The sequence below is a fragment of the Harmonia axyridis genome, chromosome X (assembly GCF_914767665.1).
Source record: "Harmonia axyridis chromosome X, icHarAxyr1.1, whole genome shotgun sequence".
Taxonomy (NCBI): Eukaryota; Metazoa; Arthropoda; class Insecta; order Coleoptera; family Coccinellidae; genus Harmonia; species Harmonia axyridis.
The window spans coordinates 23,728,970-23,801,058 of NC_059508.1; the positions used below are offsets into that span (position 1 = coordinate 23,728,970).

General features: G+C 23.9%; 12 pseudogenes; 8 read left to right on the top strand and 4 right to left on the bottom strand.

Moving 5' to 3' along the window:
- The first annotated feature begins 2,860 nt into the window (after positions 1 to 2,860).
- Positions 2,861 to 3,703, top strand: LOC123685939 (annotated as a pseudogene).
- A 5,088-nt stretch (positions 3,704 to 8,791) lies between these two features.
- On the bottom strand, positions 8,792 to 10,380 carry LOC123685975 (annotated as a pseudogene).
- Positions 10,381 to 12,766: 2,386 nt separating this feature from the next.
- LOC123685976 lies at positions 12,767 to 13,921 on the top strand (annotated as a pseudogene).
- A 3,778-nt stretch (positions 13,922 to 17,699) lies between these two features.
- On the top strand, positions 17,700 to 18,542 carry LOC123685977 (annotated as a pseudogene).
- A 307-nt stretch (positions 18,543 to 18,849) lies between these two features.
- Positions 18,850 to 23,262, top strand: LOC123685978 (annotated as a pseudogene).
- Positions 23,263 to 23,580: 318 nt separating this feature from the next.
- LOC123686645 lies at positions 23,581 to 25,342 on the bottom strand (annotated as a pseudogene).
- A 2,264-nt stretch (positions 25,343 to 27,606) lies between these two features.
- Positions 27,607 to 28,761, top strand: LOC123685738 (annotated as a pseudogene).
- An 11,008-nt stretch (positions 28,762 to 39,769) lies between these two features.
- Positions 39,770 to 40,771, top strand: LOC123686004 (annotated as a pseudogene).
- Positions 40,772 to 46,045: 5,274 nt separating this feature from the next.
- Positions 46,046 to 47,310, bottom strand: LOC123686036 (annotated as a pseudogene).
- Positions 47,311 to 49,698: 2,388 nt separating this feature from the next.
- Positions 49,699 to 50,853, top strand: LOC123686037 (annotated as a pseudogene).
- Positions 50,854 to 64,590: 13,737 nt separating this feature from the next.
- Positions 64,591 to 67,710, bottom strand: LOC123686646 (annotated as a pseudogene).
- A 2,386-nt stretch (positions 67,711 to 70,096) lies between these two features.
- LOC123686264 lies at positions 70,097 to 71,251 on the top strand (annotated as a pseudogene).
- The last annotated feature ends 838 nt before the right edge of the window (positions 71,252 to 72,089 follow it).

The following is a 72,089-nucleotide window of genomic DNA, read 5'->3' on the forward strand; positions in this document are numbered from 1 at the left end:
CATTTTTTTCGTTTTTTTTTGAAATTTTTCAAAAAATTTGATCTTTAAAATTGACATTATTGTCTAAAAAACAATTATAACACTTGGATATAAAAACCGATGTATAAGGAAATTCCTATTAGGGCGCCTGAAGAAAGGATCATTTTGATGAGATGAAACATGTGCAACCCACCCCTAGTTCCATCCCCGAAATTTTTGGAAAAAATGCCAAATTTCGTGAAATTTGATGAAATTTGGAAAAAATCTTCGGATTACAAAATTTTACAGGGATCGATTATTTTTTTATGTGAAAAAAGGATTTATCATAAAATTTCTTTTTCCAAACTATTTTGTTAGAAAAATCAACTTTTAGAAAAAATTCTTCTTCTAGTCTAACAGAAAATTTATTTTATAGAAAATTTAAACCTTTTCTGTGAAAATAAAATTGAAAGAATAATTTTTAATTACAAAATTTTTTGATTTTTAAATATAAATCCATTTATTCAAATTTTTGTAAATTGAATTCTATTGATCCCCCCCCATAGAATTCTTATACAAATTTATTAATAAGGTGATATTTAAAAATTTTAAAAATTTAAAAGTCAGTTTCTTAGTTATTCAAAATCAAAAACTAATAATTTTAAAAACTTAAACGTTGATTGTTGGACTTAGCCTCAGGATTGGTTTAGAATATTGAAATTGATCCTGAAGTAGGACGACCAAAATCAACTCAAATTTATCGGATTTGGTGTTGATTGTTGGACTTAGCCTCAGGATTGGTTTAGAATATTGAAATTGATCCTGAAGTGGGACGACCAAAATCAACTCAAATTTATCAGATTTGGTGTTGATTGTTGGGCTTAGCCTCAGGATTGGTTTAGAATATTGAAATTGATCCTGAAGTAGGACGACCAAAATCAACTCAAATTTATCGGATTTGGTGTTGATTGTTGGACTTAGCCTCAGGATTGGTTTAGAATATTGGAATTGATCCTGAAGTAGGACGACCAAAATCAACTCAAATTTATCGGGTTTGGTGTTGATTGTTGGGCTTAGCCTCAGGATTGGTTTAGAATGTTGAAATTGATCCTGAAGTAGGACACCAAAATCAACTCAAATTTATCGGGTTTGGTGTTGATTGTTGGACTTAGCCTCAGGATTGGTTTAGAATGTTGGAATTGATCCTGAAGTAGGACGACCAAAATCAACTCAAATTTATCGGGTTTGGTGTTGATTGTTGGACTTAGCCTCAGGATTGGTTTAGAATGTTGAAATTGATCCTGAAGTAGGGCACCAAAATCAACTCAAATTTATCGGGTTTGGTGTTGATTGTTGGACTTAGCCTCAGGATTAGTTTAGAATGTTGGAATTGACCCTGAAGTAGGACGACCAAAATCAACTCAAATTTATCGGGTTTGGTGTTGATTGTTGGACTTAGCCTTAGGATTGGTTTAGAATGTTGAAATTGATCCTGAAGTAGGGCACCAAAATCAACTCAAATTTATCGGATTTGGTGTTGATTGTTGGACTTAGCCTCAGGATTAGTTTAGAATGTTGAAATTGATCCTGAAGTAGGGCACCAAAATCAACTCAAATTTATCGGGTTTGGTGCTGATTGTTGGACTTAGCCTCAGGATTGGTTTAGAATGTTGAAATTGATCCTGAAGTAGGACGACCAAAATCAACTCAAATTTATCGGGTTTGGTGTTGATGGTTGGACTTAGCCTCAGGATTGGTTTAGAATGTTGAAATTGATCCTGAAGTAGGACACCAAAATCAACTCAAATTTATCGGATTTGGTGTTGATTGTTGGACTTAGCCTCAGGATTGGTTTAGAATGTTGAAATTGATCCTGAAGTAGGACACCAAAATCAACTCAAATTTATCGGATTTGGTGTTGATTGTTGGACTTAGCCTCAGGATTGGTTTAGAATGTTGAAATTGATCCTGAAGTAGGGCACCAAAATCAACTCAAATTTATCGGATTTGGTGCTGATTGTTGGACTTAGCCTCAGGATTGGTTTAGAATGTTGAAATTGATCCTGAAGTAGGACACCAAAATCAACTCAAATTTATCAGATTTGGTGTTGATTGTTGGACTTAGCCTCAGGATTGGTTTAGAATGTTGAAATTGATCCTGAAGTAGGACACCAAAATCAACTCAAATTTATCAGGTTTGGTGTTGATTGTTGGACTTAGCCTCAGGATTGGTTTAGAATGTTGAAATTGATCCTGAAGTAGGACACCAAAATCAACTCAAATTTATCGGATTTGGTGTTGATTGTTGGACTTAGCCTCAGGATTGGTTTAGAATATTGAAATTGATCCTGAAGTAGGACGACCAAAATCAACTCAAATTTATCGGGTTTGGTGTTGATTGTTGGGCTTAGCCTCAGGATTGGTTTAGAATGTTGAAATTGATCCTGAAGTAGGACGACTAAAATCAACTCAAATTTATCAGATTTGGTGTTGATTGTTGGACTTAGCCTCAGGATTGGTTTAGAATGTTGAAATTGATCCTGAAGTAGGACGACCAAAATCAACTCAAATTTATCGAATATATTTATATGAATAATCCTATTTTATAGGATTTTTTACTTTGTGAATTAATTTTTGTACACTTAAATTAATGAAAATTTAATAGTTTTTATTTAAGGTTAAAATATTAAATTTTAAATTTAACTTAATAAGTTAAATTTTTAATTGTTAATTTTTTTTTGTAATTATATTCAATAAAATTAAATTATTTCTTAGAGTTTCAAAAACTCTTGTACATCTTATACTAGAATATAAAGATAAGCTAAAGAAGCTGATGGGTTCATACCCCATTTATAAAGGTATACCCCTTTTCTTTATAATTAAAACTATAAAATTAATATTTTTAATTTTAATAATAAGAGGAACTCTTATTTCTATTTCTGCTTATTCATGAATTAATATCTGGATTGGATTAGAATTAAACCTCTCAGCTTTTATTCCTATTATAAATTTAGATAATTTTAAGTATTCTTCTGAATCCTCCTTGAAATATTTTTTAGTTCAAGTTTCTGCATCAATTCTAGTTTTATTTTCTTTTTTAAATTCATTTATTTTAATCAATTCTATCGAGCAATTAATACCTACTTCTATATTTTTGTTTAACAGAGCTATCCTTATAAAAATAGGAGCAGCCCCTTTTCACTTTTGATACCCAGAAGTCCTAGAAGGACTAAGATGAGCTAATGCATTATTATTAATAACTTGACAAAAAATTGCCCCAATAATTTTAATTATATATAATTTTAAATAAAACCTATTCTTTATTTTGATTATTTCGATATGTATAACCTTAGGGAGTGTAAAAACATGAAACCAAACCAGATTAAAAAAAATTCTTGCCTTATCTTCCATCAACCATATTGGTTGAATATTAAGAATAATAATATTAAATCAATCCTTATGAATATTATACTTTTTAATTTATACTTTTATTTCTTTAAATATAATCTTAATTTTTAATAAATATAAAATCTTTAACATTAAAGATCTTATAAATAATATGAATTACAATAAAACTTTAAAATTCTATTTTTTTTTAAATTTCTTTTCTCTAGGAGGAATCCCCCCTTTTTTAGGATTTTTTCCTAAGTGACTAATTCTAAAAACTTTAATTGAAAATCACTTTTATTTTCTATCTTTTATAATAATTTTTATTACTTTAATTTGTATATATATTTATATACGCTTAATACTTCAATCTTTAATAATAAAATTAAATGAAAATAAAAAATTTAATTATATTAACTCTTACTATGTAATTTTTTTAAATTGAGTGAATATTTACGGATTAATCATTTTTACTGTAATTTTTAGAATTTATTAAGGATTTAAGTTAAATAAACTAGTAACCTTCAAAGTTAAAAATAGAATTATTCTAAGCCTTAGAATAATATTCACCTATAAATTTGCAATTTATAATCATAATTGAATATAAGGCTTAATAAAGGAGAAAACTCATAATTAAATTTACAATTTAACGCTTTAATTCAGCCACTTTATCGAATAAATGATTATTTTCTACTAATCATAAAGATATTGGAACATTATACTTTTTATTTGGAATATGGGCAGGAATAGTAGGAACATCGTTAAGTATTTTAATTCGGTTAGAATTAGGAACTAGAGGAAGATTAATTGGAAACGACCAAATTTATAATATAATTGTTACAGCTCATGCTTTCATTATAATTTTCTTTATAGTAATACCTATTATAATTGGGGGTTTTGGAAATTGATTAGTTCCTTTAATAATTGGAGCTCCTGATATAGCATTTCCACGATTAAATAACATAAGATTTTGACTTTTACCCCCTGCTTTAACTCTTTTAATTTTAAGAACAATCGTAGAAATAGGGGCAGGAACAGGATGAACTGTTTACCCTCCTCTTTCTTCTAATTTAACACATAATGGGCCTTCAGTAGATTTAGTGATTTTTAGTTTACATTTAGCAGGAATTTCCTCAATTTTAGGTGCAGTAAATTTCATTTCAACTATTATAAATATACGTCCATTTGGTATAATACTTGATAAAACTCCTTTATTTGTATGATCTGTTCTTATTACAGCAATTCTTTTATTACTATCACTACCAGTTCTTGCAGGAGCAATTACTATACTATTAACTGACCGAAACTTAAATTCTTCTTTTTTTGATCCAACCGGTGGGGGAGACCCAATTTTATACCAACATTTATTTTGATTTTTTGGCCATCCTGAAGTTTATATTTTAATTCTCCCAGGATTTGGTATAATTTCCCATATTATTACACAAGAAAGAGGGAAAAAAATTGCCTTTGGTTCTTTAGGAATAATTTATGCTATATTAGCTATTGGACTTCTAGGATTTGTAGTATGAGCTCATCACATATTTACAGTGGGAATAGATGTTGATACTCGAGCTTATTTTACTTCAGCTACTATAATTATTGCAGTACCCACTGGAATTAAAATTTTTTCTTGATTAGCAACTTTACATGGAATACAATTTTACTATACACCTTCAATTTTATGAACCCTGGGATTTTTATTTTTATTTACAATTGGTGGATTAACAGGAGTAATTTTAGCTAACTCTTCCATAGATATTATTCTACATGATACCTATTATGTTGTAGCTCATTTCCATTACGTTTTATCTATAGGAGCTGTATTTGCCATTATAGCAGGATTTATCCATTGATTCCCTTTAATTACAGGATTCAATCTTAACAATAAATTATTACAAATCCAATTTTTAATTATATTTATTGGGGTAAACTTAACATTTTTTCCTCAACACTTCTTAGGACTAAGAGGAATACCTCGACGATACTCTGATTATCCTGATGCTTATTACAAATGAAATAAAATTTCTTCTATTGGATCTATAATTTCCTCTCTTAGAATAATCTTTATAATCTTAATTATTTGAGAAAGATTTTATTCAATACGTTTAAGAAAGTTTAATTCTAATGTACCCTCTTTAATTGAATGACTCCAACTTTCTCCCCCTAATGAACATTCTTATTCAGAAGTACCAATCTTAGCTCAAAAATTCTAATATGGCAGATTAGTGCATTGGATTTAAACCCCAATTATAAAGATTTACCTTTTTTTAGAAATAGCGACTTGAAAATCATATATATTTTTAGACAGAGCTTCATATTTACTGGAACAATTAAGATTTTTTCATGATCACGCCCTTTTGATCTTAATAATAATCACTTGTATTGTAACATATACCATAATGAGACTAACATTAAATAATTATAACCATCGTTTTATATTAGAAGGACACAATATTGAAACAATTTGAACTATCATACCAGCATTAACTTTAATTTTTATTGCTTTTCCTTCTTTAAAATTAATTTACTTAATTGATGAAATCCGTAACCCTTTAGTTACTATTAAAACTATTGGTCATCAATGATATTGAACCTATGAATATACAGATTTTAAAAATCTTGAATTTGATTCATATTTAATTAATAATAATCAACTTTTTAATTTTCGATTACTAGAAGTTGATAATCGAACTATTTTACCATATCTTTCTCATATTCGAATTCTAACTTCATCTTCTGACGTAATTCATTCTTGAACAGTTCCTTCAACAGGAGTAAAAGTCGATGCCTCCCCAGAGCGATTAAATCAACTTAGATTTAATTTAAATCGAACTGGAATTTTTTTTGGTCAATGTTCAGAAATTTGTGGAGCAAACCATAGATTTATACCTATTTCTATTGAAAGAATTTCTCCCCAAAATTTCATTAAATGGGTAGAAAATTTTTCATTAGATGACTGAAAGATAAGTATTGGTCTCTTAAACCACTTTATAGTAATTAACGACTACTTCTAATGAAAAATTTAGTTGACCTATAACATTAGTTTGTCAAACTAAAATCATTCTCAGAATAATTTTTAATTCCTCAAACTATACCTATGGATTGGTTTTCCTTATATATTTTTATAACACTTTTATTTATTATTTTAAACATTAAAATATTTTATTCTCATAAAAAATCTCCTTTAAAAAATTTTAAATTATTAAATAAAAAACTTTCTTGAAAATGATAATAAATCTTTTTTCTTCTTTTGATCCTTCATCTTATTTTATATTACCTTTAAATTGACTAAGAATAATTATTAGTTTTTTATTTATTCCTTCTATATTCTGACTAATTCCTAATCGATTTAACTTTTTAATTCAAAATATATTAATTACTCTACATAAAGAATTCAAAATCATTACAAAAAAAAATAATACTTTAATATTTATTGTATTATTTTACTTCATTATAATTAATAACTTAATAGGGTTATTTCCTTACATTTTTACAGCCTCAAGTCATATAATTTTTACTCTATCCCTAGCTTTACCTTTATGGTTAAGATTTATATTAAATAGTTGAATTAGCCACACTTATCACTCATTTGCCCATCTAATGCCTCAAGGAACTCCTTCTATTTTAATACATTTTATAGTATGTATTGAAACAATTAGAAATATTATTCGTCCTGGAACTCTCGCTATTCGTTTATCAGCTAATATAATTGCTGGACACCTTTTATTAACTCTTTTAGGAAACACTGGTCCTATAGTAAATTTGCTTATTTTATTAATTATTATAATTCAATTTATACTAATTTTATTAGAATCAGCAGTAGCTTTAATTCAATCTTATGTTTTTGCTATCCTTAGAACTCTTTATTCTAGAGAAAATAATTATGATAAAAAATCACCCATTTCATTTAGTAGATTATAGTCCTTGACCAATTTTAGGAGCTTTTAGAGCTATAACTGCAATAATAGGAATAATTAAATGATTCCATCTTTTTAACTCTAATTTATTTATTTTAAGAAATATAATTCTTTTACTAATTATATTTCAATGATGAAGAGATGTAATTCGAGAAAGAACCTTTCAAGGAAACCACACTCTTTTAGTATCTTTTGGTTTACGATGAGGAATAATTTTATTTATTACCTCAGAGATTTTTTTCTTTGTTAGTTTTTTTTGAAGATTTTATCATATAAGATTATCTCCTTCTATCGAACTAGGAATAGCTTGACCTCCAAAAGGAATTAATACCTTTAATCCTAATGAAATCCCATTATTAAACACTATTATTCTATTAAGATCAGGCCTAAGAGTAACTTGAGCCCACCATAGATTAATAGAAAATAATTTTAATCAAACATTTCGAAGATTAATTATTACTGTTTTTCTAGGAATATATTTTTCTTTACTACAAGGAATTGAATATTTAGAAGCCCCATTTGCTATAGCCGATTCAGTTTATGGAAGAACATTCTTTATAGCTACAGGATTCCATGGTTTACATGTTATTATTGGTTCTATTTTTCTTTTAGTATGTTTAACTCGATTAAACTTTAATCATTTTAGAAACAATCACCATTTTGGATTTGAAGCAGCAGCATGATATTGACATTTTGTAGACGTAGTATGACTATTCCTATATATATCTATTTATTGATGAGGTAGATATCTATATAGTATAAATATTACATTTGATTTCCAATCAAAAAATCTTTTAAAAGTATAGATAATATTCTTAATTTCATCTTTAATTTTAATAATTCTTAGAATTATAATAATTTTAATAATTATTGCAAATTATATCTCAATAAAAACATTTAAAGATCGAGAAAAAAGTTCTCCCTTTGAATGCGGATTTGACCCTAAAAATTCTGCACGCCTACCATTCTCAATTCACTTTTTTTTAATCGCTTTAATTTTTTTAATTTTTGATGTAGAAATTACCCTTATTATCCCTTTTATTTATAGAATAAAATATTCTAATATTATAATTATTAGCATTATATTTTTTATATTCATAGCAATCTTAATTTTAGGTTTATACCATGAATGAAAACAAGGAGCCTTAAACTGATCTTTATAGGATAATAGTTAAATTAACATTTAATTTGCATTTAAAAAATACTGTTTTTCAGTTTATCTTAAATAAGAAGCAAAATATTGCTTTTAGTTTCGACCTAAAAATTTGAATTTAAATTCCTTATTTAATTGAAACCAAACTAGAGGTAAGTCACTGTTAATGATTCCAATGAGAAACTCTCCAATTAAAGAAATATAAAAATTTAAGCTTCTAACTTAATATATAGCAATTTGTTAATATTTCTATTTATATAGTTTATCTAAAACATTATATTTTCATTATAAAAAAAGATTAATTCTTATAAATACTTAAAAAATATTTTAATTTACCTCAATATCTTCAATATTGCGCTCTATTAAGCTATTTAAGTAGAATATATAAATCAATAACAAAATAATTCAAATTAAAAATATGATTATATAAATCTTTAAACTATTTTTAAAAATATACTGAAATAAAACAGAAATTTTTTTAAAAAATTTAAATAAACCCTGACTTCCTAAGAACTCTGATCAACCCTGATCTAAAAATTTATAATTTAGTATTCCTAAATTAATAAAAAAATAATTTATTCCAAAAGTTGAAATATAAGGCAAATTCCATATTAATACTAAAAAAATTAAAATTTTTATTAAATTAGAAAAAATTAAATTATAATTTAATTTTAATGAAGAAATCTCAAAACCTATAATTACCCCAATTATTACTATAATTAAAATTAAAATTTTCATAAAAAAAGGTAATACAACTAAATTGATATCCTTAAATATAAATCATATAAGAACCGTTCCTGAAAATAATACAATAATAAATATAAATCCTATTCTATAAACTATTTCATCTCTTAATTCTTCAGTTCTATTTATTCTAAACCCACAATAATCTGTAAATATTAAATAATTTAATAAACGCACTGTATAAGAAACTGTTAATGTTAAAGAAATTAATATAATTAAATAAATTACAATATTTAACCTTGTCATAGAATAAACCTCTATAATTAAATCTTTTGAGTAAAATCCAGAAAAAAAAGGAATACCACATAATGATAAATTTCTTACATTAAAAGATATTACAGTTATAGGAGTTTTATAAACTAAACCTCCTATAAAACGAATATCTTGACATTCTCCTATTAAATGAATAAAATTACCTGCACATATAAATAATAAGGCTTTAAATAAAGCATGAATTAATAAATGAAAAAAAGCTAATTCATATAAACCTAATCTTAAAATAGTAACTATTAAACCTAACTGACTTAAAGTTGATAAAGCAATAATTTTTTTTAAATCATATTCAAAATTAGCCGCTAAACCTGAGATTAATATTGTTATCAATCCAATGAATATTAACACAAAAGAATAATTTTCCAATAATAAATGAAATCGAATTAATAAATAAACCCCTGCTGTTACTAAAGTTGAAGAATGTACTAATGCTGAAACAGGAGTAGGAGCAGCTATAGCTGCTGGTAATCAAGCTGAAAAAGGAATTTGTGCACTTTTAGTTAAAGCAGCAATAATAATTAACAAACCTACAATTATTATTCTTTTATCTCTATAATAATAATCAATATATAATATAAAATTTCATCTTCCAAAATTTATTATCCAAGCAATAGAAATTATTAATATTGCATCTCCTACTCGATTAGATAAAGCTGTTAATATACCAGCTGAATAAGATTTTACATTTTGATAATAAATTACTAAACAATAAGAAACTAATCCTAACCCATCTCAACCCAATAAAATTGAAATTAAATTTGGACTTAAAATTATTAATAATATAGATAAAACAAATATAAAAACTAGTATAATAAAACGATTAATAGATAAATCCTTAGATATATAAGATTTTCTATAAAAAATTACTATGGTAGAAATAAATAAAACAAAAGAAACAAATAATAAAGATATTCAATCTAAAAGAATTAATATTTCTACTTCTATTGAATTTAAATTAAAAATTCTTCACTCAATAAAATGAACCTTTCCTGTATTAAGTAAAAATAATCTAAAACAAAAAAAAAAAAAAAAAACCTAAGTATTAATCTAGAAAAAATTACACAAAAAGATATTACTTAAAGTTAAAGTAACTTCATTGACTCCACAAATCAATATTTTATATAAACTATTTAAGTAAAAGAAAAATAAATCTCTTTTTAATAAAATTAAATTTAAAGGAACCCAATGTATGAGTAATGAAATTAATTCTCGATAAGAAATTAATTCAAAAAAATATAACCTTCTGTAAAATTTTCCATGTTGACTAAAAGAATATAAATACAAACTATAAGAAGCTCTCAAAAAAGTTATAATTATTAATATAAATATACAAATATGAGAATAATTAATTAAACTATTAATTAACAAAATTTCTCTTAACAAATTTAAAGAAGGTGGTGCAGCTATATTTCTAATTACTAACAAAAATCACCATAAAGATAAAAAAGGTACAATATTAATTAAACCTTTATTAATAAAAATACTTCGACTAACAATACGTTCATAATTTATATTTACTAAAACAAATAATCCTGAAGAACAACAGCCATGAGCTAATATTATTATTAAAGATCCAGTAATTCCTCAAGAATTAAATGTTAATAAACCTGACACTAAAAGTCCTATATGAACAACTGAAGAATAAGCAATTAAAGATTTTATATCTCTTTGACGTAAACAACTTAAAGAAACTAAAATCCCTCCTATTAAAGATAAATTAATTAAAAAAAAATTAACCTTAACTCCTAGATATATAAATATAGTTAAAAATCGAATAAGTCCATATCTTCCTAACTTTAATATCACTCCTGCTAATATTATAGACCCAGCAACTGAAGCTTCTACATGTGCTTTAGGCAATCATAAATGAAATAAAAATATCGGCATTTTAACTAAAAATACTATTATTATTATAAAATATAAAATAAAACTAAATAAATTTACATTAATATAAGTCAAATCTAATGTTTTAAACTTTGAATAATAAATAAAAATAAACAATATTATTGGTAAAGAAGCTATAATTGTATAAAAAAATATATATATTCCAGCTTGAATACGTTCAGGCTGATATCCTCAACCTAAAATCAAAATCAAAATTGGAATTAACCTAGCCTCAAAAAATATATAAAATAAAAATATATTTATAGAAGAAAAAGTTAATAATAAAAAAAGCAATAATAATAATAATAAAATACTAAATAACTCACTGAAATCTTTTAAATTAAAAAGTTTTTCTCTAGCTATAAATATTAAAAAAGAAATTCAAAACCTTAATAATAACAAAAAATATGATAAAAAATCTATACCTATAAAAAAATTTAATGAACTAAAAAATAAAAAAGAAATTTTTGAAAAAAATCAAATTCTTATTAAAATTAAATAATTTTTAATTAATCAAAATTTATTTATAAAACATAAAGGAATCATAAATACTAATATTATTAATATTATCATAAAATATTTAATGAATTAAAATAATCATTTCCATGAGAACGAATTATTGACACTAATAAAGATAATCCCAAAACTCTTTCACAAACACTTATAGTTAAAAAAACTACTACAAAATAAAATTCATAACTAAAATAAGATAAATAAAAATATATTATTATAAATAAAGTTAAAATTACTAATTCTAATCTAAGTAATGTTATTAATAAATGTTTTCGATTAATAAAAAAATTTAAAATTCTAAAAATAAACATACTTAAAAAAATTATTTCCATATTTTAATAATTTAAAAAAAATACTGGTCTTGTAAACCAGCTTTAAGATTTAATCTTTTAAAATATCAGAGGAAAACAAATATATCTTTAATCTCCAAAATTAATATTTTCTATTAAACTACCCTCTGAAATCTTAATTTTAACATTTTTAAATTTTTTGGCAATTTTTCTTACCCACCCCCTATCCTTAGGACTACTTATTTTAACTTATACAATTATAACTTGTATCATTATAGGATTAATAAGATCAAACTTTTGATTTTCATATATTTTAATATTAATTATAATTGGAGGTTTACTAATTTTATTTATTTATATAACAAGAACTGCCTCTAATGAAAAATTTAAATTTAATAAATATATTATATTTATTATAATTAGTTTATTTATAATTACTATATTTATAAATAATATAAATCTATATTTAATAAATCAAAATATTAATAATGAAATTTTACATAAAATAGATTTAATTAGAAATTTTTATTTAAATTTAAATAAATTTTTAAATTACCCAAATTCTAACATATTTTTAATTTTGGTTTTTTATTTATTAATTTCAATAATTGCAGTTGTAAAAATTACTAAAGTAAAATTTGGACCGTTACGTCAATTTAAATATGAAAATACCAATACGAAAAATTAATTCTTTAACGAAAATTATTAACAACTCTTTAATCGATCTACCTACACCAAGAAATATTTCATATTTATGAAATTTTGGATCTTTATTAGGCTTGTGTTTAATAATACAAATTATTACAGGATTATTTTTATCTATACATTATTGTGCAAACGTAGATTTAGCTTTTAATAGAGTGACTCATATTTGTCGAGACGTAAATATAGGATGGTTAATACGAACTATTCATGCAAATGGAGCCTCTTTATTTTTTATATGCTTATATTTACATATTAGGCGAGGCTTATATTTTGGTTCTTACAAACTTACAGAAACTTGAATGACAGGAACTACTATTTTATTTATATCTATAGCTACAGCCTTTTTAGGTTATGTTCTTCCCTGAGGGCAAATATCTTTTTGAGGAGCAACTGTAATTACAAATTTAGTTTCTGCAATCCCTTACCTAGGAAATTCTATCGTTATTTGACTATGAGGAGGTTTTGCTGTTGACAATGCTACATTAAACCGATTTTATTCATTTCATTTTATTTTACCTTTCATTATTTCAGCTTTAATTATAATTCATTTACTATTTTTACATAACTCTGGCTCTAGTAATCCTTTAGGATCTAATTCTAATCTAGATAAAATTAGTTTTCATCCATATTTCTCCTTTAAAGATATTTTAGGTTTTCTCATTATAATATTTTTTATTTTAAATATTATTATTCTATATCCTTATATATTAAGAGATCCTGATAATTTTATCCCAGCTAATCCTCTTTCCACCCCTCCTCATATTCAACCAGAATGATATTTTTTATTTGCTTATGCAATTCTTCGCTCTATTCCCAATAAACTTGGAGGTGTAATTGCTTTAGTAATATCAATTGCTATTCTTTATTTTATACCTTTTATTAATTTCAAAATAATAAAAAGAAACAGCTTTTATTATATTAATAAAATTATATTTTGAAATTTTATCGTTACAGTTATAATTTTAACATGAATCGGAGCTAAACCAGTTGAAGATCCTTTTATTTTCATAGGACAAATTTTTACCTTAATCTATTTCATATACTTTATATTAAACTCAATTATTTATAAAATTTGAGACTGATGAATATTTAATTAATCAATGAGCTTGAAAAGCATATATTTTGAAAATATAAGAAAGAATTTAAATTTCTATTGATTTATACAAAATTTAATTAACTATATAATTAATACTATAAATAATAATCTTAATCTAAAATTTAATATAAGTATATTCAAAGAAACAGGCAAAAAAACCTTTCAAGATAAATATATTAATTTATCATATCGATAACGAGGTAAAGTCCCTCGAACCCAAATTCATATAAAAGAAAAAAATAATAATTTTAAAAAAAATATAATAGAATAAAAATCTCCTCCTATAAAAATCAACCTTCTTATTATTCTTATAAAAATAATATTAGAATATTCAGCCATAAAAATAAAAGCAAATCCAAAACTTCTATATTCAACGTTAAATCCTGAAACTAACTCTGATTCACCCTCAGAAAAATCAAAAGGAGTTCGATTAGTTTCAGCTAATCTTGAAATAAATCATATTATTCTTAGAGGAAAATTAAATATAACAAATCAAACATATTTTTGATAAAAAATAAAATCTATTAAATTTAAAGATAGAATTAACACTAAAAATGATAATAAAATTAAAAATATTCTTACTTCATAAGAAATTACTTGAGCAACTGAACGAAGCCTTCCTAATAAAGAATAAATCGAATTTGAAGATCAACCCGATAATATAATTGTATACACACTAAAACTAGAAATTACAAAAAAAAACAATACAGAAAAATTAAACTTAAATAAATAACAATAAAAAGGTATTCTAATTCATAATATTAATGCTAAAATTAAATTAAAAACTGGTGATATAATATAAATTAAAATATTAGCCATATAAGGAAAAATTATTTCTTTTCTAAATAATTTAATTGCATCACTAAAAGGCTGTAAAATTCCTAAAAAACCTACTTTATTAGGGCCTTTTCGAATTTGAATATACCCTAATAACTTACGTTCTAATAAAGTTAAAAAAGCTACTCTAACTAAAATACAAATAATTATTAAAATAACTAGGATTAGATACCCTATTATTAATTAAGTAAATTATAAAGTTAAGAGATTAATAGTTAAGTTCTTTAAAGCTAAATGATTTGGCGGTATTTTTACTTTTCAGAGGAACCTGTTCTATAAACGATAATCCACGATTAAAATTACTTTAGTTAGAAACTTTTATATCGTCGTTGTTAAATATTTTTTTAGAAATTAATATTTAGATATTTTTTAAAAATTTAAATCAGATCAAGGTGAAGTTTATATTAAAGTAGAAATGGGTTACATTAAATTATATTTATGGATTTATATATTTTAAAAGTTTTATGAAATTGGATTTGATTGTAATTAAATATTTTTATTTTTAATGATTTAGTACTAAAATATGCACATATTGCCCGTCGCTTTCATCTAATATGGAATAAGTCGTAACATAGTAGATTTACTGGAAAGTGATTTCAAATTTATCAGATTTGGTGTTGATTGTTGGGCTTAGCCTCAGGATTGGTTTAGAATGTTGAAATTGATCCTGAAGTAGGACGACCAAAATCAACTCAAATTTATCGGATTTGGTGTTGATTGTTGGACTTAGCCTCAGGATTAGTTTAGAATGTTGAAATTGATCCTGAAGTAGGACACCAAAATCAACTCAAATTTATCGGGTTTGGTGTTGATTGTTGGGCTTAGCCTCAGGATTGGTTTAGAATGTTGAAATTGATCCTGAAGTAGGACGACCAAAATCAACTCAAATTTATCGGGTTTGGTGTTGATTGTTGGACTTAGCCTCAGGATTAGTTTAGAATGTTGGAATTGATCCTGAAGTAGGACGACCAAAATCAACTCAAATTTATCGGATTTGGTGTTGATTGTTGGACTTAGCCTCAGGATTAGTTTAGAATGTTGGAATTGATCCTGAAGTAGGACGACCAAAATCAACTCAAATTTATCGGGTTTGGTGTTGATTGTTGGACTTAGCCTCAGGATTGGTTTAGAATGTTGAAATTGATCCTGAAGTAGGACGACCAAAATCAACTCAAATTTATCGGATTTGGTGCTGATTGTTGGACTTAGCCTCAGGATTAGTTTAGAATGTTGAAATTGATCCTGAAGTAGGACGACCAAAATCAACTCAAATTTATCGGGTTTGGTGTTGATAGTTGGACTTAGCCTCAGGATTGGTTTAGAATGTTGAAATTGATCCTGAAGTAGGGCACCAAAATCAACTCAAATTTATCGGATTTGGTGCTGATTGTTGGACTTAGCCTCAGGATTAGTTTAGAATGTTGAAATTGATCCTGAAGTAGGACGACCAAAATCAACTCAAATTTATCGGATTTGGTGTTGATTGTTGGACTTAGCCTCAGGATTGGTTTAGAATGTTGAAATTGATCCTGAAGTAGGACGACCAAAATCAACTCAAATTTATCGGATTTGGTGTTGATTGTTGGACTTAGCCTCAGTATTGGTTTAGAATGTTGGAATTGATCCTGAAGTAGGGCACCAAAATCAACTCAAATTTATCGGATTTGGTGTTGATTGTTGGACTTAGCCTCAGGATTGGTTTAGAATGTTGAAATTGATCCTGAAGTAGGACGACCAAAATCAACTCAAATTTATCGGATTTGGTGTTGATTGTTGGACTTAGCCTCAGTATTGGTTTAGAATGTTGGAATTGATCCTGAAGTAGGGCACCAAAATCAACTCAAATTTATCGGATTTGGTGTTGATGGTTGGACTTAGCCTCAGGATTGGTTTAGAATGTTGGAATTGATCCTGAAGTAGGACGACCAAAATCAACTCAAATTTATCGGGTTTGGTGTTGATTGTTGGACTTAGCCTCAGGATTGGTTTAGAATGTTGGAATTGATCCTGAAGTAGGACTACCAAAATCAACTCAAATTTATCGGATTTGGTGTTGATTGTTGGACATAGCCTCAGGATTGGTTTAGAATGTTGAAATTGATCCTGAAGTAGGACGACCAAAATCAACTCAAATTTATCGGATTTGGTGCTGATTGTTGGACTTAGCCTCAGGATTGGTTTAGAATGTTGAAATTGATCCTGAAGTAGGACACCAAAATCAACTCAAATTTATCGGATTTGGTGTTGATTGTTGGACTTAGCCTCAGGATTGGTTTAGAATGTTGAAATTGATCCTGAAGTAGGACACCAAAATCAACTCAAATTTATCGGATTTGGTGTTGATTGTTGGACTTAGCCTCAGGATTGGTTTAGAATGTTGAAATTGATCCTGAAGTAGGACACCAAAATCAACTCAAATTTATCGGATTTGGTGTTGATTGTTGGACTTAGCCTCAGGATTGGTTTAGAATGTTGGAATTGATCCTGAAGTAGGACGACCAAAATCAACTCAAATTTATCGGATTTGGCGTTGATTGTTGGACTTAGCCTCAGGATTAGTTTAGAATGTTGAAATTGATCCTGAAGTAGGACGACCAAAATCAACTCAAATTTATCGAATATATTTATATAAATAATCCTATTTTATAGGATTTTTTACTTTGTGAATTAATTTTTGTACACTTAAATTAATGAAAATTTAATAGTTTTTATTAAAGGTTAAAATATTAAATTTAAAATTTAACTTAATAAGTTAAATTTTTAATTGTTAATTTTTTTTTGTAATTATATTCAATAAAATTAAATTATTTCTTAAAGTTTCAAAAACTCTTGTACATCTTATACTAGAATATAAAGATAAGCTAAAGAAGCTGATGGGTTCATACCCCATTTATAAAGGTATACCCCTTTTCTTTATAATTAAAACTATAAAATTAATATTTTTAATTTTAATAATAAGAGGAACTCTTATTTCTATTTCTGCTTATTCATGAATTAATATCTGAATTGGTTTAGAATTAAACCTCTTAGCTTTTATTCCTATTATAAATTTAGATAATTTTAAGTATTCTTCTGAATCCTCCTTGAAATATTTTTTAGTTCAAGTTTCTGCATCAATTCTAGTTTTATTTTCTTTTTTAAATTCATTTATTTTAATCAATTCTATCGAGCAATTAATACCTACTTCTATATTTTTGTTTAACAGAGCTATCCTTATAAAAATAGGAGCAGCCCCTTTTCACTTTTGATACCCAGAAGTCCTAGAAGGACTAAGATGAGCTAATGCATTATTATTAATAACTTGACAAAAAATTGCCCCAATAATTTTAATTATATATAATTTTAAATTAAACCTATTCTTTATTTTGATTATTTTGATATGTATAACCTTAGGGAGTGTAAAAACATGAAACCAAACCAGATTAAAAAAAATTCTTGCCTTATCTTCCATCAACCATATTGGTTGAATATTAAGAATAATAATATTAAATCAATCCTTATGAATATTATACTTTTTAATTTATACTTTTATTTCTTTAAATATAATCTTAATTTTTAATAAATATAAAATCTTTAACATTAAAGATCTTATAAATAATATGAATTACAATAAAACTTTAAAATTCTATTTTTTTTTAAATTTCTTTTCTCTAGGAGGAATCCCCCCCTTTTTAGGATTTTTTCCTAAGTGACTAATACTAAAAACTTTAATTGAAAATCACTTTTATTTTCTATCTTTTATAATAATTTTTATTACTTTAATTTGTATATATATTTATATACGCTTAATACTTCAATCTTTAATAATAAAATTAAATGAAAATAAAAAATTTAATTATATTAACTCTTACTATGTAATTTTTTTAAATTGAGTGAATATTTACGGATTAATCATTTTTACTGTGATTTTTAGAATTTATTAAGGATTTAAGTTAAATAAACTAGTAACCTTCAAAGTTAAAAATAGAATTATTCTAAGCCTTAGAATAATATTCACCTATAAATTTGCAATTTATAATCATAATTGAATATAAGGCTTAATAAAGGAGAAAACTCATAATTAAATTTACAATTTAACGCTTTAATTCAGCTACTTTATCGAATAAATGATTATTTTCTACTGATCATAAAGATATTGGAACATTATACTTTTTATTTGGAATATGGGCAGGAATAGTAGGAACATCGTTAAGTATTTTAATTCGGTTAGAATTAGGAACTAGAGGAAGATTAATTGGAAACGACCAAATTTATAATATAATTGTTACAGCTCATGCTTTCATTATAATTTTCTTTATAGTAATACCTATTATAATTGGAGGTTTTGGAAATTGATTAGTTCCTTTAATAATTGGAGCTCCTGATATAGCATTTCCACGATTAAATAACATAAGATTTTGACTTTTACCCCCTGCTTTAACTCTTTTAATTTTAAGAACAATCGTAGAAATAGGGGCAGGAACAGGATGAACTGTTTACCCTCCTCTTTCTTCTAATTTAACACATAATGGGCCTTCAGTAGATTTAGTGATTTTTAGTTTACATTTAGCAGGAATTTCCTCAATTTTAGGTGCAGTAAATTTCATTTCAACTATTATAAATATACGTCCATTTGGTATAATACTTGATAAAACTCCTTTATTTGTATGATCGGTTCTTATTACAGCAATTCTTTTATTACTATCACTACCAGTTCTTGCAGGAGCAATTACTATACTATTAACTGACCGAAACTTAAATTCTTTTTTTTTTGATCCAACCGGTGGGGGAGACCCAATTTTATAACAACATTTATTTTGATTTTTTGGCCATCCTGAAGTTTATATTTTAATTCTCCCAGGATTTGGTATAATTTCCCATATTATTACACAAGAAAGAGGGAAAAAAATTGCCTTTGGTTCTTTAGGAATAATTTATGCTATATTAGCTATTGGACTTCTAGGATTTGTAGTATGAGCTCATCACATATTTACAGTGGGAATAGATGTTGATACTCGAGCTTATTTTACTTCAGCTACTATAATTATTGCAGTACCCACTGGAATTAAAATTTTTTCTTGATTAGCAACTTTACATGGAATACAATTTTACTATACACCTTCAATTTTATGAACCCTGGGATTTTTATTTTATTTACAATTGGTGGATTAACAGGAGTAATTTTAGCTAACTCTTCCATAGATATTATTTTACATGATACCTATTATGTTGTAGCTCATTTCCATTACGTTTTATCTATAGGAGCTGTATTTGCCATTATAGCAGGATTTATCCATTGATTCCCTTAAATTACAGGATTCAATCTTAACAATAAATTATTACAAATCCAATTTTTAATTATATTTATTGGGGTAAACTTAACATTTTTTCCTCAACACTTCTTAGGACTAAGAGGAATACCTCGACGATACTCTGATTATCCTGATGCTTATTACAAATGAAATAAAATTTCTTCTATTGGATCTATAATTTCCTCTCTTAGAATAATCTTTATAATCTTAATTATTTGAGAAAGATTTTATTCAATACGTTTAAGAAAATTTAATTCTAATGTACCCTCTTTAATTGAATGACTCCAACTTTCTCCCCCTAATGAACATTCTTATTCAGAAGTACCAATCTTAGCTCAAAAATTCTAATATGGCAGATTAGTGCATTGGATTTAAACCCCAATTATAAAGATTTACCTTTTTTTAGAAATAGCGACTTGAAAATCATATATATTTTTAGACAGAGCTTCATATTTACTGGAACAATTAAGATTTTTTCATGATCACGCCCTTTTGATCTTAATAATAATCACTTGTATTGTAACATATACCATAATGAGACTAACATTAAATAATTATAACCATCGTTTTATATTAGAAGGACACAATATTGAAACAATTTGAACTATCATACCAGCTCTAACTTTAATTTTTATTGCTTTTCCTTCTTTAAAATTAATTTACTTAATTGATGAAATCCGTAACCCTTTAGTTACTATTAAAACTATTGGTCATCAATGATATTGAACCTATGAATATACAGATTTTAAAAATCTTGAATTTGATTCATATTTAATTAATAATAATCAACTTTTTAATTTTCGATTACTAGAAGTTGATAATCGAACTATTTTACCATATCTTTCTCATATTCGAATTCTAACTTCATCTTCTGACGTAATTCATTCTTGAACAGTTCCTTCAACAGGAGTAAAAGTCGATGCCTCCCCAGGGCGATTAAATCAACTTAGATTTAATTTAAATCGAACTGGAATTTTTTTTGGTCAATGTTCAGAAATTTGTGGAGCAAACCATAGATTTATACCTATTTCTATTGAAAGAATTTCTCCCCAAAATTTCATTAAATGGGTAGAAAATTTTTCATTAGATGACTGAAAGATAAGTATTGGTCTCTTAAACCACTTTATAGTAATTAACGACTACTTCTAATGAAAAATTTAGTTAACCTATAACATTAGTTTGTCAAACTAAAATCATTCTCAGAATAATTTTTAATTCCTCAAACTATACCTATGGATTGGTTTTCCTTATATATTTTTATAACACTTTTATTTATTATTTTAAACATTAAAATATTTTATTCTCATAAAAAATCTCCTTTAAAAAATTTTAAATTATTAAATAAAAAACTTTCTTGAAAATGATAATAAATCTTTTTTCTTCTTTTGATCCTTCATCTTATTTTATATTACCTTTAAATTGACTAAGAATAATTATTAGTTTTTTATTTATTCCTTCTATATTCTGACTAATTCCTAATCGATTTAACTTTTTAATTCAAAATATATTAATTACTCTACATAAAGAATTCAAAATCATTACAAAAAAAAATAATACTTTAATATTTATTGTATTATTTTACTTCATTATAATTAATAACTTAATAGGGTTATTTCCTTACATTTTTACAGCCTCAAGTCATATAATTTTTACTCTATCCCTAGCTTTACCTTTATGGTTAAGATTTATATTAAATAGTTGAATTAGTCACACTTATCACTCATTTGCCCATCTAATGCCTCAAGGAACTCCTTCTATTTTAATACCTTTTATAGTATGTATTGAAACAATTAGAAATATTATTCGTCCTGGAACTCTCGCTATTCGTTTATCAGCTAATATAATTGCAGGACACCTTTTATTAACTCTTTTAGGAAACACTGGTCCTATAGTAAATTTGCTTATTTTATTAATTATTATAATTCAATTTATACTAATTTTATTAGAATCAGCAGTAGCTTTAATTCAATCTTATGTTTTTGCTATCCTTAGAACTCTTTATTCTAGAGAAAATAATTATGATAAAAAATCACCCATTTCATTTAGTAGATTATAGTCCTTGACCAATTTTAGGAGCTTTTAGAGCTATAACTGCAATAATAGGAATAATTAAATGATTCCATCTTTTTAACTCTAATTTATTTATTTTAAGAAATATAATTCTTTTACTAATTATATTTCAATGATGACGAGATGTAATTCGAGAAAGAACCTTTCAAGGAAACCACACTCTTTTAGTATCTTTTGGTTTACGATGAGGAATAATTTTATTTATTACCTCAGAGATTTTTTTCTTTGTTAGTTTTTTTTGAAGATTTTATCATATAAGATTATCTCCTTCTATCGAACTAGGAATAGCTTGACCTCCAAAAGGAATTAATACCTTTAATCCTAATGAAATCCCATTATTAAACACTATTATTCTATTAAGATCAGGCCTAAGAGTAACTTGAGCCCACCATAGATTAATAGAAAATAATTTTAATCAAACATTTCAAAGATTAATTATTACTGTTTTTCTAGGAATATATTTTTCTTTACTACAAGGAATTGAATATTTAGAAGCCCCATTTTCTATAGCCGATTCAGTTTATGGAAGAACATTCTTTATAGCTACAGGATTCCATGGTTTACATGTTATTATTGGTTCTATTTTTCTTTTAGTTTGTTTAACTCGATTAAACTTTAATCATTTTAGAAACAATCACCATTTTGGATTTGAAGCAGCAGCATGATATTGACATTTTGTAGACGTAGTATGACTATTCCTATATATATCTATTTATTGATGAGGTAGATATCTATATAGTATAAATATTACATTTGATTTCCAATCAAAAAATCTTTTAAAAGTATAGATAATATTCTTAATTTCATCTTTAATTTTAATAATTCTTAGAATTATAATAATTTTAATAATTATTGCAAATTATATCTCAATAAAAACATTTAAAGATCGAGAAAAAAGTTCTCCCTTTGAATGCGGATTTGACCCTAAAAATTCTGCACGCCTACCATTCTCAATTCACTTTTTTTTAATCGCTTTAATTTTTTTAATTTTTGATGTAGAAATTACCCTTATTATCCCTTTTATTTATAGAATAAAATATTCTAATATTATAATTATTAGCATTATATTTTTTATATTCATAGCAATCTTAATTTTAGGTTTATACCATGAATGAAAACAAGGAGCCTTAAACTGATCTTTATAGGATAATAGTTAAATTAACATTTAATTTGCATTTAAAAAATACTGTTTTTCAGTTTATCTTAAATAAGAAGCAAAATATTGCATTTAGTTTCGACCTAAAAATTTGAATTTAAATTCCTTATTTAATTGAAACCAAACTAGAGGTAAGTCACTGTTAATGATTCCAATGAGAAACTCTCCAATTAAAGAAATATAAAAATTTAAGCTTCTAACTTAATATATAGCAATTTGTTAATATTTCTTTTTATATAGTTTATCTAAAACATTATATTTTCATTATAAAAAAAGATTAATTCTTATAAATACTTAAAAAATATTTTAATTTACCTCAATATCTTCAATATTGCGCTCTATTAAGCTATTTAAGTAGAATATATAAATCAATAACAAAATAATTCGAATTAAAAATATGATTATATAAATCTTTAAACTATTTTTAAAAATATACTGAAATAAAACAGAAATTTTTTTAAAAAATTTAAATAAACCCTGACTTCCTAAGGACTCTGATCAACCTTGATCTGAAAATTTATAATTCAGTATTCCTAAATTAATAAAAAAAATAATTTATTCCAAAAGTTGAAATATAAGGCAAATTCCATATTAATACTAAAAAAATTAAAATTTTTATTAAATTAGAAAAAATTAAATTATAATTTAATTTTAATAAAGAAATCTCAAAACCTATAATTACCCCAATTATTACTATAATTAAAATTAAAATTTTCATAAAAAAAGGTAATACAACTAAATTGATATCCTTAAATATAAATCATATAAGAACCGTTCCTGAAAATAATACAATAATAAATATAAATCCTATTCTATAAACTATTTCATCTCTTAATTCTTCAGTTCTATTTATTCTAAACCCACAATAATCTGTAAATATTAAATAATTTAATAAACGCACTGTATAAGAAACTGTTAATGTTAAAGAAATTAATATAATTAAATAAATTACAATATTTAACCTTGTCATAGAATAAACCTCTATAATTAAATCTTTTGAGTAAAATCCAGAAAAAAAAGGAATACCACATAATGATAAATTTCTTACATTAAAATATATTACAGTTATAGGAGTTTTATAAACTAAACCTCCTATAAAACGAATATCTTGACATTCTCCTATTAAATGAATAAAATTACCTGCACATATAAATAATAAGGCTTTAAATAAAGCATGAATTAATAAATGAAAAAAAGCTAATTCATATAAACCTAATCTTAAAATAGTAACTATTAAACCTAACTGACTTAAAGTTGATAAAGCAATAATTTTTTTTAAATCATATTCAAAATTAGCCGCTAAACCTGAGATTAATATTGTTATCAATCCAATGAATATTAACACAAAAGAATAATTTTCCAATAATAAATGAAATCGAATTAATAAATAAACCCCTGCTGTTACTAAAGTTGAAGAATGTACTAATGCTGAAACAGGAGTAGGAGCAGCTATAGCTGCTGGTAATCAAGCTGAAAAAGGAATTTGTGCACTTTTAGTTAAAGCAGCAATAATAATTAACAAACCTACAATTATTATTCTTTTATCTCTATAATAATAATCAATATATAATATAAAATATCATCTTCCAAAATTTATTATCCAAGCAATAGAAATTATTAATATTGCATCTCCTACTCGATTAGATAAAGCTGTTAATATACCAGCTGAATAAGATTTTACATTTTGATAATAAATTACTAAACAATAAGAAACTAATCCTAACCCATCTCAACCCAATAAAATTGAAATTAAATTTGGACTTAAAATTATTAATAATATAGATAGAACAAATATAAAAACTAGTATAATAAAACGATTAATAGATAAATCCTTAGATATATAAGATTTTCTATAAAAAATTACTATGGTAGAAATAAATAAAACAAAAGAAACAAATAATAAAGATATTCAATCTAAAAGAATTAATATTTCTACTTCTATTGAATTTAAATTAAAAATTCTTCACTCAATAAAATAAACCTTTCCTGTATTAAGTAAAAATAATCTAAAACAAAAAAAAAAAAAAAAACACCTAAGTATTAATCTAGAAAAAATTACACAAAAAGATATTACTTAAAGTTAAAGTAACTTCATTGACTCCACAAATCAATATTTTATATAAACTATTTAAGTAAAAGAAAAATAAATCTCTTTTTAATAAAATTAAATTTAAAGGAACCCAATGTATGAGTAATAAAATTAATTCTCGATAAGAAATTAATTCAAAAAAATATAATCTTCTGTAAAATTTTCCATGTTGACTAAAAGAATATAAATACAAACTATAAGAAGCTCTCAAAAAAGTTATAATTATTAATATAAATATACAAATATGAGAATAATTAATTAAACTATTAATTAACAAAATTTCTCTTAACAAATTTAAAGAAGGTGGTGCAGCTATATTTCTAATTACTAACAAAAATCACCATAAAGATAAAAAAGGTACAATATTAATTAAACCTTTATTAATAAAAATACTTCGACTAACAATACGTTCATAATTTATATTTACTAAAACAAATAATCCTGAAGAACAACAGCCATGAGCTAATATTATTATTAAAGATCCAGTAATTCCTCAAGAATTAAATGTTAATAAACCTGACAATAAAAGTCCTATATGAACAACTGAAGAATAAGCAATTAAAGATTTTATATCTCTTTGACGTAAACAACTTAAAGAAACTAAAATCCCTCCTATTAAAGATAAATTAATTAAAAAAAAATTAACCTTAACTCCTAAATATAAAAATATAGTTAAAAATCGAATAAGTCCATATCTTCCTAACTTTAATATCACTCCTGCTAATATTATAGACCCAGCAACTGAAGCTTCTACATGTGCTTTAGGCAATCATAAATGAAATAAAAATATCGGCATTTTAACTAAAAATACTATTATTATTATAAAATATAAAATAAAACTAAATAAATTTACATTAATATAAGTCAAATCTAATGTTTTAAACTTTGAATAATAAATAAAAATAAACAATATTATTGGTAAAGAAGCTATAATTGTATAAAAAAATATATATATTCCAGCTTGAATACGTTCAGGCTGATATCCTCAACCTAAAATCAAAATCAAAATTGGAATTAACCTAGCCTCAAAAAATATATAAAATAAAAATATATTTATAGAAGAAAAAGTTAATAATAAAAAAAGCAATAATAATAATAATAAAATACTAAATAACTCACTGAAATCTTTTAAATTAAAAAGTTTTTCTCTAGCTATAAATATTAAAAAAGAAATTCAAAACCTTAATAATAACAAAAAATATGATAAAAAATCTATACCTATAAAAAAATTTAATGAACTAAAAAATAAAAAAGAAATTTTTGAAAAAAATCAAATTCTTATTAAAATTAAATAATTTTTAATTAATCAAAATTTATTTATAAAACATAAAGGCATCATAAATACTAATATTATTAATATTATCATAAAATATTTAATGAATTAAAATAATCATTTCCATAAGAACGAATTATTGACACTAATAAAGATAATCCCAAAACTCTTTCACAAACACTTATAGTTAAAAAAACTACTACAAAATAAAATTCATAACTAAAATAAGATAAATAAAAATATATTATTATAAATAAAGTTAAAATTACTAATTCTAATCTAAGTAATGTTATTAATAAATGTTTTCGATTAATAAAAAAATTTAAAATTCTAAAAATAAACATACTTAAAAAAATTATTTCCATATTTTAATAATTTAAAAAAAATACTGGTCTTGTAAACCAGCTTTAAGATTTAATCTTTTAAAATATCAGAGGAAAACAAATATATCTTTAATCTCCAAAATTAATATTTTTTATTAAACTACCCTCTGAAATCTTAATTTTAACATTTTTAAATTTTTTGGCAATTTTTCTTACCCACCCCCTATCCTTAGGACTACTTATTTTAACTTATACAATTATAACTTGTATCATTATAGGATTAATAAGATCAAACTTTTGATTTTCATATATTTTAATATTAATTATAATTGGAGGTTTACTAATTTTATTTATTTATATAACAAGAACTGCCTCTAATGAAAAATTTAAATTTAATAAATATATTATATTTATTATAATTAGTTTATTTATAATTACTATATTTATAAATAATATAAATCTATATTTAATAAATCAAAATATTAATAATGAAATTTTACATAAAATAGATTTAATTAGAAATTTTTATTTAAATTTAAATAAATTTTTAAATTACCCAAATTCTAACATATTTTTAATTTTGATTTTTTATTTATTAATTTCAATAATTGCAGTTGTAAAAATTACTAAAGTAAAATTTGGACCGTTACGTCAATTTAAATATGAAAATACCAATACGAAAAATTAATTCTTTAACGAAAATTATTAACAACTCTTTAATCGATCTACCTACACCAAGAAATATTTCATATTTATGAAATTTTGGATCTTTATTAGGCTTGTGTTTAATAATACAAATTATTACAGGATTATTTTTATCTATACATTATTGTGCAAACGTAGATTTAGCTTTTAATAGAGTGACTCATATTTGTCGAGACGTAAATATAGGATGGTTAATACGAACTATTCATGCAAATGGAGCCTCTTTATTTTTTATATGTTTATATTTACATATTAGGCGAGGCTTATATTTTGGTTCTTACAAACTTACAGAAACTTGAATGACAGGAACTACTATTTTATTTATATCTATAGCTACAGCCTTTTTAGGTTATGTTCTTCCCTGAGGGCAAATATCTTTTTGAGGAGCAACTGTAATTACAAATTTAGTTTCTGCAATCCCTTACCTAGGAAATTCTATCGTTATTTGACTATGAGGAGGTTTTGCTGTTGACAATGCTACATTAAACCGATTTTATTCATTTCATTTTATTTTACCTTTCATTATTTCAGCTTTAATTATAATTCATTTACTATTTTTACATAACTCTGGCTCTAGTAATCCTTTAGGATCTAATTCTAATCTAGATAAAATTAGTTTTCATCCATATTTCTCTTTTAAAGATATTTTAGGTTTTCTCATTATAATATTTTTTATTTTAAATATTATTATTCTATATCCTTATATATTAAGAGATCCTGATAATTTTATCCCAGCTAATCCTCTTTCCACCCCTCCTCATATTCAACCAGAATGATATTTTTTATTTGCTTATGCAATTCTTCGCTCTATTCCCAATAAACTTGGAGGTGTAATTGCTTTAGTAATATCAATTGCTATTCTTTATTTTATACCTTTTATTAATTTCAAAATAATGAAAAGAAACAGCTTTTATTATATTAATAAAATTATATTTTGAAATTTTATCGTTACAGTTATAATTTTAACATGAATCGGAGCTAAACCAGTTGAAAATCCTTTTATTTTCATAGGACAAATTTTTACCTTAATCTATTTCATATACTTTATATTAAACTCAATTATTTATAAAATTTGAGACTGATGAATATTTAATTAATCAATGAGCTTGAAAAGCATATATTTTGAAAATATAAGAAAGAATTTAAATTTCTATTGATTTATACAAAATTTAATTAACTATATAATTAATACTATAAATAATAATCTTAATCTAAAATTTAATATAAGTATATTCAAAGAAACAGGCAAAAAAACCTTTCAAGATAAATATATTAATTTATCATATCGATAACGAGGTAAAGTCCCTCGAACCCAAATTCATATAAAAGAAAAAAATAATAATTTTAAAAAAAATATAATAGAATAAAAATCTCCTCCTATAAAAATCAACCTTCTTATTATTCTTATAAAAATAATATTAGAATATTCAGCCATAAAAATAAAAGCAAATCCAAAACTTCTATATTCAACGTTAAATCCTGAAACTAACTCTGATTCACCCTCAGAAAAATCAAAAGGAGTTCGATTAGTTTCAGCTAATCTTGAAATAAATCATATTATTCTTAGAGGAAAATTAAATATAACAAATCAAACATATTTTTGATAAAAAATAAAATCTATTAAATTTAAAGATATAATTAACAATAAAAATGATAATAAAATTAAAAATATTCTTACTTCATAAGAAATTACTTGAGCAACTGAACGAAGCCTTCCTAATAAAGAATAAATCGAATTTGAAGATCAACCCGATAATATAATTGTATACACACTAAAACTAGAAATTACAAAAAAAAACAATACAGAAAAATTAAACTTAAATAAATAACAATAAAAAGGTATTCTAATTCATAATATTAATGCTAAAATTAAATTAAAAACTGGTGATATAATATAAATTAAAATATTAGCCATATAAGGAAAAATTATTTCTTTTCTAAATAATTTAATTGCATCACTAAAAGGCTGTAAAATTCCTAAAAAACCTACTTTATTAGGACCTTTTCGAATTTGAATATACCCTAATAACTTACGTTCTAATAAAGTTAAAAAAGCTACTCTAACTAAAATACAAATAATTATTAAAATAAAAATTATCAAAATTAAAATTATATCAATTATTATTTGTATAAAATACTTATAAAGATTCTAAATCTAACGCACTAATCTGCCAAAATAATAATTTTATTCATTTATAAAATTTTAAATCATAAACTTGGTCCTTTCGTACTAAAATTTATTAAATTATTAAAGATAGAAACCAACCTGGCTTACACCGGTTTAAACTCAGATCATGTAAAGTTTTAATGGTCGAACAGACCAAATATTTAAGCTTCTACACCTAAATTTAACTTTAATCCAACATCGAGGTCGCAATCTTTTCTTTCGATTTGAACTCTAAAAAAAAATAACGCTGTTATCCCTAAGGTAATTTATTCTTTTAATCATAAAAATGGATCAATTTTTCATAAATTAATGGTTAAAGTTAAAAAAGTTAATCTAATTTTTTTATCACCCCAATCAAATTTAATAAAAATTTTAAATTTTATAATTCTTTGAATTAAAAATCTTTTATAAATTAAACTCTATAGGGTCTTCTCGTCTTTTAAAAAAATTTAAGCTTTTTAACTTAAAAATAAAATTTTTAAATAATAAAATTTAGAAAGTTATCTTCTCATCAAACCATTCATACAAGCTTTCAATTAAAAAACTAATGATTATGCTACCTTTGCACAGTCAAAATACTGCGGCCCTTCAAATTTTATTCAGTGGGCAGGTCCTACTTTAAATTATAATCAAAAAGAGATGTTTTTATTAAACAGGTGAAAGATATTTTTGCCTAATTACTTAATTATACCTTTCGTAATTACTTATATTTTTACAAAATAATTAATACTAATTTTATCATTATTTCAATATAATTTTTATTATTAAATTTACTTTAATAAAAAAATTAAATTAATATATTAATATTTTTAATTAAATAACAAATCTTAACAAACTTCAAATAGTAAAAATTTCTAATTCTATAAATTATTAATTTATAATATTTAATTATAATAATTTAATTTTAAGCTTATCCCTAAAACTATTAAAATAAAAATTCAAAAAATTAAAAATTAAATTTTTATAATTTTTATAATGAATTAAATTCTTTTCTTAAAAAACTAGATATATTTAAAAACGAATAACGTTTCATTACTATATAATTATTATAAATATTTATTAAACAATAATATTTATAACTATATAGCTCTTTTAAATTCGAGATAAATATATAAATATTAAATTTTTAATAAACCCTGATACACAAGGTACACAATATTGTTTCTTTTATAAATTTATATAATTTTCCTTTTCAGTACTATTAATCTATCATAAAATAAAATTTTTCTTAATCTAATAAAAATACTAATTATATAATAAAATTATATATATATATATATATATATATATATATATATATATATATATATATTAATTAAATAAATTTTAAAATTCAATTTAAATTATTAATTATCTTCTTAATGTAAATAAGATGCTTATTCAAGCTCTAAACTGACATTCTAGAATCACTTTCCAGTAAATCTACTATGTTACGACTTATTCCATATTAGATGAAAGCGACGGGCATATTTTAGTACTAAATCATTAAAAATAAAAATATTTAATTACAATCAAATCCAATTTCATAAAACTTTTAAAATATATAAATCCATAAATATAATTTAATGTAACCCATTTCTACTTTAATATAAACTTCACCTTGATCTGATTTAAATTTTTAAAAAATATCTAAATATTAATTTCTAAAAAAATATTTAACAACGACGATATAAAAGTTTCTAACTAAAGTAATTTTAATCGTGGATTATCGTTTATAGAACAGGTTCCTCTGAAAAGTAAAAATACCGCCAAATCATTTAGCTTTAAAGAACTTAACTATTAATCACTTAACTTTATAATTTACTTAATTAATAATAGGGTATCTAATCCTAGTTTATTATAATAATTTCTTAACCTCATAAAAACATAATTAAAAATATTAATAAATTAAAATTTCACCTTAAAACTCAAAATTTCTTTTTTAATTTTTAATTCTATTAATTAAAGCTAATAAATATATATTATATTTTTTGTATAACCGCTGCTGCTGGCACAAAAATTGCAAATACTAAATCTTATCACTAATTCTAAATTTTTTTAATAATTAAAAATATACACTACTAATTTATTAAATTTAAAACAATATTCATATAAATCTTGAATGAATATATATATCTAATACCATAATCAAATATCTAATTAACTAAAACCCAAAAAAGACTACATTTAGTTAAAATTTATTTCAAACAAAAAAAAATTAACTTTATTTAGAAATAATAATAATTAAATTAAATTTAAAAAATTAAATTATTAAAACTAATAATTTTAAAAACTTTATGTTAACAAATCTTTGTAACTTCCTCCCGTCAAAAACGTCCCCTTAGATAATAACCAAACCTTAAACTTTTTAACTCTAAATTAAAAAATTTTCCCCCAAGGATTTACAAGTTATACCCTTAAATTTAGTGCTACCCTACTCACTAAATCCAATACTAAACAATTTAAATTGTAACAATTCTTATTGCCGACTGTTATAGCTTTATTCAAATTTAATTTTAATAAAATAAATTTTGTAATAAACTGAAGCCTACCAAATATCAAAAATATTTTAAATTATCGGATTTAAAAAATTCTTGATAAATACAATAATTTTAAAAAAATAAATTATAATTATAAAAACTTTATGTTAACAAATCTTTGTAACTTCCTCCCGTCAAAAACGTCCCCTCAGATAATAACCAAACCTTAAACTTTTTAACTCTAAATTAAAAAATTTTCCCCCAAGGATTTACAAGTTATACCCTTAAATTTAGTGCTACCCTACTCACTAAATCCAATACTAAACAATTTAAATTGTAACAATTCTTATTGCCGACTGTTATAGCTTTATTCAAATTTAATTTTAATAAAATAAATTTTGTAATAAACTGAAGCCTACCAAATATCAAAAATATTTTAAATTATCGGATTTAAAAAATTCTTAATAAATACAATAATTTTAAAAAAATAAATTATAATTATAAAAACTTTATGTTAACAAATCTTTGTAACTTCCTCCCGTCAAAAACGTCCCCTTAGATAATAACCAAACCTTAAACTTTTTAACTCTAAATTAAAAAATTTTCCCCCAAGGATTTACAAGTTATTCCCTTAAATTTAGTGCTACCCTACTCACTAAATCCAATACTAAACAATTTAAATTGTAACAATTCTTATTGCCGACTGTTATAGCTTTATTCAAATTTAATTTTAATAAAATAAATTTTGTAATAAACTGAAGCCTACCAAATATCAAAAATATTTTAAATTATCGGATTTAAAAAATTCTTGATAAATACAATAATTTAAAAAAAATAAATTATAATTTTATTATAAAATAAAATAATCAAAAATTAAATTTTTTAAAATTCAAAATAAATTTAATTTTAAATTTATTAATTTAGTTCCCCCCGAAACTAAACATTTTCTATTTTTATTAAAATATTTAAATTAACCTATTCTAAAAATTTTCAAAATTATATAAAAATCAAATTTATGAAAAATGAAAAAAAAAATTCCTCCCCTAATCATCAAAATTTTCAAAAATCCATAAATTTTGATAAATTTTTAACAATTTTTCACAAAATTTTTAAACGAAATAACTTTATTACACTAACAAATAATTTTTTCAAAAAAAATTATTAGATAATTTCCATATCACAATTTTTAAAAATTATTTAAATTTAAATTTCTAACAAAAAAATATAGATTTTTTTTTTATGAGCGATTTCCTTTTAAGCATTTATATAAAATTTTCAAAAATTACTCGAATTTTATGAAAATCCTAAATTTTTATACATAATTTTTTTAACTATGTAATAATTAAACTTAAAATAATTATAATTTAAATCAAAATATTGACATAATAACTTTATTTTACTAACAAATCATTTTTTTACCCTTTAAGATCACTTTTTATCCAATAAATTAAAAATTATTCGAGACAACCAAAAAATAGACAAATTTAACCAAATATTTAAAAATTACATTTTTTTGTTAGATATTTTAATTTAAATTTTTTATGAAATCTTTATTAATTTTATTTTTCTAAATCTATTTTTCACGTAATTTTTAATAGATTTAGTTAAAATAAGAATAACTTCATTTCATGATAAATACCATAATACTTTAGAAATAATATTTCTTAATGATAATTTAATTCATTAATACTTAGGTTTTTTTTTTTTTTTTCATTAATTTTGAATTTTTCATTAAAAATTAACTTTATTAATAACTAATAATTTTTAATATATTATTAATAATTATAGATTAATTATAATTTAATTCTTATATAAATAAAATGTTAATATTTTAATGTTAAATTAATTATTAATAATTTAAACTCTTTATATATATATTATAAATATTATTAATATATAAAATATTTATTAATATAGAAATTCTCGAAATTCACCGTCGTTTTTATATACTGATTTACTTTATATATTCTTTCTCTTTTTTTCGGGAGTACTATTATATATCCCTTAAGATACCAATATTAAATCGGTTTTTATATATTTAAAAATGTTTATTTTAACTATTTAATTAAAATTAGCACCTAGAATATTACTAATGGTACTATCCAATGTAAGATATATTTCGCCCTTATATATAAATGATTATATATTAATAAGTAATTATTAATTATTAAATATTATAGATATATATAAATAAATTCTTTAATTAAAAAGGCATAGGGTCCAAGAGAAAAACCCTATTAAAAGACAAAATTTAAATTAATACTGCTAATAAAGTATCGATTTTAGGCCATTTTTTTTTGCCCAAATTTTGACCCAAAAAATGCAAAAAATTGCAAAATTTTGCATTTTTTTCGTTTTCTTTGGAATTTTTCAAAAAATTTGATCTTTAAAATTGACATTATTGTCTAAAAAACAATTATAACACTTGGATATAAAAACCGATGTATGAGGAAATTCCTATTAGGGCGCCTGAAGAAAGGATCATTTTGATGAGATGAAACATGTGCAACCCACCCCTAGTTCCATCCCCGAAATTTTTGAAAAAAATGCCAAATTTCGTGAAATTTGATGAAATTTGGAAAAAATCTTCGGATTACAAAATTTTACAGGGATCGATTATTTTTTATGTGAAAAAAGGATTTATCATAAAATTTCTTTTTCCAAACTATTTTGTTAGAAAAATCAACTTTTAGAAAAAATTCTTCTTCTAGTCTAACAGAAAATTTATTTTATAGAAAATTTAAACCTTTTCTGTGAAAATAAAATTGAAAGAATAATTTTTAATTACAAAATTTTTTGATTTTTAAATATAAATCCATTTATTCAAATTTTTGTAAATTGAATTCTATTGATCCCCCCCCCCATAGAATTCTTATACAAATTTATTAATAAGGTGATATTTAAAAATTTTAAAAATTTAAAAGTCAGTTTCTTAGTTATTCAAAATCAAAAACTAATAATTTTAAAAACTTAAACGTTGATTGTTGGACTTAGCCTCAGGATTGGTTTAGAATATTGAAATTGATCCTGAAGTAGGACGACCAAAATCAACTCAAATTTATCGGATTTGGTGTTGATTGTTGGACTTAGCCTCAGGATTGGTTTAGAATATTGAAATTGATCCTGAAGTGGGACGACCAAAATCAACTCAAATTTATCAGATTTGGTGTTGATTGTTGGGCTTAGCCTCAGGATTGGTTTAGAATATTGGAATTGATCCTGAAGTAGGACACCAAAATCAACTCAAATTTATCGGGTTTGGTGTTGATTGTTGGACTTAGCCTCAGGATTAGTTTAGAATGTTGGAATTGATCCTGAAGTAGGACGACCAAAATCAACTCAAATTTATCGGGTTTGGTGTTGATTGTTGGACTTAGCCTCAGGATTGGTTTAGAATGTTGAAATTGATCCTGAAGTAGGGCACCAAAATCAACTCAAATTTATCGGGTTTGGTGCTGATTGTTGGACTTAGCCTCAGGATTGGTTTAGAATGTTGAAATTGATCCTGAAGTAGGACGACCAAAATCAACTCAAATTTATCGGGTTTGGTGTTGATGGTTGGACTTAGCCTCAGGATTGGTTTAGAATGTTGAAATTGATCCTGAAGTAGGACACCAAAATCAACTCAAATTTATCGGATTTGGTGTTGATTGTTGGACTTAGCCTCAGGATTGGTTTAGAATGTTGAAATTGATCCTGAAGTAGGACACCAAAATCAACTCAAATTAAAGAAATAGATATCTCGCTCAACACTTGGTGAAACATCGTTATTAATAAATAAATAAAAACACTTGACTATACGTTCACAAATTTAATAAAATATTATATTACGTTGACATGCATGTTTCGGGTTTTACCCCATTCTCAAAACTAAACAGAATAATAAACGGTACAAATTATACATCAAACAAAACAGATGTTAACACCGGAGATAAGCGGAACTCCAGCTGATCGTTCACAATTGGCAATTTTTGTTTATGTGCTGAAGATATTTCTAAACATTCTAAAAGATCTAATCGCTTACTTTTCTCTCCTTCGTGTAAAATTTTGGTTTTATTGAAATCTATAAAATGGTTACAAGAGATACAATGAGTTGAAAACCCCGTTGTGGATTTATTTTGTAAAATAGATTTTTTATGTTCTTCAACCCTAACTTTGAGAGAACGACCGGTTTGACCAACATAAAAAGCAGGACATTCGTCACAGAACAACTTATATACACCACTTTTTTCTGAATCACTTAACTTATCCCTACCATCAGAAAACATTGATCTCAAATTTTTCTTGTTTGTACACACAATATCAACTCTGTTTTTTCTTAATCTATTACAAACTATGTCGCTAATCTGTGGAATATAATTAATATATACAAATCTCTTCATTTGATCTTTAGGTTGAGGTGGATAGATACAAGTTAAAAGTTTTTCACGTTGTTTTTTCAATATTAATTTATCTATTATGTCAGGAGAGTAGCCGTTGTTCTTTGTTAATAACTTTAACATCTCAACTTCTTTTTTGAAGTTATTCTCCGATGACAATATTTCACTCAGTACGGAAATAATTGAAGAAACAATGAAAATACTACAAATATGTCTTGAACAGAGCTATTTTAAGTTCAATGGGAAATTTTATCAACAACTAGATGGTCTACCAATGGGTTCTCCTTCATCCCCCCTTTTCAGTGAAATTTTTATGACACATTTGGAAAAGAAAATATTTTCCATAATGAATAATAATCTGACTGTATATGTACTGTACTGGAAGCGATATGTTGATGACGTATTTTGTATTTGGACTGGCTCGGATTCAGAACTCGAATCATTTCTAAAGCTTATTAACTCATTTTATGACGGTGTTCAGTTCACTTTGGAATTGGAAAATGTGGATAAATCACTCAACTTCCTGGATATTCAGATAAAAATCGTAAATGACCATCTTGATTTTGATATTTACAGAAAACCAACTTTTTCCGATGTTCTCATTCATAATAGTAGTTCACACCCTTATAGAATTAAAATGTCTGCGTTTCATTCCCTTGTGCACAGACTTATTTCCACTCCTCTATCGGAGAATAACTTCAAAAAAGAAGTTGAGATGTTAAAGTTATTAACAAAGAACAACGGCTACTCTCCTGACATAATAGATAAATTAATATTGAAAAAACAACGTGAAAAACTTTTAACTTGTATCTATCCACCTCAACCTAAAGATCAAATGAAGAGATTTGTATATATTAATTATATTCCACAGATTAGCGACATAGTTTGTAATAGATTAAGAAAAAACAGAGTTGATATTGTGTGTACAAACAAGAAAAATTTGAGATCAATGTTTTCTGATGGTAGGGATAAGTTAAGTGATTCAGAAAAAAGTGGTGTATATAAGTTGTTCTGTGACGAATGTCCTGCTTTTTATGTTGGTCAAACCGGTCGTTCTCTCAAAGTTAGGGTTGAAGAACATAAAAAATCTATTTTACAAAATAAATCCACAACGGGGTTTTCAACTCATTGTATCTCTTGTAACCATTTTATAGATTTCAATAAAACCAAAATTTTACACGAAGGAGAGAAAAGTAAGCGATTAGATCTTTTAGAATGTTTAGAAATATCTTCAGCACATAAACAAAAATTGCCAATTGTGAACGATCAGCTGGAGTTCCGCTTATCTCCGGTGTTAACATCTGTTTTGTTTGATGTATAATTTGTACCGTTTATTATTCTGTTTAGTTTTGAGAATGGGGTAAAACCCGAAACATGCATGTCAACGTAATATAATATTTTATTAAATTTGTGAACGTATAGTCAAGTGTTTTTATTTATTTATCAACTCAAATTTATCGGATTTGGTGTTGATTGTTGGACTTAGCCTCAGGATTGGTTTAGAATGTTGAAATTGATCCTGAAGTAGGACACCAAAATCAACTCAAATTTATCGGATTTGGTGTTGATTGTTGGGCTTAGCCTCAGGATTGGTTTAGAATGTTGAAATTGATCCTGAAGTAGGACACCAAAATCAACTCAAATTTATCGGGTTTGGTGTTGATTGTTGGGCTTAGCCTCAGGATTAGTTTAGAATGTTGAAATTGATCCTGAAGTAGGACGACCAAAATCAACTCAAATTTATCGGATTTGGTGCTGATTGTTGGACTTAGCCTCAGGATTGGTTTAGAATGTTGAAATTGATCCTGAAGTAGGGCACCAAAATCAACTCAAATTTATCGGATTTGGTGTTGATTGTTGGGCTTAGCCTCAGGATTGGTTTAGAATGTTGAAATTGATCCTGAAGTAGGACACCAAAATCAACTCAAATTTATCGGGTTTGGTGTTGATTGTTGGGCTTAGCCTCAGGATTAGTTTAGAATGTTGAAATTGATCCTGAAGTAGGGCACCAAAATCAACTCAAATTTATCGGATTTGGTGCTGATTGTTGGACTTAGCCTCAGGATTGGTTTAGAATGTTGAAATTGATCCTGAAGTAGGGCACCAAAATCAACTCAAATTTATCGGATTTGGTGCTGATTGTTGGACTTAGCCTCAGGATTGGTTTAGAATGTTGAAATTGATCCTGAAGTAGGACACCAAAATCAACTCAAATTTATCGGGTTTGGTGTTGATTGTTGGACTTAGCCTCAGGATTGGTTTAGAATGTTGAAATTGATCCTGAAGTAGGACGACCAAAATCAACTCAAATTTATCAGATTTGGTGTTGATTGTTGGACTTAGCCTCAGGATTGGTTTAGAATGTTGAAATTGATCCTGAAGTAGGACACCAAAATCAACTCAAATTTATCGGATTTGGTGTTGATTGTTGGACTTAGCCTCAGGATTGGTTTAGAATGTTGAAATTGATCCTGAAGTAGGACGATCAAAATCAACTCAAATTTATCGGATTTGGTGTTGATTGTTGGACTTAGCCTCAGGATTGGTTTAGAATGTTGAAATTGATCCTGAAGTAGGACGACCAAAATCAACTCAAATTTATCGGATTTGGTGTTGATTGTTGGACTTAGCCTCAGGATTAGTTTAGAATGTTGAAATTGATCCTGAAATAGGACGACTAAAATCAACTCAAATTTATCGGGTTTGGCGTTGATTGTTGGACTTAGCCTCAGGATTGGTTTAGAATATTGAAATTGATCCTGAAGTAGGACGACCAAAATCAACTCAAATTTATCGAATATATTTATATAAATAATCCTATTATATAGGATTTTTTACTTTGTGAATTAATTTTTGTACACTTAAATTAATGAAAATTTAATAGTTTTTATTTAAGGTTAAAATATTAAATTTTAAATTTAACTTAATAAGTTAAATTTTTAATTGTTAATTTTTTTTTGTAATTATATTCAATAAAATTAAATTATTTCTTAGAGTTTCAAAAACTCTTGTACATCTTATACTAGAATATAAAGATAAGCTAAAGAAGCTGATGGGTTCATACCCCATTTATAAAGGTATACCCCTTTTCTTTATAATTAAAACTATAAAATTAATATTTTTAATTTTAATAATAAGAGGAACTCTTATTTCTATTTCTGCTTATTCATGAATTAATATCTGGATTGGTTTAGAATTAAACCTCTTAGCTTTTATTCCTATTATAAATTTAGATAATTTTAAGTATTCTTCTGAATCCTCCTTGAAATATTTTTTAGTTCAAGTTTCTGCATCAATTCTAGTTTTATTTTCTTTTTTAAATTCATTTATTTTAATCAATTCTATCGAGCAATTAATACCTACTTCTATATTTTTGTTTAACAGAGCTATCCTTATAAAAATAGGAGCAGCCCCTTTTCACTTTTGATACCCAGAAGTCCTAGAAGGACTAAGATGAGCTAATGCATTATTATTAATAACTTGACAAAAAATTGCCCCAATAATTTTAATTATATATAATTTTAAATTAAACCTATTCTTTATTTTGATTATTTTGATATGTATAACCTTAGGGAGTGTAAAAACATGGAACCAAACCAGATTAAAAAAAATTCTTGCCTTATCTTCCATTAACCATATTGGTTGAATATTAAGAATAATAATATTAAATCAATCCTTATGAATATTATACTTTTTAATTTATACTTTTATTTCTTCAAATATAATCTTAATTTTTAATAAATATAAAATCTTTAACATTAAAGATCTTATAAATAATATGAATTGCAATAAAACTTTAAAATTCTATTTTTTTTTAAATTTCTTTTCTCTAGGAGGAATCCCCCCCTTTTTAGGATTTTTTCCTAAGTGACTAATTCTAAAAACTTTAATTGAAAATCACTTTTATTTTCTATCTTTTATAATAATTTTTATTACTTTAATTTGTATATATATTTATATACGCTTAATACTTCAATCTTTAATAATAAAATTAAATGAAAATAAAAAATTTAATTATATTAACTCTTACTATGTAATTTTTTTAAATTGAGTGAATATTTACGGATTAATCATTTTTACTGTAATTTTTAGAATTTATTAAGGATTTAAGTTAAATAAACTAGTAACCTTCAAAGTTAAAAATAGAATTATTCTAAGCCTTAGAATAATATTCACCTATAAATTTGCAATTTATAATCATAATTGAATATAAGGCTTAATAAAGGAGAAAACTCATAATTAAATTTACAATTTAACGCTTTAATTCAGCCACTTTATCGAATAAATGATTATTTTCTACTAATCATAAAGATATTGGAACATTATACTTTTTATTTGGAATATGGGCAGGAATAGTAGGAACATCGTTAAGTATTTTAATTCGGTTAGAATTAGGAACTAGAGGAAGATTAATTGGAAACGACCAAATTTATAATATAATTGTTACAGCTCATGCTTTCATTATAATTTTCTTTATAGTAATACCTATTATAATTGGGGGTTTTGGAAATTGATTAGTTCCTTTAATAATTGGAGCTCCTGATATAGCATTTCCACGATTAAATAACATAAGATTTTGACTTTTACCCCCTGCTTTAACTCTTTTAATTTTAAGAACAATCGTAGAAATAGGGGCAGGAACAGGATGAACTGTTTACCCTCCTCTTTCTTCTAATTTAACACATAATGGGCCTTCAGTAGATTTAGTGATTTTTAGTTTACATTTAGCAGGAATTTCCTCAATTTTAGGTGCAGTAAATTTCATTTCAACTATTATAAATATACGTCCATTTGGTATAATACTTGATAAAACTCCTTTATTTGTATGATCTGTTCTTATTACAGCAATTCTTTTATTACTATCACTACCAGTTCTTGCAGGAGCAATTACTATACTATTAACTGACCGAAACTTAAACTCTTCTTTTTTTGATCCAACCGGTGGGGGAGACCCAATTTTATACCAACATTTATTTTGATTTTTTGGCCATCCTGAAGTTTATATTTTAATTCTCCCAGGATTTGGTATAATTTTCCATATTATTACACAAGAAAGAGGGAAAAAAATTGCCTTTGGTTCTTTAGGAATAATTTATGCTATATTAGCTATTGGACTTCTAGGATTTGTAGTATGAGCTCATCACATATTTACAGTGGGAATAGATGTTGATACTCGAGCTTATTTTACTTCAGCTACTATAATTATTGCAGTACCCACTGGAATTAAAATTTTTTCTTGATTAGCAACTTTACATGGAATACAATTTTACTATACACCTTCAATTTTATGAACCCTGGGATTTTTATTTTTATTTACAATTGGTGGATTAACAGGAGTAATTTTAGCTAACTCTTCCATAGATATTATTTTACATGATACCTATTATGTTGTAGCTCATTTCCATTACGTTTTATCTATAGGAGCTGTATTTGCCATTATAGCAGGATTTATCCATTGATTCCCTTTAATTACAGGATTCAATCTTAACAATAAATTGTTACAAATCCAATTTTTAATTATATTTATTGGGGTAAACTTAACATTTTTTCCTCAACACTTCTTAGGACTAAGAGGAATACCTCGACGATACTCTGATTATCCTGATGCTTATTACAAATGAAATAAAATTTCTTCTATTGGATCTATAATTTCCTCTCTTAGAATAATCTTTATAATCTTAATTATTTGAGAAAGATTTTATTCAATACGTTTAAGAAAGTTTAATTCTAATGTACCCTCTTTAATTGAATGACTCCAACTTTCTCCCCCTAATGAACATTCTTATTCAGAAGTACCAATCTTAGCTCAAAAATTCTAATATGGCAGATTAGTGCATTGGATTTAAACCCCAATTATAAAGATTTACCTTTTTTTAGAAATAGCGACTTGAAAATCATATATATTTTTAGACAGAGCTTCATATTTACTGGAACAATTAAGATTTTTTCATGATCACGCCCTTTTGATCTTAATAATAATCACTTGTATTGTAACATATACCATAATGAGACTAACATTAAATAATTATAACCATCGTTTTATATTAGAAGGACACAATATTGAAACAATTTGAACTATCATACCAGCATTAACTTTAATTTTTATTGCTTTTCCTTCTTTAAAATTAATTTACTTAATTGATGAAATCCGTAACCCTTTAGTTACTATTAAAACTATTGGTCATCAATGATATTGAACCTATAAATATACAGATTTTAAAAATCTTGAATTTGATTCATATTTAATTAATAATAATCAACTTTTTAATTTTCGATTACTAGAAGTTGATAATCGAACTATTTTACCATATCTTTCTCATATTCGAATTCTAACTTCATCTTCTGACGTAATTCATTCTTGAACAGTTCCTTCAACAGGAGTAAAAGTCGATGCCTCCCCAGGGCGATTAAATCAACTTAGATTTAATTTAAATCGAACTGGAATTTTTTTTGGTCAATGTTCAGAAATTTGTGGAGCAAACCATAGATTTATACCTATTTCTATTGAAAGAATTTCTCCCCAAAATTTCATTAAATGGGTAGAAAATTTTTCATTAGATGACTGAAAGATAAGTATTGGTCTCTTAAACCACTTTATAGTAATTAACGACTACTTCTAATGAAAAATTTAGTTAACCTATAACATTAGTTTGTCAAACTGAAATCATTCTCAGAATAATTTTTAATTCCTCAAACTATACCTATGGATTGGTTTTCCTTATATATTTTTATAACACTTTTATTTATTATTTTAAACATTAAAATATTTTATTCTCATAAAAAATCTCCTTTAAAAAATTTTAAATTATTAAATAAAAAACTTTCTTGAAAATGATAATAAATCTTTTTTCTTCTTTTGATCCTTCATCTTATTTTATATTACCTTTAAATTGACTAAGAATAATTATTAGTTTTTTATTTATTCCTTCTATATTCTGACTAATTCCTAATCGATTTAACTTTTTAATTCAAAATATATTAATTACTCTACATAAAGAATTCAAAATCATTACAAAAAAAAATAATACTTTAATATTTATTGTATTATTTTACTTCATTATAATTAATAACTCAATAGGGTTATTTCCTTACATTTTTACAGCCTCAAGTCATATAATTTTTACTCTATCCCTAGCTTTACCTTTATGGTTAAGATTTATATTAAATAGTTGAATTAGCCACACTTATCACTCATTTGCCCATCTAATGCCTCAAGGAACTCCTTCTATTTTAATACCTTTTATAGTATGTATTGAAACAATTAGAAATATTATTCGTCCTGGAACTCTCGCTATTCGTTTATCAGCTAATATAATTGCAGGACACCTTTTATAAACTCTTTTAGGAAACACTGGTCCTATAGTAAATTTGCTTATTTTATTAATTATTATAATTCAATTTATACTAATTTTATTAGAATCAGCAGTAGCTTTAATTCAATCTTATGTTTTTGCTATCCTTAGAACTCTTTATTCTAGAGAAAATAATTATGATAAAAAATCACCCATTTCATTTAGTAGATTATAGTCCTTGACCAATTTTAGGAGCTTTTAGAGCTATAACTGCAATAATAGGAATAATTAAATGATTCCATCTTTTTAACTCTAATTTATTTATTTTAAGAAATATAATTCTTTTACTAATTATATTTCAATGATGACGAGATGTAATTCGAGAAAGAACCTTTCAAGGAAACCACACTCTTTTAGTATCTTTTGGTTTACGATGAGGAATAATTTTATTTATTACCTCAGAGATTTTTTTCTTTGTTAGTTTTTTTTGAAGATTTTATCATATAAGATTATCTCCTTCTATCGAACTAGGAATAGCTTGACCTCCAGAAGGAATTAATACCTTTAATCCTAATGAAATCCCATTATTAAACACTATTATTCTATTAAGATCAGGCCTAAGAGTAACTTGAGCCCACCATAGATTAATAGAAAATAATTTTAATCAAACATTTCAAAGATTAATTATTACTGTTTTTCTAGGAATAAATTTTTCTTTACTACAAGGAATTGAATATTTAGAAGCCCCATTTTCTATAGCCGATTCAGTTTATGGAAGAACATTCTTTATAGCTACAGGATTCCATGGTTTACATGTTATTATTGGTTCTATTTTTCTTTTAGTATGTTTAACTCGATTAAACTTTAATCATTTTAGAAACAATCACCATTTTGGATTTGAAGCAGCAGCATGATATTGACATTTTGTAGACGTAGTATGACTATTCCTATATATATCTATTTATTGATGAGGTAGATATCTATATAGTATAAATATTACATTTGATTTCCAATCAAAAAATCTTTTAAAAGTATAGATAATATTCTTAATTTCATCTTTAATTTTAATAATTCTTAGAATTATAATAATTTTAATAATTATTGCAAATTATATCTCAATAAAAACATTTAAAGATCGAGAAAAAAGTTCTCCCTTTGAATGCGGATTTGACCCTAAAAATTCTGCACGCCTACCATTCTCAATTCACTTTTTTTTAATCGCTTTAATTTTTTTAATTTTTGATGTAGAAATTACCCTTATTATCCCTTTTATTTATAGAATAAAATATTCTAATATTATAATTATTAGCATTATATTTTTTATATTCATAGCAATCTTAATTTTAGGTTTATACCATGAATGAAAACAAGGAGCCTTAAACTGATCTTTATAGGATAATAGTTAAATTAACATTTAATTTGCATTTAAAAAATACTGTTTTTCAGTTTATCTTAAATAAGAAGCAAAATATTGCATTTAGTTTCGACCTAAAAATTTGAATTTAAATTCCTTATTTAATTGAAACCAAACTAGAGGTAAGTCACTGTTAATGATTCCAATGAGAAACTCTCCAATTAAAGAAATATAAAAATTTAAGCTTCTAACTTAATATATAGCAATTTGTTAATATTTCTTTTTATATAGTTTATCTAAAACATTATATTTTCATTATAAAAAAAGATTAATTCTTATAAATACTTAAAAAATATTTTAATTTACCTCAATATCTTCAATATTGCGCTCTATTAAGCTATTTAAGTAGAATATATAAATCAATAACAAAATAATTCGAATTAAAAATATGATTATATAAATCTTTAAACTATTTTTAAAAATATACTGAAATAAAACAGAAATTTTTTTAAAAAATTTAAATAAACCCTGACTTCCTAAGAACTCTGATCAACCCTGATCTAAAAATTTATAATTTAGTATTCCTAAATTAATAAAAAAATAATTTATTCCAAAAGTTGAAATATAAGGCAAATTCCATATTAATACTAAAAAAATTAAAATTTTTATTAAATTAGAAAAAATTAAATTATAATTTAATTTTAATAAAGAAATCTCAAAACCTATAATTACCCCAATTATTACTATAATTAAAATTAAAATTTTCATAAAAAAAGGTAATACAACTAAATTGATATCCTTAAATATAAATCATATAAGAACCGTTCCTGAAAATAATACAATAATAAATATAAATCCTATTCTATAAACTATTTCATCTCTTAATTCTTCAGTTCTATTTATTCTAAACCCACAATAATCTGTGAATATTAAATAATTTAATAAACGCACTGTATAAGAAACTGTTAATGTTAAAGAAATTAATATAATTAAATAAATTACAATATTTAATCTTGTCATAGAATAAACCTCTATAATTAAATCTTTTGAGTAAAATCCAGAAAAAAAAGGAATACCACATAATGATAAATTTCTTACATTAAAATATATTACAGTTATAGGAGTTTTATAAACTAAACCTCCTATAAAACGAATATCTTGACATTCTCCTATTAAATGAATAAAATTACCTGCACATATAAATAATAAGGCTTTAAATAAAGCATGAATTAATAAATGAAAAAAAGCTAATTCATATAAACCTAATCTTAAAATAGTAACTATTAAACCTAACTGACTTAAAGTTGATAAAGCAATAATTTTTTTTAAATCATATTCAAAATTAGCTGCTAAACCTGAGATTAATATTGTTATCAATCCAATGAATATTAACACAAAAGAATAATTTTCCAATAATAAATGAAATCGAATTAATAAATAAACCCCTGCTGTTACTAAAGTTGAAGAATGTACTAATGCTGAAACAGGAGTAGGAGCAGCTATAGCTGCTGGTAATCAAGCTGAAAAAGGAATTTGTGCACTTTTAGTTAAAGCAGCAATAATAATTAACAAACCTACAATTATTATTCTTTTATCTCTATAATAATAATCAATATATAATATAAAATTTCATCTTCCAAAATTTATTATCCAAGCAATAGAAATTATTAATATTGCATCTCCTACTCGATTAGATAAAGCTGTTAATATACCAGCTGAATAAGATTTTACATTTTGATAATAAATTACTAAACAATAAGAAACTAATCCTAACCCATCTCAACCCAATAAAATTGAAATTAAATTTGGACTTAAAATTATTAATAATATAGATAGAACAAATATAAAAACTAGTATAATAAAACGATTAATAGATAAATCCTTAGATATATAAGATTTTCTATAAAAAATTACTATGGTAGAAATAAATAAAACAAAAGAAACAAATAATAAAGATATTCAATCCAAAAGAATTAATATTTCTACTTCTATTGAATTTAAATTAAAAATTCTTCACTCAATAAAATAAACCTTTCCTGTATTAAGTAAAAATAATCTAAAACAAAAAAAAAAAAAAAAAAACCTAAGTATTAATCTAGAAAAAATTACACAAAAAGATATTACTTAAAGTTAAAGTAACTTCATTGACTCCACAAATCAATATTTTATATAAACTATTTAAGTAAAAGAAAAATAAATCTCTTTTTAATAAAATTAAATTTAAAGGAACCCAATGTATGAGTAATAAAATTAATTCTCGATAAGAAATTAATTCAAAAAAATATAATCTTCTGTAAAATTTTCCATGTTGACTAAAAGAATATAAATACAAACTATAAGAAGCTCTCAAAAAAGTTATAATTATTAATATAAATATACAAATATGAGAATAATTAATTAAACTATTAATTAACAAAATTTCTCTTAACAAATTTAAAGAAGGTGGTGCAGCTATATTTCTAATTACTAACAAAAATCACCATAAAGATAAAAAAGGTACAATATTAATTAAACCTTTATTAATAAAAATACTTCGACTAACAATACGTTCATAATTTATATTTACTAAAACAAATAATCCTGAAGAACAACAGCCATGAGCTAATATTATTATTAAAGATCCAGTAATTCCTCAAGAATTAAATGTTAATAAACCTGACAATAAAAGTCCTATATGAACAACTGAAGAATAAGCAATTAAAGATTTTATATCTCTTTGACGTAAACAACTTAAAGAAACTAAAATCCCTCCTATTAAAGATAAATTAATTAAAAAAAAATTAACCTTAACTCCTAGATATATAAATATAGTTAAAAATCGAATAAGTCCATATCTTCCTAACTTTAATATCACTCCTGCTAATATTATAGACCCAGCAACTGAAGCTTCTACATGTGCTTTAGGCAATCATAAATGAAATAAAAATATCGGCATTTTAACTAAAAATACTATTATTATTATAAAATATAAAATAAAACTAAATAAATTTACATTAATATAAGTCAAATCTAATGTTTTAAACTTTGAATAATAAATAAAAATAAACAATATTATTGGTAAAGAAGCTATAATTGTATAAAAAAATATATATATTCCAGCTTGAATACGTTCAGGCTGATATCCTCAACCTAAAATCAAAATCAAAATTGGAATTAACCTAGCCTCAAAAAATATATAAAATAAAAATATATTTATAGAAGAAAAAGTTAATAATAAAAAAAGCAATAATAATAATAATAAAATACTAAATAACTCACTGAAATCTTTTAAATTAAAAAGTTTTTCTCTAGCTATAAATATTAAAAAAGAAATTCAAAACCTTAATAATAACAAAAAATATGATAAAAAATCTATACCTATAAAAAAATTTAATGAACTAAAAAATAAAAAAGAAATTTTTGAAAAAAATCAAATTCTTATTAAAATTAAATAATTTTTAATTAATCAAAATTTTATTTATAAAACATAAAGGAATCATAAATACTAATATTATTAATATTATCATAAAATATTTAATGAATTAAAATAATCATTTCCATAAGAACGAATTATTGACACTAATAAAGATAATCCCAAAACTCTTTCACAAACACTTATAGTTAAAAAAACTACTACAAAATAAAATTCATAACTAAAATAAGATAAATAAAAATATATTATTATAAATAAAGTTAAAATTACTAATTCTAATCTAAGTAATGTTATTAATGAATGTTTTCGATTAATAAAAAAATTTAAAATTCTAAAAATAAACATACTTAAAAAAATTATTTCCATATTTTAATAATTTAAAAAAAATACTGGTCTTGTAAACCAGCTTTAAGATTTAATCTTTTAGAATATCAGAGGAAAACAAATATATCTTTAATCTCCAAAATTAATATTTTTTATTAAACTACCCTCTGAAATCTTAATTTTAACATTTTTAAATTTTTTGGCAATTTTTCTTACCCACCCCCTATCCTTAGGACTACTTATTTTAACTTATACAATTATAACTTGTATCATTATAGGATTAATAAGATCAAACTTTTGATTTTCATATATTTTAATATTAATTATAATTGGAGGTTTACTAATTTTATTTATTTATATAACAAGAACTGCCTCTAATGAAAAATTTAAATTTAATAAATATATTATATTTATTATAATTAGTTTATTTATAATTACTATATTTATAAATAATATAAATCTATATTTAATAAATCAAAATATTAATAATGAAATTTTACATAAAATAGATTTAATTAGAAATTTTTATTTAAATTTAAATAAATTTTTAAATTACCCAAATTCTAACATATTTTTAATTTTGATTTTTTATTTATTAATTTCAATAATTGCAGTTGTAAAAATTACTAAAGTAAAATTTGGACCGTTACGTCAATTTAAATATGAAAATACCAATACGAAAAATTAATTCTTTAACGAAAATTATTAACAACTCTTTAATCGATCTACCTACACCAAGAAATATTTCATATTTATGAAATTTTGGATCTTTATTAGGCTTGTGTTTAATAATACAAATTATTACAGGATTATTTTTATCTATACATTATTGTGCAAACGTAGATTTAGCTTTTAATAGAGTGACTCATATTTGTCGAGACGTAAATATAGGATGGTTAATACGAACTATTCATGCAAATGGAGCCTCTTTATTTTTTATATGTTTATATTTACATATTAGGCGAGGCTTATATTTTGGTTCTTACAAACTTACAGAAACTTGAATGACAGGAACTACTATTTTATTTATATCTATAGCTACAGCCTTTTTAGGTTATGTTCTTCCCTGAGGGCAAATATCTTTTTGAGGAGCAACTGTAATTACAAATTTAGTTTCTGCAATCCCTTACCTAGGAAATTCTATCGTTATTTGACTATGAGGAGGTTTTGCTGTTGACAATGCTACATTAAACCGATTTTATTCATTTCATTTTATTTTACCTTTCATTATTTCAGCTTTAATTATAATTCATTTACTATTTTTACATAACTCTGGCTCTAGTAATCCTTTAGGATCTAATTCTAATCTAGATAAAATTAGTTTTCATCCATATTTCTCCTTTAAAGATATTTTAGGTTTTCTCATTATAATATTTTTTATTTTAAATATTATTATTCTATATCCTTATATATTAAGAGATCCTGATAATTTTATCCCAGCTAATCCTCTTTCCACCCCTCCTCATATTCAACCAGAATGATATTTTTTATTTGCTTATGCAATTCTTCGCTCTATTCCCAATAAACTTGGAGGTGTAATTGCTTTAGTAATATCAATTGCTATTCTTTATTTTATACCTTTTATTAATTTCAAAATAATGAAAAGAAACAGCTTTTATTATATTAATAAAATTATATTTTGAAATTTTATCGTTACAGTTATAATTTTAACATGAATCGGAGCTAAACCAGTTGAAAATCCTTTTATTTTCATAGGACAAATTTTTACCTTAATCTATTTCATATACTTTATATTAAACTCAATTATTTATAAAATTTGAGACTGATGAATATTTAATTAATCAATGAGCTTGAAAAGCATATATTTTGAAAATATAAGAAAGAATTTAAATTTCTATTGATTTATACAAAATTTAATTAACTATATAATTAATACTATAAATAATAATCTTAATCTAAAATTTAATATAAGTATATTCAAAGAAACAGGCAAAAAAACCTTTCAAGATAAATATATTAATTTATCATATCGATAACGAGGTAAAGTCCCTCGAACCCAAATTCATATAAAAGAAAAAAATAATAATTTAAAAAAAAATATAATAGAATAAAAATCTCCTCCTATAAAAATCAACCTTCTTATTATTCTTATAAAAATAATATTAGAATATTCAGCCATAAAAATAAAAGCAAATCCAAAACTTCTATATTCAACGTTAAATCCTGAAACTAACTCTGATTCACCCTCAGAAAAATCAAAAGGAGTTCGATTAGTTTCAGCTAATCTTGAAATAAATCATATTATTCTTAGAGGAAAATTAAATATAACAAATCAAACATATTTTTGATAAAAAATAAAATCTATTAAATTTAAAGATATAATTAACACTGAAAATGATAATAAAATTAAAAATATTCTTACTTCATAAGAAATTACTTGAGCAACAGAACGAAGCCTTCCTAATAAAGAATAAATCGAATTTGAAGATCAACCCGATAATATAATTGTATACACACTAAAACTAGAAATTACAAAAAAAAACAATACAGAAAAATTAAACTTAAATAAATAACAATAAAAAGGTATTCTAATTCATAATATTAATGCTAAAATTAAATTAAAAACTGGTGATATAATATAAATTAAAATATTAGCCATATAAGGAAAAATTATTTCTTTTCTAAATAATTTAATTGCATCACTAAAAGGCTGTAAAATTCCTAAAAAACCTACTTTATTAGGGCCTTTTCGAATTTGAATATACCCTAATAACTTACGTTCTAATAAAGTTAAAAAAGCTACTCTAACTAAAATACAAATAATTATTAAAATAAAAATTATCAAAATTAAAATTATATCAATTATTATTTGTATAAAATACTTATAAAGATTCTAAATCTAACGCACTAATCTGCCAAAATAATAATTTTATTCATTTATAAAATTTTAAATCATAAACTTGGTCCTTTCGTACTAAAATTTATTAAATTATTAAAGATAGAAACCAACCTGGCTTACACCGGTTTAAACTCAGATCATGTAAAGTTTTAATGGTCGAACAGACCAAATATTTAAGCTTCTACACCTAAATTTAACTTTAATCCAACATCGAGGTCGCAATCTTTTCTTTCGATTTGAACTCTAAAAAAAAATAACGCTGTTATCCCTAAGGTAATTTATTCTTTTAATCATAAAAATGGATCAATTTTTCATAAATTAATGGTTAAAGTTAAAAAAGTTAATCTAATTTTTTTATCACCCCAATCAAATTTAATAAAAATTTTAAATTTTATAATTCTTTAAATTAAAAATCTTTTATAAATTAAACTCTATAGGGTCTTCTCGTCTTTTAAAAAAATTTAAGCTTTTTAACTTAAAAATAAAATTTTTAAATAATAAAATTTAGAAAGTTATCTTCTCATCAAACCATTCATACAAGCTTTCAATTAAAAAACTAATGATTATGCTACCTTTGCACAGTCAAAATACTGCGGCCCTTCAAATTTTATTCAGTGGGCAGGTCCTACTTTAAATTATAATCAAAAAGAGATGTTTTTATTAAACAGGTGAAAGATATTTTTGCCTAATTACTTAATTATACCTTTCGTAATTACTTATATTTTTACAAAATAATTAATACTAATTTTATCATTATTTCAATATAATTTTTATTATTAAATTTACTTTAATAAAAAAATTAAATTAATATATAAATATTTTTAATTAAATAACAAATTTTAACAAACTTCAAATAGTAAAAATTTCTAATTCTATAAATTATTAATTTATAATATTTAATTATAATAATTTAATTTTAAGCTTATCCCTAAAACTATTAAAATAAAAATTCAAAAAATTAAAAATTAAATTTTTATAATTTTTATAATGAATCAAATTCTTTTCTTAAAAAACTAGATATATTTAAAAACGAATAACGTTTCATTACTATATAATTATTATAAATATTTATTAAACAATAATATTTATAACTATATAGCTCTTTTAAATTCGAGATAAATATATAAATATTAAATTTTTAATAAACCCTGATACACAAGGTACACAATATTGTTTCTTTTATAAATTTATATAATTTTCCTTTTCAGTACTATTAATCTATCATAAAATAAAATTTTTCTTAATCTAATAAAAATACTAATTATTTAATAAAATTATATATATATTAATTAAATAAATTTTAAAATTCAATTTAAATTATTAATTATCTTCTTAATGTAAATAAGATGCTTATTCAAGCTCTAAACTGACATTCTAGAATCACTTTCCAGTAAATCTACTATGTTACGACTTATTCCATATTTGATGAAAGCGACGGGCAATATGTGCATATTTTAGTACTAAATCATTAAAAATAAAAATATTTAATTACAATCAAATCCAATTTCATAAAACTTTTAAAATATATAAATCCATAAATATAATTTAATGTAACCCATTTCTACTTTAATATAAACTTCACCTTGATCTGATTTAAATTTTTAAAAAATATCTAAATATTAATTTCTAAAAAAATATTTAACAACGACGATATAAAAGTTTCTAACTAAAGTAATTTTAATCGTGGATTATCGTTTATAGAACAGGTTCCTCTGAAAAGTAAAAATACCGCCAAATCATTTAGCTTTAAAGAACTTAACTATTAATCACTTAACTTTATAATTTACTTAATTAATAATAGGGTATCTAATCCTAGTTTATTATAATAATTTCTTAACCTCATAAAAACATAATTAAAAATATTAATAAATTAAAATTTCACCTCAAAACTTAAAATTTCTTTTTTAATTTTTAATTCTATTAATTAAAGCTAATAAATATATATTATATTTTTTGTATAACTGCTGCTGCTGGCACAAAAATTGCAAATACTAAATCTTATCACTAATTCTAAATTTTTTTAATAATTAAAAATATACACTACTAATTTATTAAATTTAAAACAATATTCATATAAATCTTGAATGAATATATATATCTAATACCATAATCAAATATCTAATTAACTAAAACCCAAAAAAGACTACATTTAGTTAAAATTTATTTCAAACAAAAAAAAATTAACTTTATTTAGAAATAATAATAATTAAATTAAATTTAAAAAATTAAATTATTAAAACTAATAATTTTAAAAACTTTATGTTAACAAATCTTTGTAACTTCCTCCCGTCAAAAACGTCCCCTTAGATAATAACCAAACCTTAAACTTTTTAACTCTAAATTAAAAAATTTTCCCCCAAGGATTTACAAGTTATACCCTTAAATTTAGTGCTACCCTACTCACTAAATCCAATACTAAACAATTTAAATTGTAACAATTCTTATTGCCGACTGTTATAGCTTTATTCAAATTTAATTTTAATAAAATAAATTTTGTAATAAACTGAAGCCTACCAAATATCAAAAATATTTTAAATTATCGGATTTAAGAAATTCTTGATAAATACAATAATTTTAAAAAAATAAATTATAATTATAAAAACTTTATGTTAACAAATCTTTGTAACTTCCTCCCGTCAAAAACGTCCCCTTAGATAATAACCAAACCTTAAACTTTTTAACTCTAAATTAAAAAATTTTCCCCCAAGGATTTACAAGTTATACCCTTAAATTTAGTGCTACCCTACTCACTAAATCCAATACTAAACAATTTAAATTGTAACAATTCTTATTGCCGACTGTTATAGCTTTATTCAAATTTAATTTTAATAAAATAAATTTTGTAATAAACTGAAGCCTACCAAATATCAAAAATATTTTAAATTATCGGATTTAAAAAATTCTTGATAAATACAATAATTTTAAAAAAATGAATTATAATTATAAAAACTTTATGTTAACAAATCTTTGTAACTTCCTCCCGTCAAAAACGTCCCCTTAGATAATAACCAAACCTTAAACTTTTTAACTCTAAATTAAAAAATTTTCTCCCAAGGATTTACAAGTTATACCCTTAAATTTAGTGCTACCCTACTCACTAAATCCAATACTAAACAATTTAAATTGTAACAATTCTTATTGCCGACTGTTATAGCTTTATTCAAATTTAATTTTAATAAAATAAATTTTGTAATAAACTGAAGCCTACCAAATATCAAAAATATTTTAAATTATCGGATTTAAAAAATTCTTGATAAATACAATAATTTTAAAAAAATAAATTATAATTTTATTATTGAATAAAATAATCAAAAATTAAATTTTTTAAAATTCAAAATAAATTTAATTTTAAATTTATTAATTTTGTTCCCCCCGAAACTAAACATTTACTATTTTTATTAAAATATTTAAATTAACCTATTCTAAAAATTTTCAAAATTATATAAAAATCAAATTTATGAAAAATGAAAAAAAAAATTCCTCCCCTAATCATCAAAATTTTCAAAAATCCATAAATTTTGATAAATTTTTAACAATTTTTCACAAAATTTTTAAACGAAATAACTTTATTACACTAACAAATAATTTTTTCAAAAAAAATTATTAGATAATTTCCATATCACAATTTTTAAAAATTATTTAAATTTAAATTTCTAACAGAAAAATATAGATTTTTTTTTTATGAGCGATTTCCTTTTAAGCATTTATATAAAATTTTCAAAAATTACTCGAATTTTATGAAAATCCTAAATTTTTATACATAATTTTTTCAACTATGTAATAATTAAACTTAAAATAATTATAATTTAAATCAAAATATTGACATAATAACTTTATTTTACTAACAAATCATTTTTTTACCCTTTAAGATCACTTTTTATCCAATAAATTAAAAATTATTCGAGACAACCAAAAAATAGACAAATTTAACCAAATATTTAAAAATTACATTTTTTTGTTAGATATTTTAATTTAAATTTTTTATGAAATCTTTATTAATTTTATTTTTCTAAATCTATTTTTCACGTAATTTTTAATAGATTTAGTTAAAATAAGAATAACTTCATTTTCATGATAAATACCATAATACTTTAGAAATAATATTTCTTAATGATAATTTAATTCATTAATACTTAGGTTTTTTTTTTTTTTCATTAATTTTGAATTTTTCATAAAAAATTAACTTTATTAATAACTAATAATTTTTAATATATTATTAATAATTATAGATTAATTATAATTTAATTCTTATATAAATAAAATATTAATATTTTAATGTTAAATTAATTATTAATAATTTATACTCTTTATATATATATTATAAATATTATTAATATATAAAATATTTATTAATATAGAAATTCTCGAAATTCACCGTCGTTTTTATATACTGATTTACTTTATATATTCTTTCTCTTTTTTTCGGGAGTACTATTATATATCCCTTAAGATACCAATATTAAATCGGTTTTTATATATTTAAAAATGTTTATTTTAACTATTTAATTAAAATTAGCACCTAGAATATTACTAATGGTACTATCCAATGTAAGATATATTTCGCCCTTATATATAAATAATTATATATTAATAAGTAATTATTAATTATTAAATATTATAGATATATATAAATAAATTCTTTAATTAAAAAGGCATAGGGTCCAAGAGAAAAACCCTATTAAAAGACAAAATTTAAATTAATACTGCTAATAAAGTATCGAATTTAGGCCATTTTTTTTTGCCCAAATTTTGACCCAAAAAATGCAAAAAATTGCAAAATTTTGCATTTTTTTCGTTTTTTTTTGAAATTTTTCAAAAAATTTGATCTTTAAAATTGACATTATTGTCTAAAAAACAATTATAACACTTGGATATAAAAACCGATGTATGAGGAAATTCCTATTAGGGCGCCTGAAGAAAGGATCATTTTGATGAGATGAAACATGTGCAACCCACCCCTAGTTCCATCCCCGAAATTTTTGAAAAAAATGCCAAATTTCGTGAAATTTGATGAAATTTGGAAAAAATCTTCGGATTACAAAATTTTACAGGGATCGATTATTTTTTATGTGAAAAAAGGATTTATCATAAAATTTCTTTTTCCAAACTATTTTGTTAGAAAAATCAACTTTTAGAAAAAATTCTTCTTCTAGTCTAACAGAAAATTTATTTTATAGAAAATTTAAACCTTTTCTGTGAAAATAAAATTGAAAGAATAATTTTTAATTACAAAATTTTTTGATTTTTAAATATAAATCCATTTATTCAAATTTTTGTAAATTGAATTCTATTGATCCCCCCCCAAATTTTAAAAATTTAAAAGTCAGTTTCTTAGTTATTCAAAATCAAAAACTAATAATTTTAAAAACTTAAACGTTGATTGTTGGACTTAGCCTCAGGATTAGTTTAGAATGTTGAAATTGATCCTGAAGTAGGACGACCAAAATCAACTCAAATTTATCGGATTTGGTGTTGATTGTTGGACTTAGCCTCAGGATTGGTTTAGAATATTGAAATTGATCCTGAAGTAGGACGACCAAAATCAACTCAAATTTATCAGATTTGGTGTTGATTGTTGGGCTTAGCCTCAGGATTGGTTTAGAATGTTGAAATTGATCCTGAAGTAGGACGACCAAAATCAACTCAAATTTATCAGATTTGGTGTTGATTGTTGGGCTTAGCCTCAGGATTGGTTTAGAATGTTGAAATTGATCCTGAAGTAGGACGACCAAAATCAACTCAAATTTATCGGGTTTGGTGTTGATTGTTGGGCTTAGCCTCAGGATTGGTTTAGAATGTTGAAATTGATCCTGAAGTAGGACACCAAAATCAACTCAAATTTATCGGATTTGGTGTTGATTGTTGGGCTTAGCCTCAGGATTGGTTTAGAATGTTGAAATTGATCCTGAAGTAGGACACCAAAATCAACTCAAATTTATCGGGTTTGGTGTTGATTGTTGGGCTTAGCCTCAGGATTAGTTTAGAATGTTGAAATTGATCCTGAAGTAGGACGACCAAAATCAACTCAAATTTATCGGGTTTGGTGTTGATTGTTGGACTTAGCCTCAGGATTAGTTTAGAATGTTGAAATTGATCCTGAAGTAGGACGACCAAAATCAACTCAAATTTATCGGGTTTGGTGTTGATTGTTGGACTTAGCCTCAGGATTGGTTTAGAATATTGAAATTGATCCTGAAGTAGGACGACCAAAATCAACTCAAATTTATCAGATTTGGTGTTGATTGTTGGGCTTAGCCTCAGGATTGGTTTAGAATGTTGAAATTGATCCTGAAGTAGGACACCAAAATCAACTCAAATTTATCGGGTTTGGTGTTGATTGTTGGGCTTAGCCTCAGGATTGGTTTAGAATGTTGAAATTGATCCTGAAGTAGGACGACCAAAATCAACTCAAATTTATCAGATTTGGTGTTGATTGTTGGACTTAGCCTCAGGATTGGTTTAGAATATTGAAATTGATCCTGAAGTAGGACGACCAAAATCAACTCAAATTTATCGGATTTGGTGTTGATTGTTGGACTTAGCCTCAGGATTGGTTTAGAATGTTGGAATTGATCCTGATGTAGGACGACCAAAATCAACTCAAATTTATCGGGTTTGGTGTTGATGGTTGGACTTAGCCTCAGGATTGGTTTAGAATGTTGGAATTGATCCTGAAGTAGGACGACCAAAATCAACTCAAATTTATCGGATTTGGTGTTGATGGTTGGACTTAGCCTCAGGATTGGTTTAGAATGTTGAAATTGATCCTGAAGTAGGACGACCAAAATCAACTCAAATTTATCGGGTTTGGTGTTGATTGTTGGGCTTAGCCTCAGGATTGGTTTAGAATGTTGAAATTGATCCTGAAGTAGGACACCAAAATCAACTCAAATTTATCGGATTTGGTGTTGATGGTTGGACTTAGCCTCAGGATTGGTTTAGAATGTTGAAATTGATCCTGAAGTAGGACGACCAAAATCAACTCAAATTTATCGGGTTTGGTGTTGATTGTTGGACTTAGCCTCAGGATTGGTTTAGAATATTGAAATTGATCCTGAAGTAGGACGACCAAAATCAACTCAAATTTATCAGATTTGGTGTTGATTGTTGGGCTTAGCCTCAGGATTGGTTTAGAATGTTGAAATTGATCCTGAAGTAGGACACCAAAATCAACTCAAATTTATCGGGTTTGGTGTTGATTGTTGGGCTTAGCCTCAGGATTGGTTTAGAATGTTGAAATTGATCCTGAAGTAGGACGACCAAAATCAACTCAAATTTATCAGATTTGGTGTTGATTGTTGGACTTAGCCTCAGGATTGGTTTAGAATATTGAAATTGATCCTGAAGTAGGACGACCAAAATCAACTCAAATTTATCGGATTTGGTGTTGATTGTTGGACTTAGCCTCAGGATTGGTTTAGAATGTTGGAATTGATCCTGATGTAGGACGACCAAAATCAACTCAAATTTATCGGGTTTGGTGTTGATGGTTGGACTTAGCCTCAGGATTGGTTTAGAATGTTGGAATTGATCCTGAAGTAGGACGCCCAAAATCAACTCAAATTTATCGGATTTGGTGTTGATGGTTGGACTTAGCCTCAGGATTGGTTTAGAATGTTGAAATTGATCCTGAAGTAGGACGACCAAAATCAACTCAAATTTATCGGGTTTGGTGTTGATTGTTGGGCTTAGCCTCAGGATTGGTTTAGAATGTTGAAATTGATCCTGAAGTAGGACACCAAAATCAACTCAAATTTATCGGATTTGGTGTTGATGGTTGGACTTAGCCTCAGGATTGGTTTAGAATGTTGAAATTGATCCTGAAGTAGGACGACCAAAATCAACTCAAATTTATCGGGTTTGGTGTTGATTGTTGGACTTAGCCTCAGGATTGGTTTAGAATGTTGAAATTGATCCTGAAGTAGGACGACCAAAATCAACTCAAATTTATCGAATATATTTATATAAATAATCCTATTTTATAGGATTTTTTACTTTGTGAATTAATTTTTGTACACTTAAATTAATGAAAATTTAATAGTTTTTATTAAAGGTTAAAATATTAAATTTTAAATTTAACTTAATAAGTTAAATTTTTAATTGTTAATTTTTTTTTTGTAATTATATTCAATAAAATTAAATTATTTCTTAGAGTTTCAAAAACTCTTGTACATCTTATACTAGAATATAAAGATAAGCTAAAGAAGCTGATGGGTTCATACCCCATTTATAAAGGTATACCCCTTTTCTTTATAATTAAAACTATAAAATTAATATTTTTAATTTTAATAATAAGAGGAACTCTTATTTCTATTTCTGCTTATTCATGAATTAATATCTGGATTGGTTTAGAATTAAACCTCTTAGCTTTTATTCCTATTATAAATTTAGATAATTTTAAGTATTCTTCTGAATCCTCCTTGAAATATTTTTTAGTTCAAGTTTCTGCATCAATTCTAGTTTTATTTTCTTTTTTAAATTCATTTATTTTAATCAATTCTATCGAGCAATTAATACCTACTTCTATATTTTTGTTTAACAGAGCTATCCTTATAAAAATAGGAGCAGCCCCTTTTCACTTTTGATACCCAGAAGTCCTAGAAGGACTAAGGTGAGCTAATGCATTATTATTAATAACTTGACAAAAAATTGCCCCAATAATTTTAATTATATATAATTTTAAATTAAACCTATTCTTTATTTTGATTATTTCGATATGTATAACCTTAGGGAGTGTAAAAACATGAAACCAAACCAGATTAAAAAAAATTCTTGCCTTATCTTCCATCAACCATATTGGTTGAATATTAAGAATAATAATATTAAATCAATCCTTATGAATATTATACTTTTTAATTTATACTTTTATTTCTTTAAATATAATCTTAATTTTTAATAAATATAAAATCTTTAACATTAAAGATCTTATAAATAATATGAATTACAATAAAACTTTAAAATTCTATTTTTTTTTAAATTTCTTTTCTCTAGGAGGAATCCCCCCTTTTTTAGGATTTTTTCCTAAGTGACTAATTCTAAAAACTTTAATTGAAAATCACTTTTATTTTCTATCTTTTATAATAATTTTTATTACTTTAATTTGTATATATATTTATATACGCTTAATACTTCAATCTTTAATAATAAAATTAAATGAAAATAAAAAATTTAATTATATTAACTCTTACTATGTAATTTTTTTAAATTGAGTGAATATTTACGGATTAATCATTTTTACTGTAATTTTTAGAATTTATTAAGGATTTAAGTTAAATAAACTAGTAACCTTCAAAGTTAAAAATAGAATTATTCTAAGCCTTAGAATAATATTCACCTATAAATTTGCAATTTATAATCATAATTGAATATAAGGCTTAATGAAGGAGAAAACTCATAATTAAATTTACAATTTAACGCTTTAATTCAGCCACTTTATCGAATAAATGATTATTTTCTACTAATCATAAAGATATTGGAACATTATACTTTTTATTTGGAATATGGGCAGGAATAGTAGGAACATCGTTAAGTATTTTAATTCGGTTAGAATTAGGAACTAGAGGAAGATTAATTGGAAACGACCAAATTTATAATATAATTGTTACAGCTCATGCTTTCATTATAATTTTCTTTATAGTAATACCTATTATAATTGGAGGTTTTGGAAATTGATTAGTTCCTTTAATAATTGGAGCTCCTGATATAGCATTTCCACGATTAAATAACATAAGATTTTGACTTTTACCCCCTGCTTTAACTCTTTTAATTTTAAGAACAATCGTAGAAATAGGGGCAGGAACAGGATGAACTGTTTACCCTCCTCTTTCTTCTAATTTAACACATAATGGGCCTTCAGTAGATTTAGTGATTTTTAGTTTACATTTAGCAGGAATTTCCTGAATTTTAGGTGCAGTAAATTTCATTTCAACTATTATAAATATACGTCCATTTGGTATAATACTTGATAAAACTCCTTTATTTGTATGATCTGTTCTTATTACAGCAATTCTTTTATTACTATCACTACCAGTTCTTGCAGGAGCAATTACTATACTATTAACTGACCGAAACTTAAATTCTTCTTTTTTTGATCCAACCGGTGGGGGAGACCCAATTTTATACCAACATTTATTTTGATTTTTTGGCCATCCTGAAGTTTATATTTTAATTCTCCCAGGATTTGGTATAATTTCCCATATTATTACACAAGAAAGAGGGAAAAAAATTGCCTTTGGTTCTTTAGGAATAATTTATGCTATATTAGCTATTGGACTTCTAGGATTTGTAGTATGAGCTCATCACATATTTACAGTGGGAATAGATGTTGATACTCGAGCTTATTTTACTTCAGCTACTATAATTATTGCAGTACCCACTGGAATTAAAATTTTTTCTTGATTAGCAACTTTACATGGAATACAATTTTACTATACACCTTCAATTTTATGAACCCTGGGATTTTTATTTTTATTTACAATTGGTGGATTAACAGGAGTAATTTTAGCTAACTCTTCCATAGATATTATTTTACATGATACCTATTATGTTGTAGCTCATTTCCATTACGTTTTATCTATAGGAGCTGTATTTGCCATTATAGCAGGATTTATCCATTGATTCCCTTTAATTACAGGATTCAATCTTAACAATAAATTATTACAAATCCAATTTTTAATTATATTTATTGGGGTAAACTTAACATTTTTTCCTCAACACTTCTTAGGATTAAGAGGAATACCTCGACGATACTCTGATTATCCTGATGCTTATTACAAATGAAATAAAATTTCTTCTATTGGATCTATAATTTCCTCTCTTAGAATAATCTTTATAATCTTAATTATTTGAGAAAGATTTTATTCAATACGTTTAAGAAAGTTTAATTCTAATGTACCCTCTTTAATTGAATGACTCCAACTTTCTCCCCCTAATGAACATTCTTATTCAGAAGTACCAATCTTAGCTCAAAAATTCTAATATGGCAGATTAGTGCATTGGATTTAAACCCCAGTTATAAAGATTTACCTTTTTTTAGAAATAGCGACTTGAAAATCATATATATTTTTAGACAGAGCTTCATATTTACTGGAACAATTAAGATTTTTTCATGATCACGCCCTTTTGATCTTAATAATAATCACTTGTATTGTAACATATACCATAATAAGACTAACATTAAATAATTATAACCATCGTTTTATATTAGAAGGACACAATATTGAAACAATTTGAACTATCATACCAGCATTAACTTTAATTTTTATTGCTTTTCCTTCTTTAAAATTAATTTACTTAATTGATGAAATCCGTAACCCTTTAGTTACTATTAAAACTATTGGTCATCAATGATATTGAACCTATGAATATACAGATTTTAAAAATCTTGAATTTGATTCATATTTAATTAATAATAATCAACTTTTTAATTTTCGATTACTAGAAGTTGATAATCGAACTATTTTACCATATCTTTCTCATATTCGAATTCTAACTTCATCTTCTGACGTAATTCATTCTTGAACAGTTCCTTCAACAGGAGTAAAAGTCGATGCCTCCCCAGGGCGATTAAATCAACTTAGATTTAATTTAAATCGAACTGGAATTTTTTTTGGTCAATGTTCAGAAATTTGTGGAGCAAACCATAGATTTATACCTATTTCTATTGAAAGAATTTCTCCCCAAAATTTCATTAAATGGGTAGAAAATTTTTCATTAGATGACTGAAAGATAAGTATTGGTCTCTTAAACCACTTTATAGTAATTAACGACTACTTCTAATGAAAAATTTAGTTAACCTATAACATTAGTTTGTCAAACTAAAATCATTCTCAGAATAATTTTTAATTCCTCAAACTATACCTATGGATTGGTTTTCCTTATATATTTTTATAACACTTTTATTTATTATTTTAAACATTAAAATATTTTATTCTCATAAAAAATCTCCTTTAAAAAATTTTAAATTATTAAATAAAAAACTTTCTTGAAAATGATAATAAATCTTTTTTCTTCTTTTGATACTTCATCTTATTTTATATTACCTTTAAATTGACTAAGAATAATTATTAGTTTTTTATTTATTCCTTCTATATTCTGACTAATTCCTAATCGATTTAACTTTTTAATTCAAAATATATTAATTACTCTACATAAAGAATTCAAAATCATTACAAAAAAAAATAATACTTTAATATTTATTGTATTATTTTACTTCATTATAATTAATAACTTAATAGGGTTATTTCCTTACATTTTTACAGCCTCAAGTCATATAATTTTTACTCTATCCCTAGCTTTACCTTTATGGTTAAGATTTATATTAAATAGTTGAATTAGCCACACTTATCACTCATTTGCCCATCTAATGCCTCAAGGAACTCCTTCTATTTTAATACCTTTTATAGTATGTATTGAAACAATTAGAAATATTATTCGTCCTGGAACTCTCGCTATTCGTTTATCAGCTAATATAATTGCAGGACACCTTTTATTAACTCTTTTAGGAAACACTGGTCCTATAGTAAATTTGCTTATTTTATTAATTATTATAATTCAATTTATACTAATTTTATTAGAATCAGCAGTAGCTTTAATTCAATCTTATGTTTTTGCTATCCTTAGAACTCTTTATTCTAGAGAAAATAATTATGATAAAAAATCACCCATTTCATTTAGTAGATTATAGTCCTTGACCAATTTTAGGAGCTTTTAGAGCTATAACTGCAATAATAGGAATAATTAAATGATTCCATCTTTTTAACTCTAATTTATTTATTTTAAGAAATATAATTCTTTTACTAATTATATTTCAATGATGACGAGATGTAATTCGAGAAAGAACCTTTCAAGGAAACCACACTCTTTTAGTATCTTTTGGTTTACGATGAGGAATAATTTTATTTATTACCTCAGAGATTTTTTTCTTTGTTAGTTTTTTTTGAAGATTTTATCATATAAGATTATCTCCTTCTATCGAACTAGGAATAACTTGACCTCCAAAAGGAATTAATACCTTTAATCCTAATGAAATCCCATTATTAAACACTATTATTCTATTAAGATCAGGCCTAAGTGTAACTTGAGCCCACCATAGATTAATAGAAAATAATTTTAATCAAACATTTCAAAGATTAATTATTACTGTTTTTCTAGGAATATATTTTTCTTTACTACAAGGAATTGAATATTTAGAAGCCCCATTTTCTATAGCCGATTCAGTTTATGGAAGAACATTCTTTATAGCTACAGGATTCCATGGTTTACATGTTATTATTGGTTCTATTTTTCTTTTAGTATGTTTAACTCGATTAAACTTTAATCATTTTAGAAACAATCACCATTTTGGATTTGAAGCAGCAGCATGATATTGACATTTTGTAGACGTAGTATGACTATTCCTATATATATCTATTTATTGATGAGGTAGATATCTATATAGTATAAATATTACATTTGATTTCCAATCAAAAAATCTTTAAATAGTATAGATAATATTCTTAATTTCATCTTTAATTTTAATAATTCTTAGAATTATAATAATTTTAATAATTATTGCAAATTACATCTCAATAAAAACATTTAAAGATCGAGAAAAAAGTTCTCCCTTTGAATGCGGATTTGACCCTAAAAATTCTGCACGCCTACCATTCTCAATTCACTTTTTTTTAATCGCTTTAATTTTTTTAATTTTTGATGTAGAAATTACCCTTATTATCCATTTTATTTATAGAATAAAATATTCTAATATTATAATTATTAGCATTATATTTTTTATATTCATAGCAATCTTAATTTTAGGTTTATACCATGAATGAAAACAAGGAGCCTTAAACTGATCTTTATAGGATAATAGTTAAATTAACATTTAATTTGCATTTAAAAAATACTGTTTTTCAGTTTATCTTAAATAAGAAGCAAAATATTGCTTTTAGTTTCGACCTAAAAATTTGAATTTAAATTCCTTATTTAATTGAAACCAAACTAGAGGTAAGTCACTGTTAATGATTCCAATGAGAAACTCTCCAATTAAAGAAATATGAAAATTTAAGCTTCTAACTTAATATATAGCAATTTGTTAATATTTCTATTTATATAGTTTATCTAAAACATTATATTTTCATTATAAAAAAAGATTAATTCTTATAAATACTTAAAAAATATTTTAATTTACCTCAATATCTTCAATATTGCGCTCTATTAAGCTATTTAAGTAGAATATATAAATCAATAACAAAATAATTCAAATTAAAAATATGATTATATAAATCTTTAAACTATTTTTAAAAATATACTGAAATAAAACAGAAATTTTTTTAAAAAATTTAAATAAACCCTGACTTCCTAAGGACTCTGATCAACCTTGATCTAAAAATTTATAATTTAGTATTCCTAAATTAATAAAAAAATAATTTATTCCAAAAGTTGAAATATAAGGCAAATTCCATATTAATACTAAAAAAATTAAAATTTTTATTAAATTAGAAAAAATTAAATTATAATTCAATTTTAATAAAGAAATCTCAAAACCTATAATTACCCCAATTATTACTATAATTAAAATTAAAATTTTCATAAAAAAAGGTAAAACAACTAAATTGATATCCTTAAATATAAATCATATAAGAACCGTTCCTGAAAATAATACAATAATAAATATAAATCCTATTCTATAAACTATTTCATCTCTTAATTCTTCAGTTCTATTTATTCTAAACCCACAATAATCTGTAAATATTAAATAATTTAATAAACGCACTGTATAAGAAACTGTTAATGTTAAAGAAATTAATATAATTAAATAAATTACAATATTTAATCTTGCCATAGAATAAACCTCTATAATTAAATCTTTTGAGTAAAATCCAGAAAAAAAAGGAATACCACATAATGATAAATTTCTTACATTAAAATATATTTCAGTTATAGGAGTTTTATAAACTAAACCTCCTATAAAACGAATATCTTGACATTCTCCTATTAAATGAATAAAATTACCTGCACATATAAATAATAAGGCTTTAAATAAAGCATGAATTAATAAATGAAAAAAAGCTAATTCATATAAACCTAATCTTAAAATAGTAACTATTGAACCTAACTGACTTAAAGTTGATAAAGCAATAATTTTTTTTAAATCATATTCAAAATTAGCCGCTAAACCTGAGATTAATATTGTTATCAATCCAATGAATATTAACACAAAAGAATAATTTTCTAATAATAAATGAAATCGAATTAATAAATAAACCCCTGCTGTTACTAAAGTTGAAGAATGTACTAATGCTGAAACAGGAGTAGGAGCAGCTATAGCTGCTGGTAATCAAGCTGAAAAAGGAATTTGTGCACTTTTAGTTAAAGCAGCAATAATAATTAACAAACCTACAATTATTATTCTTTTATCTCTATAATAATAATCAATATATAATATAAAATTTCATCTTCCAAAATTTATTATCCAAGCAATAGAAATTATTAATATTGCATCTCCTACTCGATTAGATAAAGCTGTTACTATACCAGCTGAATAAGATTTTACATTTTGATAATAAATTACTAAACAATAAAAAACTAATCCTAACCCATCTCAACCCAATAAAATTGAAATTAAATTTGGACTTAAAATTATTAATAATATAGATAGAACAAATATAAAAACTAGTATAATAAAACGATTAATAGATAAATCCTTAGATATATAAGATTTTCTATAAAAAATTACTATGGTAGAAATAAATAAAACAAAAGAAACAAATAATAAAGATATTTAATCTAAAAGAATTAATATTTCTACTTCTATTGAATTTAAATTAAAAATTCTTCACTCAATAAAATAAACCTTTCCTGTATTAAGTAAAAATAATCTAAAACAAAAAAAAAAAAAAAAAACCTAAGTATTAATCTAGAAAAAATTACACAAAAAGATATTACTTAAAGTTAAAGTAACTTCATTGACTCCACAAATCAATATTTTATATAAACTATTTAAGTAAAAGAAAAATAAATCTCTTTTTAATAAAATTAAATTTAAAGGAACCCAATGTATGAGTAATAAAATTAATTCTCGATAAGAAATTAATTCAAAAAAATATAATCTTCTGTAAAATTTTCCATGTTGACTAAAAGAATATAAATACAAACTATAAGAAGCTCTCAAAAAAGTTATAATTATTAATATAAATATACAAATATGAGAATAATTAATTAAACTATTAATTAACAAAATTTCTCTTAACAAATTTAAAGAAGGTGGTGCAGCTATATTTCTAATTACTAACAAAAATCACCATAAAGATAAAAAAGGTACAATATTAATTAAACCTTTATTAATAAAAATACTTCGACTAACAATACGTTCATAATTTATATTTACTAAAACAAATAATCCTGAAGAACAACAGCCATGAGCTAATATTATTATTAAAGATCCAGTAATTCCTCAAGAATTAAATGTTAATAAACCTGACAATAAAAGTCCTATATGAACAACTGAAGAATAAGCAATTAAAGATTTTATATCTCTTTGACGTAAACAACTTAAAGAAACTAAAATCCCTCCTATTAAAGATAAATTAATTAAAAAAAAATTAACCTTAACTCCTAGATATATAAATATAGTTAAAAATCGAATAAGTCCATATCTTCCTAACTTTAATATCACTCCTGCTAATATTATAGACCCAGCAACTGAAGCTTCTACATGTGCTTTAGGCAATCATAAATGAAATAAAAATATCGGCATTTTAACTAAAAATACTATTATTATTATAAAATATAAAATAAAACTAAATAAATTTACATTAATATAAGTCAAATCTAATGTTTTAAACTTTGAATAATAAATAAAAATAAACAATATTATTGGTAAAGAAGCTATAATTGTATAAAAAAATATATATATTCCAGCTTGAATACGTTCAGGCTGATATCCTCAACCTAAAATCAAAATCAAAATTGGAATTAACCTAGCCTCAAAAAATATATAAAATAAAAATATATTTATAGAAGAAAAAGTTAATAATAAAAAAAGCAATAATAATAATAATAAAATACTAAATAACTCACTGAAATCTTTCAAATTAAAAAGTTTTTCTCTAGCTATAAATATTAAAAAAGAAATTCAAAACCTTAATAATAACAAAAAATATGATGAAAAATCTATACCTATAAAAAAATTTAATGAACTAAAAAATAAAAAAGAAATTTTTGAAAAAAATCAAATTCTTATTAAAATTAAATAATTTTTAATTAATCAAAATTTATTTATAAAACATAAAGGAATCATAAATACTAATATTATTAATATTATCATAAAATATTTAATGAATTAAAATAATCATTTCCATAAGAACGAATTATTGACACTAATAAAGATAATCCCAAAACTCTTTCACAAACACTTATAGTTAAAAAAACTACTACAAAATAAAATTCATAACTAAAATAAGATAAATAAAAATATATTATTATAAATAAAGTTGAAATTACTAATTCTAATCTAAGTAATGTTATTAATAAATGTTTTCGATTAATAAAAAAATTTAAAATTCTAAAAATAAACATAATTAAAAAAATTATTTCCATATTTTAATAATTTAAAAAAAATACTGGTCTTGTAAACCAGCTTTAAGATTTAATCTTTTAAAATATCAGAGGAAAACAAATATATCTTTAATCTCCAAAATTAATATTTTTTATTAAACTACCCTCTGAAATCTTAATTTTAACATTTTTAAATTTTTTGGCAATTTTTCTTACCCACCCCCTATCCTTAGGACTACTTATTTTAACTTATACAATTATAACTTGTATCATTATAGGATTAATAAGATCAAACTCTTGATTTTCATATATTTTAATATTAATTATAATTGGAGGTTTACTAATTTTATTTATTTATATAACAAGAACTGCCTCTAATGAAAAATTTAAATTTAATAAATATATTATATTTATTATAATTAGTTTATTTATAATTACTATATTTATAAATAATATAAATCTATATTTAATAAATCAAAATATTAATAATGAAATTTTACATAAAATAGATTTAATTAGAAATTTTTATTTAAATTTAAATAAATTTTTAAATTACCCAAATTCTAACATATTTTTAATTTTGATTTTTTATTTATTAATTTCAATAATTGCAGTTGTAAAAATTACTAAAGTAAAATTTGGACCGTTACGTCAATTTAAATATGAAAATACCAATACGAAAAATTAATTCTTTAACGAAAATTATTAACAACTCTTTAATCGATCTACCTACACCAAGAAATATTTCATATTTATGAAATTTTGGATCTTTATTAGGCTTGTGTTTAATAATACAAATTATTACAGGATTATTTTTATCTATACATTATTGTGCAAACGTAGATTTAGCTTTTAATAGAGTGACTCATATTTGTCGAGACGTAAATATAGGATGGTTAATACGAACTATTCATGCAAATGGAGCCTCTTTATTTTTTATATGTTTATATTTACATATTAGGCGAGGCTTATATTTTGGTTCTTACAAACTTACAGAAACTTGAATGACAGGAACTACTATTTTATTTATATCTATAGCTACAGCCTTTTTAGGTTATGTTCTTCCCTGAGGGCAAATATCTTTTTGAGGAGCAACTGTAATTACAAATTTAGTTTCTGCAATCCCTTACCTAGGAAATTCTATCGTTATTTGACTATGAGGAGGTTTTGCTGTTGACAATGCTACATTAAACCGATTTTATTCATTTCATTTTATTTTACCTTTCATTATTTCAGCTTTAATTATAATTCATTTACTATTTTTACATAACTCTGGCTCTAGTAATCCTTTAGGATCTAATTCTAATCCAGATAAAATTAGTTTTCATCCATATTTCTCCTTTAAAGATATTTTAGGTTTTCTCATTATAATATTTTTTATTTTAAATATTATTATTCTATATCCTTATATATTAAGAGATCCTGATAATTTTATCCCAGCTAATCCTCTTTCCACCCCACCTCATATTCAACCAGAATGATATTTTTTATTTGCTTATGCAATTCTTCGCTCTATTCCCAATAAACTTGGAGGTGTAATTGCTTTAGTAATATCAATTGCTATTCTTTATTTTATACCTTTTATTAATTTCAAAATAATGAAAAGAAACAGCTTTTATTATATTAATAAAATTATATTTTGAAATTTTATCGTTACAGTTATAATTTTAACATGAATCGGAGCTAAACCAGTTGAAGATCCTTTTATTTTCATAGGACAAATTTTTACCTTAATCTATTTCATATACTTTATATTAAACTCAATTATTTATAAAATTTGAGACTGATGAATATTTAATTAATCAATGAGCTTGAAAAGCATATATTTTGAAAATATAAGAAAGAATTTAAATTTCTATTGATTTATACAAAATTTAATTAACTATATAATTAATACTATAAATAATAATCTTAATCTAAAATTTAATATAAGTATATTCAAAGAAACAGGCAAAAAAACCTTTCAAGATAAATATATTAATTTATCATATCGATAACGAGGTAAAGTCCCTCGAACCCAAATTCATATAAAAGAAAAAAATAATAATTTTAAAAAAAATATAATAGAATAAAAATCTCCTCCTATAAAAATCAACCTTCTTATTATTCTTATAAAAATAATATTAGAATATTCAGCCATAAAAATAAAAGCAAATCCAAAACTTCTATATTCAACGTTAAATCCTGAAACTAACTCTGATTCACCCTCAGAAAAATCAAAAGGAGTTCGATTAGTTTCAGCTAATCTTGAAATAAATCATATTATTCTTAGAGGAAAATTAAATATAACAAATCAAACATATTTTTGATAAAAAATAAAATCTATTAAATTTAAAGATATAATTAACACTAAAAATGATAATAAAATTAAAAATATTCTTACTTCATAAGAAATTACTTGAGCAACTGAACGAAGCCTTCCTAATAAAGAATAAATCGAATTTGAAGATCAACCCGATAATATAATTGTATACACACTAAAACTAGAAATTACAAAAAAAAACAATACAGAAAAATTAAATTTAAATAAATAACAATAAAAAGGTATTCTAATTCATAATATTAATGCTAAAATTAAATTAAAAACTGGTGATATAATATAAATTTAAATATTAGCCATATAAGGAAAAATTATTTCTT